This window comes from Lasioglossum baleicum, unplaced genomic scaffold (assembly GCF_051020765.1).
Source record: "Lasioglossum baleicum unplaced genomic scaffold, iyLasBale1 scaffold0625, whole genome shotgun sequence".
NCBI classification, from domain to species: Eukaryota; Metazoa; Arthropoda; class Insecta; order Hymenoptera; family Halictidae; genus Lasioglossum; species Lasioglossum baleicum.
Window position 1 is genome coordinate 16,984 of NW_027469685.1, and position 61,295 is coordinate 78,278.

At 35.8% G+C, this 61,295-nt stretch overlaps 2 protein-coding genes across 2 annotated transcripts; both read left to right on the top strand.

Moving 5' to 3' along the window:
- Positions 1–35,668: 35,668 nt before the first annotated feature.
- On the top strand, positions 35,669–54,635 carry LOC143220284 (uncharacterized). The gene is given in 44 exon segments (XM_076445951.1): positions 35,669–35,956; positions 36,642–36,966; positions 37,165–37,523; positions 37,611–37,695; positions 37,698–37,867; positions 38,040–38,242; positions 38,363–38,379; positions 38,382–38,426; positions 38,429–38,494; positions 38,570–38,817; positions 38,906–39,028; positions 39,616–39,826; positions 40,924–41,159; positions 42,210–42,267; positions 42,270–42,355; positions 42,575–42,632; positions 42,635–42,690; positions 42,739–42,787; positions 42,790–42,962; positions 43,416–43,575; positions 43,644–43,807; positions 43,879–44,047; positions 44,050–44,080; positions 44,156–44,337; positions 44,438–44,562; positions 47,962–48,253; positions 48,256–48,336; positions 48,339–48,383; positions 48,386–49,072; positions 49,075–49,452; positions 49,455–49,646; positions 49,649–49,990; positions 49,993–50,247; positions 50,250–51,035; positions 51,038–51,492; positions 51,601–51,630; positions 52,314–52,365; positions 52,368–52,457; positions 52,550–52,697; positions 52,771–52,880; positions 52,948–53,121; positions 53,249–53,363; positions 54,540–54,601; positions 54,604–54,635. Coding segments are annotated over 44 exon segments (8,013 nt in total).
- Positions 54,636–57,601: 2,966 nt separating this feature from the next.
- LOC143220285 (rho GTPase-activating protein 1-like) lies at positions 57,602–60,622 on the top strand. Its single transcript, XM_076445952.1, is given in 14 exon segments — positions 57,602–57,650; positions 58,280–58,387; positions 58,580–58,723; positions 59,017–59,158; positions 59,160–59,195; positions 59,280–59,350; positions 59,353–59,497; positions 59,567–59,665; positions 59,735–59,922; positions 59,991–60,191; positions 60,268–60,339; positions 60,342–60,373; positions 60,450–60,564; positions 60,567–60,622. Coding segments are annotated over 14 exon segments (1,458 nt in total).
- The last annotated feature ends 673 nt before the right edge of the window (positions 60,623–61,295 follow it).

Consider the following 61,295-nt stretch of genomic DNA (forward strand, 5'->3'; position numbering starts at 1 on the left):
TTCTCTGCGATTCAAGTTCAATAATATGCTTAATGTTATCGATGTGTATTTCATAGAATCGAATTAACAACAATGTCGAAACAAAGATACAAGAGTAAAGGAAACGTGGAACACGCGAAACTCTGATATCCCGAAGTACATTTACGTTTCTATCTGCTCGTAGCGAAGTACTATAATAATTTCGATTTCGAAAGTTGAGGTGATCGTTAGGCAGAACTACGCAGAAACGACACGTTGAAAGTTACGGCTGATGTGGCAAGAAATAGACTAGGAAATATTCGAGATCATGGATCAGAGCGAAGAACGCGAATGCTAGGAATTATCGTGTTAGCAGCGTCACTTGGAACATCGAAATAACGTTCTAATCTCTATTCTTGGTATACGCCTCCCACGTGGCTGGGCAAAAGTGTCACTTCTAGAATAACCGATCGAGAACCATTTTTCTCTCAGCTTTCTGCAGCCTGTATTATCTTTCTGCTCGTTATCGGGTTTCGCCAGCGGAATTCTAGATAAACTTCTGCTAACGTTCAGTGTACGCCTATGATACAACAGATAACGATCTGTTTCAATGGACACGCGTACGGTAGAAAACTGTAATCGCCTTTCAATGAATAATATCACACAGAGCGTAGTAACATCGAAGAAAAAGGAATAAATAAAAAATAATTATTAAAAATCAAACAGAAAAATTTAGTTCAACCGCTGAATTTTTCTTTTCAAATCGCTAATTTTTCTTCATTTATGTGGAATGTAAATTCATCAACGGAGCTATAATACCATAATATTTGACGAATTGCAATAAGAATAAATTACAAAATTGGATATTCCACAATTGGAATTGATAGATGCGCGATATTATCTTTAACTTAAACACGAATAAACAATAATAATTATATTAAAAATAACTACGTGATCAAAATAAAATAATTCCGCTCATTCCAAACGCAAACGTGTAATTTTCCTTGCATCACATAAAACACATAAAAGGTATCACCGAGTTTACAAAAACAGAAGGAAAGCAGCATTTTCGGCATATTTACTCTTTTGCCATCGAAAAGGTAAAAATGCTGTTGAAACTAGGCGAAAATTCGCGACACGTATGGAGAAAATGTATCGACCGAACGACAATGACAAAATTGGTTTGCAAAATTTCCTTCCAGCAATTTTGATGCTGAAGATGCACCGCGCTCCGGAAAACCCGTCGAAGCCGACGATGACAAAATAAAAGCATCGATAGATGCAAACCGCGGAATAACAACTCGCGAGATTGTCGAGAGGTTGAATTTGTTGAATTCGACCGTTAATGACCGCGTGAAACATCACTCTAGAAAAATCGTGTTTCATTTTCACCAAAAAAAAAAAAAACAAATGACTTTCCGAAGAACCCGATGTTTCCAAGGATCGAAGGATTCAAATGGGTGAAGTTAGAGGACCGAATAAAGACACCCTGAGTGTAATATTAGTTTTTACGAAACCAGGCTAAAGTGACTTGCGTCATCGTTGTTTCCACAGGTTCATTTACCAGACATAACTGCTCTCGTTCGATTCATTCTTGAACGAGCGTTGGAAGTCGCCCGAGACAGATCCCCGACATGCAACCGAACGTGTAATGACTAATGACTTTCAAGTCTGAGCGCATTATCTTTACTTTGAGTCACGGGATCTTTTTCTCTCGCTGCTAGCCGGTCTCCAAGAAAGGCTAATTGTAAGCGTCCAACGATTATCATGAATGATCGACGAGCCGGCATTGAAAAATCGGTGTAATCGTTTGCGATCGAGAAGCTAGCTTAACGATTGTTCCGTGAATTCCTACGCGTCGGTTTTATTATTGAAACAACAGCACAAGCGATGCATCGTTGAAAATACTCAACGACTACGTCGTTTGCGTCCATGTAAAGTGGAACAAACTCGTATGCAGCAAACAACGCTTTATTTTTCTATCTTATAAATTTCAAATATATATTTCAGTCATCTCTGAGTTTCTCCTTGTTAATTTTATCGATAGATTGGTTTTTAAGTCGAAAATATTAAATTTTTCAGTTTTCTTTGGATCATTTGCTGATTCGTTTTAATTTACTCCAATTTACTTGAATCTTACTTCGAGATTTTCTACATAATGGCATTTCAATAAATGTTAACAAAATATTTCAAATTGGTGGATTTTTTATTTTAGGTTCATTTTATTATCGATAGATTGATCTTTAAGTTGAAAATATTATATTTATTTATTCATACCGTCGTGTCTTCGCGCAAAACTTAAAACAAGAAATTTCATTATTTCTGTGCAAACCGAGTCCTTGGAAGCAGAAAAAGTAATTCATTTCGAATAAAAAATACAAAATGTCGATCAAGCGGATTAAAAAATTGAAATTAATCGCTTAAGCCTGTGAATGGCTCGTATAATTCTCATCGGGTATTAGTCATCGTTACAGAAATTCTACTTCGTGATCTAAATAATAACGAAAGCACAATTCGCGAGCGTGTTTTCGATAAAATCTTCGAATAATTCAAAGGGTGTCGACGTGTATAAACAGTGAAAAATGACCGGCTAAATTCTTGGACAAATTTAAAAAAAGAACAACGATTGTTTAGTACGTGTGTCCTCGGTGTGAAACGTAGTTTCAAAGATAGAGACAGAGTTTTCAGCGATGTGCGCGTTTACGTAACGTGATCCGAGGAAATCTTGTAAGAAGGTAGAAAATAAGCTTGTGCAGTGCAATTTGCGATGCGGTAATTTGCCTATACGTTACGATGCAATAATAGTAATATCGAACAAGGTTACTAATTTCGATCGTAGTTACGAAACAGGCTAATTTTCTCGGCTCGCACCGCCGGCTAATTAAACGCAATTAAGCGTAATTTCCTCTCTTTGTGGTAAGACATCGATAACGGGCTCATTGTTTCTTAAATTTGCCACGATTAAGATGTCCCAATAGCTCGTGAACACCTAACCACTTATTTCTTCTTTCCTTCTTCTTTTCTTTTATTAGGAAAAAGTTGCATTTTTATTTTATTAGTAGGCTTCGGTAATTTCAATAAATACGCGAGTAGACTTTGCGGTTTTGATTTAAGATTAAATTTCTAGTTGCACGTGATTTTCATGCGATCCATTCCTCGTCAATATGTTTATTTGCGAGTTTGAAATGGCTATTATAGGTTTTTATCAATTTCGTGCTTTAGTTTTTATATAGAACGTGGGAAAATAATTGTTACTATATTAATAAGTCAAGTACTTTTTATCGAAAAGAAAAACGATCGTAACTTATGATAAAAAGAAATGAAGCGGAATTTAGATTGATTTCAATTGAAATTCAACCGAACCTGATATAATTTTATAATTTAGTCGTTCTCTTTTCGAAATAACAACTCGAACGTGGTTTATTTCGAATTTTCAATTTATCCGTTCCCAAGAAACCTTTCCTCTCCGCTGCCGCAATTTTGGACAATTTAATGACTCATTTCGTGGCAAAACACTTGGCTATAATCGGGAAATAAAATCTTTGTTAAAAGAGTGACTCAGTCCGGCAAAAAATCGACATTATCTCTCAATTAAACGAATCTTCCGCTTAAAAATAATATCCTCCATAAAAAGCAAAAGCCAAGAAAGGAATAAAAAATGATAAATTCTTTCAAAGGTACTTACCTTTTTAAAATGGAAAATACCGATTCGCCTCTTCACATTGTAGCTCTTTAAAAAATAAAAATTCCAATTCGTGTCCTTTGGATTGTGATCATAGAGAGAGAGAGATAGAAATCGAACGATTTTCCGCTATAAAATCGAAGGAGATTGTTGGAACACGTGTTTCTTGTATTTTTCCTGCGATGATAGAGATATCGCTTGGTATCGAGAGGATCGTTGCATCACGATCTCTCTGGTGGATCGTTCAGTGAATCACGTTCCGCATTTAATTGCCTCGAGTGCGAGCGGCTGCGCTACGTTTAGATGTAACTTCAACGCGCCGAGTGTCCGGAAAAGACGGAAAGAAGACTAACGTGTTTCGGTTCTATTTTTGCCTACCGAAAGGTCTCGTATTTCTGACATGGCACAGCGTGAAGAGCTAGTTCTCCATTCGATCCACCAACCGTTTCGTCCGCAACATCGAACGCCAGAATTCCCCATCATCCCAGCATGGTGTTAGACTAGCAATAAAAAATGGGTACACTCCGATTTTCTCTTTCCTTTTTAACTATCATTTCCACGGAAGTTGGAAAGCTTCCCATTCCCGTTTTCTCTACTAGGACAAATGATCTCGTTAGAAGGAAGCAGATAAAACGGTGGAATTTTCTCTTCAAATTCCGAATAAATTATTCTTTAAACCGAAGATGAATATTTTTCTGCGGTTATCAAACGATAACGGTTGAGCCGTTTTTGCAATGATGACAAAATTGAAACATCGAAAGATTGCGAATAAAATGGAACTCTTAGAGCACTCGAAAGACGAGATAAAACGAAGCTCTTTAATAGAGAAAGAGTTTATTTGCGTTTGACAGTGATTGCTTTTTATTTTCACGTAGAACCTCGTGAACCTCAACCTCGCGAGAGACATGGGATATTTTGTTAATTTACACACGGAAAAATTTAATCAACCCGTGAAGTCTTATTGCGCTTCGATGAAATAGTCCAACACGTATGCAAATTACCGGCATGAGTCACTCGATAAAATAGGCGAGCGCAAAACGGATCAGAGATAGGATTTGTTAACAACGATCTTCGTTCGAAAAAAGGAATACAATTAGAAATATTAATTAGATATATTTCTCAAGGCGAATCGACGTTAAATTTCCGATTCGTCTCACAAGTAACGGCTTTCAAAATAAGGTCTTCCCGAATTGTTTCGAAATTATTTTCGAAGATAAGAAAACGAGCGTTCTGGAAAATCTCGATCGCGATATATCGCGTAATTATTCCTTCGAACCGTGCCTCGTCATCGATTAAACGCCAAATCATTGTCATTATCGTATTTTCATTCGCAAAAAATGATTTCATTCGGAACGTGTGATTTAAAAACACGCGGAAAAAAATTCATTTGAAACGTGTAAGAAATATATCGGCTTACGCGGCGAGGAAAATATATTTATGCAAAATAGATGGTTTTGCGGACGATGAGCGCGTGGAGATAAAATATTTTCCGCGTTGTTTACCGATATCTCTTGTGAAATGGAATTTTACGCTTTTTCGCGATGCGATGATCGATGAGATCGAGATCGGTGTAACGACCTTAGATACAGACTTATTTTTTCTTTTCTCTTTTCGCCTGCCTGTTCGTTTCGTACGGAATGCAGCGGATAATCTTTTGCATTTCTACGTTTAATCGTCCTAAACAATGTTGTTCTAAAACGGAGACAAGCATAAAGATGCATAAAAATACCAGCGTGACGCAGAATTTCGTTCTTTCTGCACAATTAAGTTCCCAGAGAAATCGGGGATCGCTAAAATACTAAACAAACGTGTTCTTTGTGAATAAATTTCCCCGATTCCGTGGCAGTTGTCCAAGCATTTATCTTTGCACATTCAACGATCTTCGCAGTCTCCTACTTCTCGTGTCGCATCTTCTCCAGGCGATATTTCATCGATTAACGACAGCCTATTAATCCAGTCGTCATCCATCGGCGAATAAATTAATCGCCGTGTTTAAATCTCCATCGATCCGACCGTTATCCTCATTCCTGCTCCTATCCTCGCTTCTACTTCAAACTAGTTTCGTTCTAATCCTCGGTTGCTATTTTTAATCGCGCTATCGGCTCGATCGCTAGCAGCTAATCGTTCTATAATTAATCAGAGATCGATATAAAATTCCGAGTCTCGGATTCGTCGACTCGGCGAGCGCAGATTCCCATGCATGCCAGCGATCAACGACTTCCCTTCTGTGTCGCTTCTATTATTAAAAATTCCCATCCTCTATCTTCCACCTTCGTTATGTCACTTTGCTATTACGGCACAGCGACCCGTCAATTACCGATGTATCAATGGGACTTACACTCGCGTCTCTTCTTCGGTTATGTACACAACGTTCTTCCAGTCTCCGTTCATCCAACCATCAGCGTTCACAGTTCTTCTCCAGAGTTTCTATGCGTTCTTAGAGAACGAATTAAGTCTTCGAATTAATCGCAAATCGATCAAAATAACCACTGAAAACCCTAGATCTCGTCGAGTTCCATCTAGATCTAGCTACCAAAAAGTTCCACGCAATTTTTATACCTCATCTTTCTTCAGAGTTTCTATACGTGGTTAAAGAAGGAATTAAGTACTGGAATTAATCGCGAATCGATCGGAATAACCGAGAGTTGTATCTAAATCTAGCTACGAAAAGGTTGCACGCAATTTTCACACCTGACCGGGCAATCCTAGAACTGGTCCAACGTTTTCCACTCGGCTGACCCGATCAGCAGCCTATAATGTGTCTCCGTTGTAGCAGGTCCAACGTTCTTCGATTAATTGCTGAGGGAGATGACGCGATTTGGAGCTTCAGGTTCATCGACTCGGCGAATGAAATCTGTATGGTAGGACGGGAGCGATCGTTAAGGCTGGTTCAACGTCTCCCCACCGCGACGTGTCTCGTTGCGGACGATCTAATTAACGGAGCAACAAACCCTGAAAACCCGGTGCAACGGACGCCGGAGAGGCCTTGCTCTCTAGCTTCGCTTCTCTACCAGACGCCTCGGTCTAACGAGGACGGTGAAACCGACTCTGAGTAGTAGGTGGTCTGAAGAAGCGCATAGGAGAAAGTCCGTGGAAAAGCCTCGGCGCGGCAACTCAACGGAAAATCTCTTTTTTCCTTGGGAAACCGTCAGCCGCGCCGGGTTCTTTACGAGGCCGTTTAACCACCGGCAATAAACCTCACGGGTTTAATACACCATCGTAATCCACCCATCGCAATCGTGACTTCGTGGCTGCTGTTCGATCGCGTTATTATATCGTAATTATATTCAAATTCGCCGGATGCGAAACCAATCTTTCGTTTTCGTTTATAAACGCTTTCTGCCTTTCGGATTGATCCGCGGTTTTGAAATTTGGATTTGAAATGATTTTCGGAATATCAGGTCTAGTAATAGTAATATAATAAGAATATCGTTTTTACACAATTTTTGCGAAAAAAGCCAAAGAGCGCTCGTTCGATTACGTATCGAAAAAAGTTGAAGAGCGCGATGCAAATGCGTTTGAAAAAGGCTGAGCGCGTTTCGACAAATTTTCGATGGCCCGTCAGTTGTCTGTTTCGCCAAACGCCCTGGCTTTTTTCGACACATGATCTGAAGTGTTATATTAATTTTTATCTTCCAATTGTAGTTTAAAATGGCAGTATCGTATTTCTCGAATTCTATTTAACGCGTTTACAAACGCTTAACGTGTCGTTCGTTGCCAAACGGTAAACTATTTCGAGGACAGCAAGGATGAGACGTAACGGGTCTCGAAGGATATTTTCCTCGATTTTCTACGACCTTTTTCTCTATTTCCTCGAGAGCCGTGTTTCCTTGGGGAACGAGCGTTATTCGCTGATCGTTGATTTTCGTCTAGAGCTTGAATTTTTGCGAATACTGGAAAGCCGAAGTGGGTAACGGGGTTACGACTATGTTTATGCCTCATGGTCCCGCTGTAATTACCGCTTCGAACGTATGCAAATAATCGTCAAAGCCTCATCGGCGGTATTCCAGGGTGTTTTTTCCTTTGAGATTGGTTAATCGAAGCTGATTGCACGCTTCAGTGGATACTGTCTCGCATTTCCCAGTGTAGATCGTGTCCTATACTTTGCAAATACGTTTCACGTGTGTCCATCTCGTGGTTAACTCTCGACGATCACGTCCAATGAGTCGGTCTACGTTTATTTTCAATATTAAACGACAGTTAATCTCTGCGTGCGTTGAAAAGCAAGCCGTAAAAGATCGATCGGTGGACACGAAGCCGAAATCGAGAGGAAAATACGTATATTTACGCGGATGAGGCTCGCCGATGGACAACCTCCCACGGCAAATGGCGTTTTCATGCAAATATAGCAAATCCCGGCGAACGACTGGGTTGGTTGTATCAGATAGGGGCTGGCGGACGTTTTATTACAACAGCCTGAAAAGCGTCTCGACGCTCGCCGGTCTGGCTCCCTCGCGTGTTGCTAGGATAAAAACTAACTCCCTCGATTGGAGCCTGTTCGATGAAATGTTCTCAGATACCACGGGTTTTCCCGTCCGCAATATCCTGCTGCTTCATTGAAAAGATATATCGTAGTCGGAGATTCGCGCGGATATTTAATATGTCCGTTTAATACCGGCTACGTTGATTGGCCGATCGCGAAAACAGGATGTCTCAATCGATAGCGTGCAGTCACCGGCGAAATTAAACGCCGAGCTTGCCACGGTCTTCTCCATCGAATTCCATCTTTTTTCCAAACAGTCGATCGGTTAAACAGTTTCGATATCTATTCTATAAACTTTATTTCGCGAGACGCGAAAGCGAGAAATAGCCAATTCCGACTTGAGAATACGACACCAAATTTCGTCCTGTTTTATTTATTCATTCGTTTAATTTATTTGCTAAATTAATCAAAAAACAGCTAAACTTAAAACAAGTTCATTCGACTCGTTCGTGCAATTCTACTAAGATCCCTCTTATACATAAGAGGATCTTATGCATAATACATACATAATAATACAAAAGCAAGTCGAAGACCTTTAAATGTCCTCGACTTCGCCTTCGAAATTGCAATGTCCATAAGAACACGACCAAATTCCAGCACGAAGAAAGTTCACGCGAGAAGCAAGGAGGAAGACGCGTGGAAGGAGAAGCAGTGAAATATTTGGTTTTCGGATGAAGATGAACGCGGAGGAAAGGAGAAGCTCCGCTGGGATTACGAACTGTGGAGGGACAAATGAAGAGGGGCGAAAGGAAGAGAAAAAATAATGGAAGGGGCTGGACGGGGGGAAAATAAAGGGCAAAATAGGATAGGTGGATAGAAGAGGGTTTAAAGGGAAGAGGAAAAAGAATCGAAGGAAGACGTAGGTAGGGGGTTCCGGGCTGAAGTTGTAGCATTATATGGGGGCTGACGAACGTTTTGTTGCCAGAGTTTGAGAAGCGTCTCGACGCCCGGCGCCATCCGACAGCGGCCCCGTCTCTCTCTCTCTCTCTCTCTCTCTCTCTCTCTCTCTCTCTCTCTCTCTCTCTCTCTCTCTCTCTCTCTCTCTCTCTCTCTCTCTCTGTGTTCTCGGATATATAAACGCACCCTCAACGGTAGGAGCTTTGTCCTGGGAAAGGAATGACGTCAGCAGCAGAGATCGCACCACCCCATATAAGCGCACGAACGCGGCTCGCGATCGTCCAGGGATATAGGGGAGTAGCAGCCAAGGACAAACAGTCTTTTCCGTTCAATGAAACCTGAAAATATGATCCATTCGAATTAGAATCAACGTATACTCCCGTAGTTCGCTGCAACCATTTTTCTTTCCGTCCAATTCTCAGTGTGTGAAATCTTGCACAATGGACCAGGAGAAATGGGTTCTCACATTTTCGTAAATTGAAAGTGTCAGCGTATTCTGGATACTTCGGAGTACCTATTTCCCATTTTTATGCGATTTAATTAATTATTATTCTCACAGCGGAGCAACGACCTCGCGAAAGAGAGAAAACGAGTAACATCGTCTTCGTACTTGAAACGTCTCGTAAACAAAGAGTTTCGATGTAATTAAGTTTGCTCTTTTTGTTTCCGATAGTTACAAGTATCTAGTAGGCAAGAAGCGTTGTACTTTAGTCGGAACTGCGATGCTAAACTATGAATTTTAACGTTAAGCGAGGAAATGTCCGAAGTTTTTATGGTACGTCTCGCTTCCGAATACCCGTGACACGCCATAACGCGTCGTACGGACATAAATCAGGTATCCGGGTATTCCGTAGAATGTATACTACAACGCTGACCTGCCCGATTTTGCCGGTTTTGCAATTTAACCGAGTATAGCTTGATCGAACGAAAAGGGAACCGTCGGATTTCGTAACGCGTCTTTGGCTACTCAGCGCGAAAGAAATTAAGATTCTAAAGAACATCTCGTTCCTTCACCCACCACACCCTCCGATATTTTAATGTTCCAAGTGGAAAATAGCGATTCTTTATAATCGTGGTGTAAATCGTCGAAATACCGACGTTACGGCTACTCGAAGTGTGCCAAAACCAAGTGTGTCAAGGGATAATCCGAATGCATAAAACTTTGCAGCTCGGAGAACCATACGTTCTCGTATGTAAACCTATTTTTCCTAACAACAGCAGCGTGTTAATCCTAATTTTATAGCGACATTTTATATCCGTCACATTGGATTTGATGATTCAAATTTTAACATTTTAACTTTAGATTCAGAATCAGCGACTCCAAAAACATAACGTATATAACTTTTTGACTTTTGACCTCTTTTGGTGCAATGGTTACTCATAGTTCGTCGCAACGATTTTTCTTTCCCGTGCAATTTTAAGTATTTGAAATTTTCCACTGTATAACGGTGTAGTAAATTGTTTACAGAGATATAAATAGCTTTTCCGCTTCGTAAAACGTTGTACATAAGTCAGTTCGACCACCTTCTTTGTTGCACGTAATTTTATGTGTAATTCTGTTTGAAAAATGACGAATGGTTTGTTTAGGCTTGGGAATGGTCGTTTTGAAATCACGAGTTGAACTTTGAGCAAATTAGCATTAGCAGATATGGGTGGAAACTGTGCGAAGCATGGAAACATTTCATAATCGGGGATAATAATGTCTCGCGGCTATGAGTTGGTAATTTCTACCGTTCAATGAAACGAACGTATATCAAAAGCAATCGTAATTGCTCGAAGCTGAACAAAGTTGCGTGCATTACGGTTCATAAGTATCCTGAGACTTTGGTTAATTTTTAATAACGATATTATTTGATACTACAATACAAAACTGCTCGGATTAACGATAAATTAACACTTTGGGAACGAATGTCATAATATACATGGAATTTTATAGCGAAAAATAATTTCAGCATTGCCAGCAATGTCGTGCATATCTTTTAATTCGGAGAATTTCACTCGATTTGTTATTTTTAATTATTTAATATACACCGCATGTATCGTTAACTTCGTTTCTCATCCGCAAAGGGTTAATAACTAGATGCAACGATTGCTACATTCCGAAATCATCCTCTTGTAAACTTGAATTATCGAGTACACGGTACATCATTGCTTGAATTAAACACGGTTTGTTAGTTTGCCGAGAAATTTAAAAGACCTAAAGACCTTTCTTTACCTGACATTTACAGTTTAGAAATTAAACAACGCGTTGACAAAGTGTTTCTCGAGTAGCGAAACAGTTTATTCTATGATTGTATTTCAGCTTTTGAAAAGCAATTTTATCGCATCGTGAGAGTGACCGTTAAAAATTCTTTCATACGTGCCATCGTTGGTGGTATTTTAATCGAACGAGGGAAAAAATCGAGCGTAAAGACAACAAAGTGTCCGGATACTTGTAAACGGCACCGTGCATCGTTGGCGAATGTTAATTCTCAGAAGAAGAGTAAACTATTGGCTCGAATTCTGACGTTTCGTTTATAGACGCATTAATGCTTAGTTGGGTGGTAAACGGGGTGTTCTGGAACAGTGGATTACTCATCGGGACAAAATCTGAAAGCACACCACCGTCTGATTCACCGAGCTGGTGCGCCTCCGCTATCTAGATAAACCTTCCCGAGATATTTATTGCGTCTACCGTTTACCAGTTAAACTAATGCGTCTGCTAAGCTCGTGTTAACCTCCGGTTCCTCGAACTTCCTCCTCCTCAAACCAAAAAACCCTAATTCTCACTTGATGTTATCTAAACGCGTTTCGTGCCCCACAAAATATACCCTATTTGCATGGAACTTTTCCTTCGTTGGAAAATCTTTGCTTTCAGCTGTAACTTCGGATTAAACTTCCGAATTAGTTTAGAAGTCGAGAATTTTATTCGCTTGTGAATTTAAATTTTCTTTCAAATTTATCTTTACCAAATTATACCCGGGAAAGCGAAAATACACGAAAATTAAAAGCTTCGGTTTTATTGTTCAAATCTCGTTAAATTAAAATTGTTCCATATCAATGCATAGTTTGTACAACGTGAAAAACTAGAGGATAAAGAAAAGAAAGTCTTGTTTTCAACCTCAGTTTCCTCGAATTCCACATTTTCGAGTAATCGTCGATCCATTTTTTTCTTTGAAATAAATCTTTACCAATTTAAAAAATTTATTTTTATCAATCTGTTTAAATCTCGCTAAAATAAAATTCTTCCATATCGATGTATAGTTTGTATAACGTGCAAAACTCGAGGATAAAGAAAGGAAAGTGTTACTTTCAACCTCAGTTTCCTCAAAATCCTCATTTCGGATTGGTCCGAATCAAATTGGCGCCTAATTTCTTCGAATCGTTTAATTCGCCTGTTAGCTGAGTTAAACGAGCCTTCATCGTGCAGGCGAAACACGGCCGAACGCAGTCCAATCGGAGGGAAAAAAATTCTCATCTAATTACGTACCAGTATGGCTGCAATTTTATCATTGTATGCTAAGCAACTCGGTTTCCCGCGTCCTTGCGCGTCTCACCCGTAATTTAACGCGATACTTTGCATTATTGCGACCCGTCCTAATTACGATAGCATCGTTAGTCCTTCGTCGAGCCCGTATATTCCCTACGGATGATCGCGTGAAATTTCCACCGCGGCAATTACCCGCAATTACCAGAGAATACGTGTACCGTGTATCCGTGTATCCGCGTTTAAGCGCCGGTCTATTCCGGTCTTTCCTGCATCTTTCCTTCGCATCAAACACCGTGAGATCCAGCCTTCTTTTCACCCTATCACGTTCCTTTGTGTGCTAAAATCATACGCTGGATCGTTCCATGAATCGTTTTATCAACGCTATCCGTACATTTGGTCACTTACAACCGCTGCGAGCCAGCGGTAAGTGCTTTATTGTTTTCTGAACAACCATCGTTACAACTTGGACCAGCTTTAATCCCTTTTGCTGTCACTCCGTCCATACCTCGACTATTCATTGCCATTGGTTAATATGTCGACCCTCTTTCAACCTATTAATTAAATCTTCCGCTATTTTAACGCAGAAGAAAGCACGCGTAATTAACCAGTCAGAATGACTGGTCTTTAAAAAAAATGCTTACTGGTGTTTCCAGTCTTTATTTACCTTTCAAAATGACAAAAAGAAGTTGGATAATATTAATTGTAATACAGAAATAGATTTACAGACGTTATCGATTAATCAAACGCTTAATCGTTTGCGGTTCATCGATCACAATTTTTACATATGTAGATTTTGCTCGGTGTACACTTTTTTGCACGTATCGCAAATAGTCGTGGTCTTATTATTATTGCAATATCCTATTTAACGCCGTTTACGTACAGGAACGGTGTCACTTGCACTTTGTATATTAGCTTCTCGTGGTTTTTTCTTTGAAGTATGATATTCAGAAGCAAGTTCTTCAGCTAGACGAAACAAAAAGTTTTTCCTTGATATATTTTCATTTGCCGTGTTTTTATGCGATATCCAGCAATTTATTCCAGCTAAATCTAAAGCATCGAAGAAAACTCGAAGTGAGAAGAGGAAGAAATTTCGCGTTGTTATAAAAAGACACAGTTTCGGGTAATCTCTCGTTAGTTTTATCAATTTTTACGCGTCTGCGTTTCGTACTTGGTACAAGTACCATCTTATTCGGTTTACTCTTGTAAATTGTAAGTGTACATCCGTTTTATTCGCACAGCAACGTTGAGAAACGTGTCATGCCATCTTTCTTCTGTTCGCAAGATTTCGAGAGTTCCCTCTTGTTTGCACGTATTGTTTCAAGCAACGAAGTATTTTTAGATAGTAATTTTAATGCCAGAGGAAAACTGGCGAAGAAATTGTCCGTTGTTATTATTCTACCTTTCATAGTGTGTGGTTCGACAAATTTCGGTACAACAAATTCACTTAGCGGGGTTGACGAATCTCGTGCCTCGTCTTTTCCTAAATAAGGAAAGCCACTTATAACATATTTAGTTTCAACGTCAGACACCAGCCAAAATTTTATGCCAAATTTCCGAGGTTTGTTTGGCAAATATCGCGTGAACCTGCATCTGGCCTTCGTTGAAAGGAATTGCTCATCCACTGTAATACAAGCTCCTGGTTTGAATCAATTTTGGCTATTTTCGATAACTTTGTTCCAGACCGTTGAAACTAAAGCCCGAAAAGCATTGCGGTACTTGTCAATCGTTATAGCTACCGCTATGTCGCTTCATCGCATAGAAACACGCACCAGTATATAAATAATATAGAAAATTATAATTCATGAAATTGATTCTTTAGTTGTGGCTATAAAAGTCGCGATATCAGTTCGGAAAGAAAATTGCACGCGGTAGGAATGTTGAATTGAAATTGCAAAACCAACCATTTCGACTGGTCTGATAAATCTAACGTTAACACTAGGTTTACGGGACCCGTGAATTTGACGATATTAATAGTTTTATCTCCAATTATACAATATTGATAGTTTTAATCGACTTATATTAAATTTGTTCACACTATGCCGTCCGCACGTCTATTCTAGATTTTTTCGTGTCGCGCCGGTAGAACTGACTTACATCATTTCGCTTTTCACCGGCGGTTTTTTTGAGGTTTTTGTTTACTAATATTATCGTCAGTTCCCATGTCTCAATCCTGTCCCTCCACTTTCTCGAAATTGTCAGAGGTAAATAAGTTTAAGATTTTTTTGTAACCACTGGCACTTAACCGATAGTTTTCGCATGGCACCAATGTGGAACACCGGACGTCATAGTATTAATGTTCTAATTGTTTTTAAATTAAACTCGTGTCTTTTTTTTAAGAAAATACGTGCTTTTCTTCACCTGTAAATCTCACGGGTCTTCGTAAACGTAGGTATACAAAAAAGTCCGTAAACCTAGCGTTAACAGCCTGGTACTCGACGAAAGATTTTGCGTTATTGGATTATTTTTCCATATTTTTCGAGCGAAAACTCGTGCTACGCGGATCGACGGTGAAAGGGTTAATTCGTGTCAACTCGTTTCGATCGACCTCGACTCTGTTTCTCTTCCAGCAGGTTGAAAACTCGCGTGATTCCGTTCCGATCAGGTTTGGGTCGGATTGATCCACTTTGTCTATCGCGTATCCAGGTCTGAAACCGGTGATCGATTCGCTTCCGCTGCCTTCAACTTTCGGCTGTTCGTGCCAGCTCGAGGATCGACTCGTTCAAACCTATTAATTTCCACTGCACAATCTGCCGAACTTTCCGATCGTTTTATACGTACCGAGCAAGTGTGCAGTACTGCATCGGCGATTATAATCATGCGGTCGATGTCGAGGATAATGAACAACGTCTCTCGAGACCGACGGTTAATTGAAACTCGTCGCTTATGCAAAGTGGACTGCAAACATAGGGGATGATATCACGCGGAAAGAGAAGATCGTTATTTTTAGAGCCTCGCGATGACGGTCTGCGGCGAATCGTAAATCGTCAAAAAGCCGATTACAACGAGGATTCAGCTTAGAGTAGTTTCGGTTTACGGCAGAATTTTATTTCCCGAAGCTTCGTTTCGTTCAGATGAAATTTTATTCGGTACTTCGTTAACCGAGCTCCTTTCGATTATGTTCGCTCGTTTAAACGTCATCGTGTGTCGTTAGAATCTAGAGATCACGCTCGAAGGAGATGTTACAAGCATCTGTTATAGGATGTGTCTCGATAGTTTCAGGTAAACGGAGTTTCAGTGTATCGCACTGGTGTTGGAGATTCGCATGGGACGTCCTATGAGTTACGAGCATTATTACGAGTGATTGCAACAATTCTCCGGTTATTCGATGTTGCAAGGACTAACGAGTAGCCGGCTTGACTGGAAAGATTCATGAATTGCTCTAATCGCTCGTCCAGGACAGCGGAATTGTACGAAATCGTTTGATCGTCGTAATTTTTTCATTATGTTACCCTGAAAATGCCGAACGACCTACGAAGCAATAAGTTCGTCTGGGTAATTATCGTTTTCGGTTAATTCGTTTCCTGTAAAGTGACCAGGATTAGAAAGAGATTTAATTCGTATACGCGACGCGTTATCTTCGCGAAACTAGAGGAGAGACCTAAGAATAAGCGACAACGTGTATCTTGTTATTTTTGGAGTTAAATCGGTGTCGAAACGCTTAGATTAAAAACGTTGTTCGGAAGACGGCTGGATACTGGAAATAGCTTTTAATACCGAGCGATCTATAGCATTCGACGAAAACTAAGCACGCTTCCATCAAGTGGCCAGAGATAGTGCGTTTTGGTTCGTTTTTGAAACGGAATTTCCGTAATTAGGTATCGAGACGGAAGTTTTCGACCTGGTTTCAAAGTTGTTCATTCGTGTTCCGAGGCCATTACAGTCGAAGAAATATTTGAGTCGAGGCTTAGAAATAATTTTCGGAATTATTTCGCTTAGCAATACCACCGGGTCCAAATAATACCAACTCGACGAAGTTTCTTCGAGCGAAAATATTTCAGAAAATTTCCACTTTTATCACCGGCTGGTTAAATGCTTTTCCATAGCGAATAGAAAAGTTAAAAAATGCTTTTGCGCGTATACGTGTATATTTACAGGGTGTGTTGTCCGAGAGGGACCAGCTTTTGCGACAAATTCGTTTAAAAGCGTTTCACCGGTCACAGGACCGTTTTTCGTTTAACGAATCAACGTATTGTCCGATTAACCCTTTCGGTACGGGTGCCAGGATATACATAGTTTATATATCATCTAAATACGATACTTTTTTATTATTACAGCCTGTAAAAGTATAAAATTCTTAAATATACAAATAGCGATCGTTTTAGATATAATTGAAAAAATACTATAGAAACATTGAGATTTAAAAGCTAATAAACAACGCTCGTCGTTGATGTAATATTTTTCATCAACGTGGCTGTTTTTTAACGGCTAAAAAGTCTTTATAGAAAAAAGGAACGACCGTGTGTTATAGCGCGCATTATCGGTAATATGCCTGGTGCGTCGAAAGAGACAGGAAGGACTAGGAAGCTATGCAAAAAGAAGTTTCAACTTTATTTGTTACACAAGACTCCTGCAACCTTTTGCCGTATTACACAAATCGATAGTGGGAATTTTTGGAAAAGTTGCGGGAATTATGGAACCATGGGATCGATTGGCATGGCCAAAACTATGGCGTAGGATGGAAGAAGAAGGGACACGATATGGCTGTTCGATAAGCGTTATCTTGCCACTTATCCGGGTGTTTCTCGCTGGCAATCAGTCGGTCGCATGATCGTTCAGTTGGGATTGGCCCTTGCTGATTCAGCTTGTGCCAGGAAGAAGGAAGTACCATCAGCGTGGTTTTATCGCGACGCGAGACTACTGCTTGCCCTTCCTCGAAGCTCCGCAGCAAGAAAACATCCTCTGCTCGCTGGCAGCAGGTACACGCCGCATTCCAGCATACTATATACGCGGTAATCTCGCGAGCGTTAATTGCTTATCAAACTAGTTTTTCGACTTTCCGTCTCGCTGATCCAGCTTCGAGTTAGGTCCCCGATCCTCGCGGTCGCGACAACCATCTCAAGGATAACTCCGGCGATCGTTCCTCCATCTAAAGGATAACCCGGCGTGTATAACGTCTCGTTTACTCGCTCTCCTTTTTCTCTACCCCTCGACTTTCTGCGTCGTTAATTCACCGTGAAACCGCCCGATCGCGTCTCGATAGATTTCGCAAAAACCGATCGTAGATTCCGGATCTACGGGAGCAGTATGTGTGTTGCTCTTCTTGGTGGAAAGTTTCACGAATTTTTAGGAATTTCTAAGGATTTTGACGAATTTTTACGAACTTTCACTATTTTCTGCAATTTTCTTTTTGTCCGATATTCAACGATTCACGAATATCTGTAGTCTATAGCCTGGAGTAGCGTACCAGTAATGAGAGGAATGGAACAAAAGTGAGATTCGGCGAACGCGTGTTATTTTCCCTTGCTATCGTCATCCGCATAAATTCAGAGATTTTGCGTCTACTCGGGGAGCTCGCGTGATTAGCTTATCCGATTATCGCACGGTTCGATCGATAGAAACTAGCTCCCTTTGTCCGTCTGATTTGCATTTATACCGTGATAACTCCCTCCTTCTGTCTGTCTTTTCGCGTTAGAATTAGCCTTTGGTGGATTTGGAAACGAGTCGATCGAAGCTCTGCGATTCATACCGTTTATGCGGTATACACGACGTCGTGGCCATTTTGCTCACGAAACGGCCAGGCGAAAACTCGAGGAACACGAACGAATGGATTGTTTGAAAAAATTCTAACGAGACGACAAATCATCCTTACGAGCGTAAGCTAATTAAATCGACAATAGCCGGTTATCTCATTGTATCGGATTAACCGGCAACATTTATCACGTCACCGAATAAGATGGTAGATCGCAATACGTAGAATAATATTCTTGAGAACGTGCTCGCGTTCAGGGGAAGCACAAATCATTGCGAGTTCTGTTCTGTACCACTTACCAGAGCTGACAACTCGGTTGAATCGTGATTTACATGCTAGGTACACGAAATAATCGCGAGAATATCGCAATATTGCCCGCATGAAAACTTTCTGTTCACACGCGCCATTATATTTCTGTTTCTTCTCAGCTTTTCTTCTTTTCCGATTCTCTCATCCCCGAGTCAGTACTGTATACTGTTATGAGAAGAAAAAATTAAGAAAAGAACGCCGATAATGTTATTATCGAGCACGCGATATTTCCTACAGCTTTTATTTACCTTTAAAAAATGACAAAAAGAAGTTGAATAATATTAATTGTAATACAAAAATAGTTTGTAGTTCGTCGGTCACGATTTTTACATATGTAGATTTTGCTCGATGTACATTTTCCGTGTACACTTTTTTGCACGTATCGCGAATAGTCGTGGTTTTATTATTGCAGTATCCTATTTGACACTGTTTACGTACAGGAACGGTGTCACTTGAACTTGGTGTATTATCTTCTCGTGGTTTTTTCCCTTGAAGTCTGATATTCAGAGGCAAGTTCTTCAGCTAGACGAAACAAAAAGTCTTTCCTTGATATATTTTCATCTGCCGTGTTTTTTTATACGATATCCAGCAATTTATTCCAGCTAAATCTAAAGCGTTGAAGAAAATTCGAAGTGGCCACCTTCTGGAACCTAATTTGACAGTACACTTTCGTGCCATTTGGTCAGTGACATCGACGCCAAATTTCGTGTTGTCATAAAAAAACGCAGTTTCGGTTAATCTCTCGTTAGTTTTATCAATTTTTACCCGTTTGCGTTTCGTACTCGATACAAGTATCATCTTATTCGGTTTACTCTCGTAAACTGTAAGTGTGCATGGATTTGATTGGTGCATCATCGAACACAGATAATGTTATTAACGAGCACACGATATTTCGTACAAAGCGAAACAATTAATTACAAAATTGTTTGCTTCAGATCGATTTCACGTGACCTTTGAATCTCCGTTTTTTCCTGCAACTCGAGTTAATTAGTTTAGCTCGATTTGCAGAACTTCTTGACGTGAAAATTTCCTTCTCCAATGAAATAATTAACGCAGAGATCGTTACAGCTGACGCTTCTTTATTCTAACGATCCTGCTAATGGAAGATACTAAAGGTATCTTTAATATCTCGCTTTAAGTCTAATTATCGTTGCTATAGTTTCTAGGTGTCTTCTTATTACGGTTCTCTTCTTTTCCAGTTATCGCGAAACCGTATTGGCCTTCTTAGTTAACTTCGTAGAACATTCCAATGAATACTTTTAGCAAAAGAAAAAAAAAAAGAAAAAAAATAGAAATATGGAAATATACAACTTTCTATTTCATTGTATACCGTGGAGAGCTGGTATCCTTTGATCGTCAGATAACTCGAGATTGTTTCTAAAGAATATTTTTACCGTGCGCGATTTTTGTGAAAGAAGTTTAAATAAATATTTAGCTACATCTCCCGTTTTTAAACTCGCTATTGGGTTGTTCGGAAAGTCATTTCGTTCCTTTTGGTGAAAATGAAACGCGATTTTTTTAGCGAATCACGTTTGTATGGTGTCGCGTTGTCCAGAAAATCCTAAAAATTAAATCGTACCGTGAACTTTGCGATACATTTATTATCGGAGAATTTTTGTTAGATAACAAAACACCAAACGTTAATAATTTCAAAAGCGAATGAAATGTTAGAAGTAATGGAGGATTTGACGGTGACGAGACGAGGTATAGAATTGTTCGAATCACCAGAAGATTAATCCCTAAGAATATTACCTATCGCATCGAATTTCTCTCCCTCGAATTGAGTTTTAACCCTATTTCGTTTCTTGGCAGCGACGCCGTCGAAGAAACGTTTTATTCTCGTCCGACTGCTTATTATATCATCGCGGTTAACGATTTCGATTTAACAGTGATAATTGCACGTCTGGCGAGGTATAATTTTCCAGATGGCAGTGAACAGAAATTTCTGCAAAATACATAAGCGGAAAAATCCGAATTTTTACACTCTTCTTACGAGATACTCCGTTTAGCGAAATGATAAACCAAGTATCGAATTTTTCTACTTTACAAGTTTAACGCTATGTTTTAATGGTACTAATGACAAGGGGTCAACCCTTTGCTCTCTGTCAGTCCCCATAAAATTTTGAAGACCCATATTGATTGATATATCAAATTTAAAATAACATCCCTCTGCGCCGCATAAAAGAAATTTCCTCTAGTACGTCGAACAAAGTTGTTTACTACATGTAAATATTTATGAAATTTCCAAATATTTTTTAATGCGATTTCTTTTACTCAGACCCTATCTACCTCATAGAACAAGTTTTACCGTATGTGGCTTAACCCATTGACTGCCAGCTACGACATATCTCCTAGTGGATGCTGCAAGTTTAGATTGGCTACAAATGGCTATTTGAGTTAGCTACTATTAGAAAGGATGAATGAAAAATGTATATAGCGTAGAGAACATATTGATTATCAAGTTTTATTATTAAAATTATTATTATTAACCCTTTGCACTCCGAGCCATTTTTAATATCAGCAACTTCGAGTCATTTTACTCTTCCTGTTAGCTTTTATAATACCAGTCGAGTAACATTTCATTTTCATTAATTCTTCTACTAAAGATATATTTATATATTGGTGTAGTATCTATGAGTAAACGTATGGTAACCTTATGCTTCGGGAATTTTATCCAACAACTTTTTATATAAATGGAGTAGAATTCTGGAGCCACAACGGCGGCAACGGAGTGCAAAGGGTTAACTAAATTATTAAATAAAACTAAATTATTGTTATTAAAATTATTATCAATTCATTTTTGTTATTAAAATTATTATTAAAAGTATTAAAATTATAGCTTATACGATTGGATCGTAACTTCGTGTTTTCTTTGTTTTCTGTCGAATAAAACCGTGACACGTAGGGCAAGTCGCGTTAAATTTGCGTGACAGTCAATAGTTTAATCCATAGAACAGACAACGAACACCACGTCTAGCCTTGGTTTATCGCGGACGCAAGCAACATCGACAAATCTCCGCGTGTTATCGGATTTCGAGTAACCGTTTTATCAGCGGAAACGCGATCGACGTATCGTCGTAGCGAATTTGCATTCGCAATGGCCCTCGGAATTTCGACGGCGTCCTTAAAGCGTGATCGAGGCCCGTGCTCTTCTCTCCTTGTGCTTTCGGTATTGAACGGGCCCGAGGGGATGGCATGAGGTCAGACAGGTTTGCCCCAGTTTATCCAAACGCTTTATTCAGCTTCTTTTTTTAACGCCTCTCAATCGTCGGGGGCCACGCGTTTTCTCTCGTTGTGCAACGCCGACGATCCACGAATTCGCACGAGGATTCCTACGACAACAAATAGAGCGTAGGCCTGCTCTGTACCTGAACGTGGTCAATCCCTGGCTAGAAAACCGGGCATGCGTAGATCGCAGCCGGGTCGGTTGTAAATTTCGTACTAGCTTCATTGTGAAACACGGCGAAACAGTAGTAAACCGTTCGTTTGCACCTTGTTGTCGTCTAGAAATAGTAATACGTCTGAATGGTTCTGCGCTATTGTTCCAACGGATCTTCGGTCTATGCTGTTTTCCTCAATGAAACGTCGAAGCTAGAACGAATACGCGTTTCCACGTGAATTTTACCTTGCGAAACACACAATCGAGGTACCGTCTCGTTCGTCTCGTTATTTTCGTATTGTCTAAAGGCAGCTTGTTCGACGTGGCTTAGAAATTCTCGACGATTCGTACGGATTCGTATTTATAACGCGAGGTATCTCCGCTCGTTTTTCTCATGGGTTAAGACGCGCGTGGGATTCTTTTTATTTTTCACGCTCGAAAGCGTTTGAAGGTCGCAAAAGTATTCCCGAATGAAATTTGTTGCGATATTTTTTTACACGCTTCTGTTAAAAATGTGAACGTTGGTGTAAAAAGGACACAGGCGGCCTTGAAAGTTGAAGAAAATCACATGGAAGGTCCTTCACGGTCAAACAACCTCGATTAAAGCGAGCTCGTTTTACTCTTGCGGAGAACCGAAATATTTTCACCGACAAAGAGGCTGTGCAACGAGTTAAAATCGAACCACTCGAGCTGCGAAAAATATCGAAATTGTCCAACATATCCGAGAATTGTAGCGTAGAAATTAGTTCAATTAAAAATCAACCTAGTTTAGCAACGAAAATCTTCGGACCAAAATTCCCCTGTTATCTCGTCCTCTTTACAGGCCAATTAGCGTTTCCACGCCACCCTGGCAATCTCTGCCTTTTTGAAACTTATATCCTTGTTAACTCTGCCTTTCTAATTGAGGCAAAAAGTTAATCGGAATTTTTTCACCAAATGCGCGCGTTATTATCGTAAGTGAATCATCAAGAATAATACCGAGTAATTGTACATTAATTACCGAAACAAAAGAGGCCTACGATAAATAATGCAATACCGATTTTCTACCAGGCAAGTGTTTCGCAAAAGTGTAACACATCGATGTATGTACTTTCTTCCGTCTTGGAGTGTGTAGCAGATTTTAAGCCTATTATTTATGCAACCAAATTTTCTCGCTATTATATTAGTCGAAAATATCATATAAGTGAGTATGTACATATAGGTGTGTGCATTTGTACATATCCGTTCGATGCGTGTACGTGCACGTAGGACTTTTACACCTGGAACAAGTGGCCTAGGTACACGTTAATAAACTCGCAACAGCACTCCTCTGTTTACTCCGTCTGAGGGTTGTCTGTCGTCGTTGACGAACGCACTAATTGTCCAGGGAATTTAAGAAAGCTCGCTAATTACGCTGAGAAATTCTTTCGCGTTCACTGTCTGCGTCACGACGGTGCTTTGTGAATCGCTTCCCGGATATCGGGTGTCAAATATGCGAATTCGAATGATTCAGTGATACAATTTTAGAGACAGTGACAGACCAACGCAGCGTATCCGAGGAGTATTCTCGAGTATTCTTATTCGTCGTGCTCACTGGCGGGATGATTACAGGCGTTTAGGAATGTTTCAGATGATTCACTAAACTTTCCTCACGCCTACTGGTGTTTAGGATTTAGATGATTGACGACACGGAAGTTCCTCAAAAATTGAGTTCAGAGAACACGATGTACTTGATCGTAAGCGTGGGTAGACGTTCATATGACGCTTCGTTTATAAAATTAGGAGTATAGACGTGATCATTCGGTTTATTCGATATTTTCGCAATTTCTCTACCATTGAATCTTACGTATCGTTTCCTTTCGCATCTTTAAAGAGAGTCTTCGAGATTCTAATCGAAATTGAGCATAACGAACAAACTCTAATTTATATTTAACCCCAAAATTGTACATATTTAGAAATAAGATTAGATATTTTTAATAAAGTACTTTAATGAAGTACTTTTAATAAAAAATATAAGATATTTTTGACGTAGCTGTATGGTAAAGTTAGAATAGATAAGCAGCAGTTATCTTGTACGGATTATTTCGCTTAATGATGCAAATGGGTTAAACCTACTTTCTTTGTCGGAAAAATACCTCTAATACATTTTCTTCGAATCTCCCATGAAATATTCAGCTTCTATCATCGATGTATCATTGGATACGATATAATATACGTATATAGAATTTCTCTTACATGGTCAACGACTGTTATCAACCAGCTAATCGATGCTCTTCACGGCGTATTGTTTCAAACATCTCAACGACCTAAACAGAAAAAACAAAAACTCGTCGATAAACAATTCGTTCATTCTCGCAATTACTTCCTCCATTTTTTTCCAACGGTATTAATTGAATGGAAGCACTTGAAACGCGAGTGTAATATAACTACAGACGGATGACCGCCTGTACAGTGATATCGGCATGTGCATGGAACACACGTTCGACCAATAAAATCGATGGGACAAGAATAATAGTTGTCCGTGATTGATCAAACGAGAGAGAGAGAGAGAGAGGGAGAGGGAGAGAAAGAGAGAGAGATCGTGACCATGTGTTTCAGCAACGATGTGCATATTATTGTGCACATGGTGAGTAGCTCGTAGTGTCGTTGCACGCCTGCTAATAACTCGAGGTCCACAACCTGCGAGACACTCGTCTGGTGCTCGTCTAGAACGACGTTGATCCTGTTAATTGCCGTAAATTTATAACCCTTCTCGACGAAAGAAGAAAAAGAAGAAACGACGCCAAGGATGTGTTCCTATTGTCGCGTCGGTGAAGATCAAAGGCAGATAAAGAGACTATTTAAGCGTAGGATGTCCATGGTTTAATATTGTCACGCTCCACAGTGGACCAGGAGATCCTAAAAATGGTTTTTTTCAGAGATTGAAAGTGTCATCGTATTCTAGATACTTCGAAATACCTATTTCCCAATTTTTATGCGATTTAATTAATTATTATTCTCTCAGCGGAGCAACGAACCTCGCGAAAGAGAGAATAGGAGTAACATCGTCTTCGTACTTGAAACGTCTCGTAATCAAAGAGATTCGAAGTAATTAAGTTTGCTCTTTTTGCTTCTGATAGTTACAAGTATCTAGTAGGCAAGAAGCGTTGTACTTTAGTCGGAACTGCGATGCTAAACTATGAATTTTAACGTTAAGCGAGGAAATGTCCGAAGTTTTTATGGTACGTCTCGCTTCCGAATACCCGTGACACGCCATAACGCGTCGTACGGACATAAATCAGGTATCCGAGTATTCCGTAGAATGTATACTACAACGCTGACCTGCCCGATTTTGCCGGTTTTGCAATTTAACCGAGTATAGCTTGATCGAACGAAAAGGGAACCGTCGGATTTCGTAACGCGTCTCTGGCTACTCAGCGCGAAAGAAATTAAAATTCTAAAGAACATCTCGTTCGTTCATCCACCACTCCCCCCGATATTTTAGCGTTCCAAGTGGAAAATAGCGATTCTTTATAACACGGGTTAAATTCGCGATGCAAATGTATCGTAAGTCTGACACGACTTTGCTTTTATCCGTTGACAACATTCTTCTTGTTTCCTAATAATTCCGTTACATACAAAACACACTGCACAAAACACGAACACTATCCCTGTTCCTTTTGTAGTTTTTTTTCTAATAGATATGTTTCTCCTTACTTTCGCAGCTGTCTTTCGCGTGCATATCGAATGGTCACTCGTGCTTCTTTTTCTGTAAGTATTCCAAACGTCAAAGGTGCATGCAAAGCGTACGAGGAACGAGAACTAAAAGCAGAATTTAAATAAGAAATCACGTCCTCTTCTCGTCCTAAGAAACTCTCGTTATACTTCCGTCACGATTTCGCGGTGATAGAAAAGAGATTCTTATCCGCGAGGTTCATCTGGCTATTCGTCGTCGACAATTTCTTCCCTTCCGGACTCTCCTCGTCCAGTAATCATCGTATCGTACATCTTACGAACCCGAACCAATTACGAGCCAATAAGATTCCTCCCGGCGGATTGATCGCAGAGTTTGCGGAAATTGCCGATTACCATCTCCCTGTTCTATAAAATGAAACACCCGATAGAGTCTGTTTCATACACGAAGGAATCTCCAATCGGGAGTAATGATCGATCGACTGCGGTTCTCCCGATAGAAAATCTGCTCGTTCGGTCTGATCCGTTGCTCCGCGAAGGGAAACAGTTGGGAAACAGGGCGCGGATGAACGAAAATTCAATCTGCTCGTTTGATTTGCCGGTTACTTTAGCACGGTCACACCTACATGGATACGTGTCCAGAAATACGCGTATGTGCAGTGTCACCGGCAGCTTCTTCATCCACGCCCACGAGGTCTGTAAAATTGCTCGGCTTGGTCGTTCTAGTTCCACAGGATTGCATCTCCCGTTCGCCCACCTCCGTGCTCATATTTATAGAGGCACACTCGCATCTTCTCTGCCTGCTCGCACGTGTTGTTTGTTATTTCTCAGCGGATAGATAATCCACTGCGATCTTCGAGCAACAGAGTAAATTAATAAGCGAGCCGAGTCGATAGTAATAACTGGTAATTAGCTGGATCGTGCAAGCTTGGCATTTCGATGGGATTAGTTGGATCTTTCGTGGACCTCGAAACGGAGATTCGATTGGATAAAAATAAGCTGATATATGGCTTTGATATTCTATTCGATAGATGATGATATATGTGATCTCCTAGGTGAGACACAAAGGAATAGTAAACCGTTAAAAAATATTTTCCTTCCATTCGATATTTTAACACGGTACTCTTCCCGCGTGTATTTAAATATTTCGTCAAAACATTTATTTTTCAGCGTGCTCGTAACGCGTTAAGAGAGATCGAGGGTAGTTTCTTTTTTCAGCGGGACGAAATTCGCAGGGTTACTCGGCCATATCTATTTTAATTGCACAGTAACTTAACGCGCTGTAAATATTTGCTACGTTTAACGTTGATAATGACAACAGAATATTTTCTACGTCGCTTTACGTTCCTCTCCTTTTCTCCGAGTGTTCATCTTCAAATTTCTTACTGTCTTTTCTATCTAATCCTACATAATCGCCTTAACTTTTTAACCTTTGCGGACGAGAAGCGAAAATAACGACACATCCAGTGTGTATTAAGCAATTAAAAGTAAGAAATCGAGGGAATTTTTCGGATTTTACATGAAAATTGGCGATTTCGGTGCCGAAACGATCGAAGGAAATTATTACGAAGAAAGGAGGACCAACGAAATATTAATTTTTAATTTCTAGATACTTTTAATCTTCTAATACTTAGAAGATTAATACTAATCTTAATACTTAATACTTCTAATACTTTTAAATTTTAATGTTATTCTTTTTTCTGTAACTTATATTATATCTTTTAGCATTGCATACTACGGTTGATGGCAATGCTAAGATTACTTTTAGCTATACTCCAAACACCTTTCGCCTAAAAAAATAAGAAATTTCTATGGCTATTTCGACATTCGTCCCCGAAGGATTAAACGCCAACAGATCCGTCTAAAAATACGTTACCTCGAATCGGATAAAAATTATCTGCAAATACATCCGTCCGTTGTATTCCAGAACTGCATCGCCTGTTTCGCAGAGAGCTGTTACATTTATCGTCATTTCTGTGCCGACATTTTTCACCGTCCCTCATATGTATTTAGCTATGTTACGTGCAAAGAATTCTGGGTCAAAGGAAAACCGTGTGAGCGTGAACAGAGAGAGAGAGAGAGAAAGAGAGGAAGAGAGCGCGCCAGCTGAAAATGGCTATTGATTTTTAGGCGGCGTCCGTGGTCCTCCTGTATACGTAGATTTCAAACGGAAACTTTTACTTTTAGCAGCCGCAGATGTAGCCTCCATTGAACCGACGAGTTCGACAACACAAACAGCTCTTTGTCACGTTTCTTCGTCACGGATCACGGTGGATTTCATTCAGACCTCCTTTCCAACAGCTTTCTTTCGCTCTTCCTCGCTCCGAGTTGCTTCCAAACTATCCATCAATCGATCCAGGTGCCACCAAAAGATTCGTTAACGTTCCACTCGACGAACGAGACGATTCGAGAACGACAGACAGACACGGAGGAACCTTATCTTGTACAGAAGAGAATGTCGAACGAATGTCGACTGAAACAATCGTCTATAAATTGATTCATAGGGCTCGATGAGTCTTTGAAAGGCGTTTCGAATAGGTGAGAAATCCACAGGATGAAATCTGGTTGGTTGGGATAAAAGTTGGAACCTTGGTTAAAATTGTTGCACGGAAATATGTCGTCCCATTTCGCCAGACGGACTTTTTACCGGACCTGAGACCATCTCGTTCGTTGTATTTATAGACTGCTCTGTCCTCCTTGCCTCTGATCATTTATGTATAAAGGCCGTCGTTACTTTGTTCCAGGGGGAACAGGTATTCCACCAATGATACGCCGCTCCTTTTCGGTGTACGCGAGATACCTAAAGATAAATGTGCAAAAGATCCGGGCAAATCTGCTCCTGAACCTTTCTTCCTCCTTTTCCTTTTTTCCCCTCGCGTTGTACCTGGTCAGTTTGCTCGCTCTTTGTTCGCTCTCTTCCTTTACTCTGCTCGTTCTTTCCTTACTTCCTGCTTCTTTCAACGTAATTTCGATAAACCGGTTCGTTTTAAAAAATAATTCGAGTCCGTACTCCTTATTTCGATACGCGTACCTCGGCTACCGTCATCTTTCGTGTTTGTTTTCCAGCTTTACAATCGCGCAGCGGCCCAACGCACACTTTTGACTCGCAGTTAGCCTACTTTCGCGAAGTTCAACATTGTCGTGGCAATACTGCTCGGAATTAAAGCTTGCTCGAAGAAGACCTCGCGAGATCGACTAGAATCGTAGCGAAGACGTCGAATTCATCCAAGGGACATCTCGTACGATACGATTTAAACATCAGCCTATCGGCGATCCTGTAATCGTCGAGTCGAATGACTTATTGTTCCTGGAATCTGGAGCAAACGATTGTTCCCAACGATCTTCCTTTCTTCGTCTGTTCCTCGCTTTCTGGCCAGAGAATAAACCGAGGCTATGATAGTGGCTTGGTTCCAAGTTCTTCTGAAACATCGCACGACACCTTGCTACACTAGCCATGGTCCGTTGCTCAATACTGTTCCTAAACTTCTAATAGATAACCCAGTGAACCGTTTGCCCGTTTGCGCCCGTTCTTTAAACCGTGTCCAACGTTTAACATTCGGGTCACTTGCCCGATCAAGCGTCGCAGGTGCACAAACCTTACGGTAAATGTCTCTACGCTCTTTTCAATAGTCCATGCGCGCGATTGTCCTTCGTTTCGTTTCGAAAATCCAGTTCCCCTCGCGAATAATCGCGATGGTTTATCGCCAAGAGGTGTTCCGAGGATTGATAAGGTGTTTGTGTCGATTAGTTCTCGCAATTCGCCTTCTTCAATATAGATAACGGTGCGTGAATTGTGAATAAATTGGTTCAGATGACGAAGATGGTGAAATTCTGAATCCAGTAAGCGATGTTCGCGAAATAGCAGCTCGCAGGTAGATCAATTTAGAAGTAATTTGTAAATTGTCCGTATTTATCGTAGTTTTATCATTTATTACGGTTCGATGACACTTGTATAGCTTATTGAATTTTAACACCATCTTTTCCTTGTTTTTCTGTTAGTCAGTTTCGGTGGCGAGAATAATAAGAAAATATCTGGCGTTGCTGATAAAAATTATCGAGTCTGTGGGAAAAAAATCTGGTTGAGAACAGATTTATCGGATGACAGGCCTTTTCTACATCGTGAATCGAGTTTACTATGCTAATAAATTACTCTAATTCGTTATTTTTATAAAAAATTTCCGAATTTATTTTCACATACGCATTCGACATTATCGATATCTATAATACGATATTTTCGCTTGAGAGACATCTCGATTTAAAAAATTTCCGAATTTATTTTATATTTTATAGACGTTTCGACTTGTTCGAAAGCTTGAATTTATTTTAGGATATTCAAGGACTACAAGTTGTTTAAGGATTAGAAAATTTAAAAACTCTATTACAGTAGGTTTCTACTGAAGAATTCTACTTGAGAATCCGCCGAAAGACTGGAGTTTCGTTGTTTCTTAGAACGGCAAGTGGCTCTCGAAAGAACAAAGGTAGAAGAAGCGAGAAGTATGAGAGCGTAGGTATAATGTGGACGTCGGATGACGCTCGTTTGCCCGGACAATTTGTGATAATGACCGGAACAGCTGATCGTGTGCACACTACGAGAAACCATTCCTCCTGTGCTGGCGTGAAACACCGTGTATATCTCAATTTCTACCACCTTTATGCGTGTTCGAATTCCAACCATCGTGATTATCGCGTTATGCCCGCTTTCATCGCGTTAGGTTCAACTACCAATCCTGTGCGCGTTCATTTTCCGCGGTTTTACCTCTTCATCCTGGATGTATTATTCGTCGTTTTCTTCCAAGCTAATAAGACGCTTAAACTTCTTCTTGGAAACTAATATCTCGTACAAGTCTTCGCGATATATCTCTTATTTATATTTTTCATTTGTAGAAAAATGATGCACATAAGCACCTTAATTATAAGGTGTATATTAATATATCGGGTCTAGTAATAATGACAATTTATATCTATCAGTGAAAAAATGCCAATTTAACCCTTTGCGATCGAGAAACGAAACTAACGACATATTCGGTTTATACTGAACGATTAAAAATAGCAAATCGAGGGAAATACTCCGAATTATTTATATCTTTTGCTGTATTCCAAGCAGCTTTCATTCTAAAATATTTAAAAAACTTCCATGTATAATATGACATTCGTTCCCAAAGGGTTAATAGATTCTAAAGTTCTAATAGTTTAAATCAATCTAAAATGTGAAACTATAATCTTCTCCATCTTTTTGAATATTAATTCAAACTCTAAAAACTTGCATTAAACTACTAAAAAATTCTCTCCTCCTCTGGGAATATTAATTTATATTATCTTCGATATTATGTTCAAATTGCAATTTCTGCTTTGAGAATATTTAAACAACATATTGCTATACCCCCTCGAAAAGGAAATTGATTTTAATCGTATTACTTTTTATTAATTAATAGATGTCCTGGTGAAAAGTTTGAAACGGTATGCCTCCTCTCTATCTAATAGTTCAGTTACAAATTTCTTGTCAAAATTGACAAAGATCGGGTACAGGTTGATTCTAAATGTAAAATTCTGGTGAAATTATTACATAACGTTAGAATGAGTAGGTATTTTTGCTGATTCGGATCAATATCCTTGTTAGGATGCACGAGATGGATTATAAGCGTAAGTTTTAGCCTAATGATTAACAGCATTGGGAAAAGAAACGTCCAAGTAATTTCCGTTTTGAAATTACCGTGCCAGGCGCGTTAACGAAGATACGAATCGAAAAAATCACGCTGTTAAAGAAGCTTCTTAACGAGTGTAAAATCGTATCTAGAAAACGCCGACCAATTTCGAAGTTTACGCGGTAGGATCGTTAATAAACTTGATACGATACGAGTCAATTTTAATGACGTGAAAGAGACATCGTCGGTGAACGAACTGTGCACACGTTAATTACTTTTGCATCATCCAGTTAGAAGAGCCGCTTGGTGTAATGCAACACGACACGAATAGACGACGAAAAATTTCTCCTGTAACTAAATACCTTACAAATTAGTTCCATTTAACGCATTGCCGTGGATAAAATTTACACGCATCACACGCGTTATTAACGCGTTCCAAATTGCGTGGTCCACATGCGTGATACCAACGAATCTTTTCCAGGTATATGCGTTTTTTCGCATAACCGACTGCTTCTTCTTTCTACTAAAGAAAAAAGAACATTTTACGTAATAATCGTGTTTATAATAGACCAGTAAACTTACGTAATCTAGAAAGTTATTATTAAATGTCTTTATTATACGTCGTTGTTATCGTCGGTGAAGAAAAAAAATCATAAATTGGATTACGCTGATCGTAGTATCAATAATTATTGTTTCGTCGAGCGCTAGTTTCTTAAACGAGATAAAATTAACTTACATCAGACTGATTTCTTAAACCTATTAGCCGGCGCAAGTTTTATAATAAACGTTCATCGACCTCCGTTATTAATTATACTCTTTCCGGAAGCGATGCTCGAGGGAAAATAAATAACCGTGACAACTATTTCCATCATCGAGAGAGATTAAAAAAAAAAGCGTGTGTGTGTTTATTATAAAGAAAAGCCAATATCATGGCAGATCAATCATCGGCGCTTTAATCTTTCGAGCATACGTATTTTCATTCGTCTATGAAGTCATCTTTGCAACACATATTGCAATCTACTATAGAAAGTGATCAACATTCGCATGATTATAAACAAACTGTGCATTCGAATCATTAATTTATCCGTCATTTCATATTAATTTCATTATTTAAATTATATAGATTAAAATATAAAAATATTTTATTACGATAGAACGATATAATTCACATTTATTATAATAAATTACAATAATTATAACTCCGATACTAATCATCTCTCTCTCCGGAAAAGCTATTCGAACAAGATAGAACAACCTTAACCCAGATACGTGTTTCCAGCATCTTAATCGTGGAACTTATCTTAACGGAGCATCATCTACTTCTCAATAAGCTGCCTAAACAAAATTCACGAGCATTCCAAGCAATCGCTATCTCGAGCAAATATAATTTCTCATCGAACGTGTGCTTCACGTTCGTTCACCTTCCGATATTAATTATAACCACTTCCGGAAGCGAAGTTCAAGCACGAGTAAACAGGCTTAATCATTATTTCTGTCATCGAAGAGTATACATGTATATTCGCTATGAAAAAAAGAGAAAGAGAGAAAAGGAAGGAGAGGTGGTTGCTGAGACGGTCGATATCCCGGCGAGAGCTTACTTTGATCTCCAGAGGACGTCCATAGGGGAAAGTTTCCGCGCTTCCGTTTTCACGGTGCGTATTACACGAAGGCAGACGAGGCATTTGTGCAGGAGCTCGGAGTTATCAGGTCGTAAGTTCAAAGAACCGTGTGTAAGAGCCATCGGGTGTATCGACTGCGATGCGGCACACGATATTACGATCGTTCGCGAGGACGTGACCGTGCATAACGAGTCATTGTACGCCACCGGGAGAAATTAACGCTCGTCCCCGTCTTGCGAGATAAAATTCCACGCCTCGAATTCGTAACCATCGACCAGCCAGCGAAAAGATACACGCGGGAGCGAAGCTTTCGTTCTTCACCGCGATACTCGAAGGTATTTTCGTTGGTTCATCGATCAACAAGATTCTTCTTTGAGGATTTAAATCGAAGGACGCGTGAATTCTTCCTAATGCAATAAATACTCTTCCTTTCTCGAAATTTTCCGTTTAACAACGACTTATTTGAAGGTTCCTCGTCTCATTGATCGATAACCTACGAAATCTTGACTAAATGCGTTTCAAGCCATTCGATCTTTCTTACGATTCATTCATTCATCGTTCAACTCCATTCTCTTAAAAGGAACGCACAGTTAAATAGTACAAGAACAGTGCACGTATAACCATACGTCTAATTACTTCGTTGCTCCATTTTCGGTAATAATTTAAATTTAAAGGAACGCAAGTGTTAGTGGAGTTGTATCGGTAATCTCTGTAGCGCATTAGAAACTGCACGGTGCGCTACAACGTGGCAGACTAATCCGCATGAATTATGGGACTCGTATCGCGGAAGTCGTTTCTAAATTGATTCGTAAATCAATCAGAGCGTGACCGAATCTCTCTCTCTCTCTCTCTCTCTCTCCTGCTCTTTCTCTTGCTGCGAGCTTGCGAGTGATACGGGCGCCAGCAGCACATCGCCACGATTCTCGGGTTCTCGCTGTATTTAGCTGGCACTTATCGGAAGACGAGCATCGATGATCTGTATGGCCGAGTCGAATCGCGAAAGGCACGCAGAAGGCATGTCGGCCGGCACCTCGTGACATTTCGAGTGGCTCGAGGATGGTCTCGGACGACCACCTCGCCTAGATCTGTCTATTCACTGGGTTCGTTCCATCTCTCGGTTACCAACTCGATCATCTTGTTAATTACATTGAAACTTTCTTCTCCGATCCTGGAAAATGTTTTCATACTATAGCAAGATCATTGTTCTTCGAGGTTCCTTCTCTTTTCTTATCAGCTTTCCTACCAGGTTACCAGCTCGATGATGTTATTAATTAAATTGAAGATGATGTTGTTAATTAAATTGAAATTTTCTTCTCCGATCCTGAAAAATGTTACAGTAAGATCATTGTTTCTCGAGGTTCCTTCTGTTTTTCTAGTATCACGATAAATCGTTTAACTTGTCCAGGGAAAATGGCAACGAAAAGACACGCGATAAATTAAAGTAGCAGTCTAGTAAGCAATTAAGGTAACATTATGTCATTACTTCATACGTTGAGAGGCATTGTTCTTCTCCTTAAATTACATCGATTACTAGACGTTACGTAACAATAATTAGAAGGTGAAGACGATAAATTTTAATCAATCGTATCGTATATTATCGAAGATTACACGGTTAACGCTATGGTATTTCGAACCGGCTGAGAATAGAGACAATTACCCGACACGATTTCCTTATACGTTGTTCCTCTGTTATTCCGTAGATCTCGTTACATTTACCACATTATCGAGAAGAGAATGGTTATTTCTAGGCTGGTTTCTAGTCACTCGCCGATAGGCTTACCCTACGCGAGATAATAGAAAATCGATAGGAGTAGGCTTGCAGTTTCAGGAGGCAGACGGAAACAACGTCACGTGCCTGGCACAGAGGAACATTATGAAATTACGCTTGATTTTGATGTATCGATTATCGAATAATCCAATTTGACGCGAAACTTACAGTAGCAGGGAAAAGATGGTTTGAAAAGCGGATTATAAGCATCTTGTACGCGTTTTGTTCTTCTTCTATTCGATTTCTCCCTTTAACGTTACATGGTTGACCTTCGTTTTTGATCTCGGATCGTCACTTGTAAACAGTGGAAAACATTAATTTAAGACTTTATTCGTGGTAAGAATTTATTTACCTTAGTTGCGTTCGAGCACTTAATTCCAAGTCTCGAAAATGAATTTGCAAAAGCATTGTTCCTCTCGAACGACTCGATGTCTCGCCGTGAAATATTCTACGAAATTAAGACAGTAAAAAGAGTAAATCATATTATGCCTCGTGTTTGGAAAGAAAAGAATTGCGCAACGGGAAAAAAGAAACTGCAAAAAGGTTGAAGAGAATAAATACTATCGATTGGTGCACTGGTATTTAGGTGAATTGCAGTGAACACACGTGTTCCAGATTAACTTCCCACGTGAAATTTGACGTGTCGTTATTCTACGCGCATCGATACGTTCTTATTAACCTTTTTATTAATCGACTTTCATTTCGTACTTACTGTTCGTGGAAAGTCGAGAATTACCTTTCCTTTTCACGAATTTCATCGCGAACCGTCGTATCGATTAATTTATATTTCCTCGTCAAAGGAAATTCATGCTACCTGCGAAGAATCGATAAATCTCGATCGGAGACGAGCAGCTCTCGACGAGCGCGATTAATCGATTGAAGTTGTCGCAGAGGAACTTCACGCGCAACTTCGCGCGGTTATCGAAAATCGAGAATTTTTATAGTAGAATTAAGTTCTGTTTGCTTGCGATATCGCCGCGGCGATAATAACGATAATAACGGGAGAAAAAAAATAGGATAATCGTAGCGGGAAGAGAAGTTATGGCAAATATGAATTTATTGCAGGTTATGAGAAACTGACAGAATCTTCGCGGCAAACCGAGAGAGACAGATTGAGGGAAAATGGATCATCAGCAGACGGGTCGGAAGCAAACGATGAACTCGCCGGAAGTGGCGAAAGCCAACGAAGAGTTCGATCTGTTTTGCAATGCAACCACTCTGAAGTCCATCCTTGGACACTTCAGACACCTCTGTGAGCTACTCAAGATCAAACCAAACACGATCGGTCAATTTTATCCAAAATTGAAAGCAAAGTTGCGATCATGGAAGGCCCAGGCCCTCTGGAAGAAGTTCGATCAGAGAGCCAATCATAAATGCTATAACCGTGGCAAAGCATGCCCGAACTCCAGAGTAAGCACATCGCAATATTTTACATATTATTCGAATCCTTTCACCTACCCTCCGTGTTAATTTATTTTCTTTTTTCCTTTTCCGATGTTATAATACACCAACTTCTTTCAACGTAAGTTCATCGATCTACCACGATCCGCCAAGGTCATTTACAACGATAATAACAATCGTACCACGAGATCTAAATACACTTGTAGTTTGTTATGTCATCGTATTCCACGATAGATCTCTAGTCTATCAACCTTGTCGATGTTTTTGATGCTACTACGGTGTGTTCTTATAGCTCAGTAATAATAAGCTGACCTTAAAATATTATATATACGTATATAATAAGATTATAATAACTATATCTGTACTTTTATATAATCTATGAAAGGGTTAGACATTTTTTCATCTCACAATCTCGAAGCAAGAGAAATAATTGTAAATTTCGAGCTGTTGATAAAATTATAATATTCCTCGTTAGAGAAACAAAAGAAAGAAATTGGTCTTAATTCTTCTTTAATAGATTTTACCGTGAGAAAATTAAAATTCAAAAATTATACGCTACAAACGGTAATAAACAATTTATCGTATGAGAAAAGATTATAACATTGCTCGTTAGAAAAGCAAAGGGAAAAAATTGGTCTTAATGCTTCTTAATAGGTTTTAATCGTAATAAACAATTACGATGTTAATTTTCCAGGTACTAATCATCGGCGGCGGTCCCTGTGGACTTCGCTCGGCGATAGAGGCGCAGTTGCTGGGTGCCAAGGTTGTCGTTGTTGAAAAAAGAGATCGAATGTCTAGAAACAACGTGCTTCACCTTTGGCCCTTTGTCATCCAAGATCTTCGTGGTCTAGGAGCGAAGAAATTCTTTGGCAAATTCTGCGCTGGTTCTATCGATCATATCAGCATTCGCCAGCTTCAGTGCATCTTGCTAAAAGTTGCTTTAATCCTCGGTGTTGAGTTCCACGAAAGCGTTAGCTTCGATTCATTGATACCGCCACCGGAGAACCAGGAAGAGAGCAGTGAGTAATTCAACCTTCCTAGCGCTCGATCAATCCTTCTCATTCAACAATTTGCCCTCTGATTCTTTTCATTTATTCATTTATAAAAGTAAAATAAATTCTTTAAACAAAAATTATTCTATACGCAGCTATTTATCGTAAAGTCCGATAGCATTGATTAATGCAAATGAATAATCGCTTCTTTCATCGTTGTTTTAGAAATTGGTTGGAGAGTAAAAACCACCCCTGCCGATCATCCAGTTTCTCAATACGAGTTCGATGTTCTAATCGGTGCGGATGGCAAAAGGAATACGTTGGAGGGCTTCAAACGTAAAGAATTTCGGGGTAAATTAGCTATTGCGATAACAGCGAACTTCATAAACAAACGTACCGAGGCGGAAGCACGGGTAGAAGAAATCAGTGGGGTAGCGTTTATCTTCAACCAGAAATTTTTTAAGGAACTATATCAGGAGACGGGGATAGATCTGGAGAATATTGTATATTACAAAGATGACACTCATTACTTTGTCATGACTGCTAAAAAGCATAGTCTTATAGACAAGGGAGTAATCCTACAAGTACGTCATTGTATACAGATAAATTATCCATTCACCGAATTGTGTAATGGTTATAGGATAGAAATAATTAGTTTTAATGTATCCCAGGACCACGCGGATACGGCGAAATTGCTTGCAAAAGAGAACGTGGACCGTGAAGCATTGATGCTTTACGCCCGGGAGGCTGCTGAATTCTCACCGAATACCAAATGATAGGTATGGAATTCGCAGTGAACCATTATGGTCAGCCAGACGTAGCGATGTTCGATTTTACGTCTATGTATGCGGCGGAGAATGCTAGCCGAGTTTTGGAGCGCCGTGGTCATAGGTTACTTATGATCCTCGTCGGTGATAGTCTGCTCGAGGTATATCACCTAATGTCTTTATTATCGTGCATATATTTGTTTCAACGTCTATGTTTCATTAAAGTGTATATTTCCTTTTCTTTTTTCTTTTTCTTCTTCGTCCTTTTTTTTCAACCTCAAGCATCGTATAGGTTTTCAATTTATTGAGAAATTAAATATAAAATTATTCTAGCCATTCTGGCCAACGGGGTCCGGTTGTGCGAGAGGATTTTTAAGCTCGTTAGACGCTTGTTGGGCAATTAAAGGATGGGGCGCAAATGTATCGCCACTGGAAGTAATTGCTGAACGCGAGTCCATATACAGGTTACTTGGACAAACTACGCCTGAAAATTTAAACAGAGATTACGCTGCTTATACACTGGACCCTCATACTAGGTGTGATATAATGTAACATCTAATTAAATTTAAGTTTAAAAAGTATCTGGTATCATTCGGATAGTTAATTAATACAGTTTTATTGTTTATTTATTTATTTCTAATTTGTCTTTCCTTAAGATATCCAAATTTGAATGTCTCTCTGTAACACCGATACAAGTGCGAAGTCTACTCGATACAGATGATCAGATAGCATTAAACAGCCTATTATGCAGTCTGACATTGATATTCCCAAGAAACGACGTCGTCGAGGTATAAATGAATGTAACTTATATTTGTATTAAAACATTATAAAGATTATTAAAACGATTTGATACGATGATATAGATCTGCGCGGAGATTCACAAGTGCACCCAGACATGTTGCTTCGCTGGCTGCAAAAACAAGTTGCTCTGTACGACTCGGTTCAAATAAAAGATATGGGTGTCTCGTTCAAAAATGGTCTGGCTATTTGTGCAATAATTCACAGATATCGTCCAAACCTGATAGACTTTCACAGTTTGAACCCAGACGATGCGGTTACAAATAATCAGTTAGCTTTCGATATCTTAGAAAAAGAACTGAGCATACCTCCAGTAAGTTACACTTGAATACATATTACAATTAATCGGTGTAAAAAGTAAGAAAAAAATAACTTAACATTTTAATTGTGAATTTTTATAGATAATGACAGGGGAGGAAATGGCTCAATGCGACGTCCCCGATAAACTTGCCATGTTTTCTTATCTCACACAGATATACGATGTTTTCCGCGGTGAAATCCCGTACATTAAACATCCAAAATTAGTAAGTAGATTCGTAAGATGTAGAAAGAAGTCAGAAGATTTTTAACCGATTTCCGTATTTTATAGTATTCGGTATCATATCCAATATCACGGGCCGAACAATTACAGTCGCCAGAACACCTTTTAACAAGCAAGATCCATCCTTGTTCACCAACGCCCGATCCTCCGTTCCATTGGAATAATTATCCGTCATATATCGCTTGTAGTCAAAGCACAGAATCATTGTTATATTCTACTCCTAGAACATTTTCACGACACACCGTTATCGAATCATTAGACAACAATAATAACAAAATATCGTTAAATGCAAACATTACAGAAGTGGATGACAGATTTACGATAAGTTGGATAAGAAATAAACTTCAGAACAATATAGTTGCATCGTCATTGAAGAAAATATTCATACCACCAAATCTCTTCAGTAGGAATCACGAGTGTTCTCGTTTGGATAATAGCAAAGTTAACAAGAAGTTACTAACTATAACTCATTTTTTATAATTAGCTATTTCCATCACTATAGTGATTCTCTAAATTTTTTTCCTTTTTGTATAATTGTATAACGATTGCATTTGATCGTCTTTTATGAAGGAACCTGAAAACGAAGAAAGGCCCGCACATAGTAAGCAATTGAGTCAATTAACACCTGACCGTATCGTCAGACAAGATAGTGCGACAAGAACGAGACACTCACGATCGCGACATAACGAAAATTTAAACCCCGCGGATAAGAAGGGGGACACGATTAGCCGACGTTCTCGAAAGAGACGAAGCACCGAGAAGATGGGTGCAACAGTGGTAAGTTTTCCATTTTATTTTCTCAAATTACAAAATATCATTTAATGCCCATAATGTCAATTACATTCTACATGTATCATCACGAAAAAGTACAGGTTCGCATACGTACGGTTCTTCATCAATTTTTACTCTTATGTTTTCTGAAAGCTTCTTTAGCTACCGATCCATTGCTTACCATATCATCCAAGGTTAAAATATTCCATTTTTAACACAATGTTAAAACCAATTCTTTGCGTATTCGACTTGAAAATCTCTGAAATATTAACCTTGCAAACGCAAAGAATTAAATCATATATTTAACGCTTTATGGAATGGTTCTCCTAACTTCCTAGCTTAGGTTTCATTCGTTATATAGAAATGTTCCATAAGGGGTTATAGATAGAACACTAACATTTCACAATTTCACACACGAAACTCACAATGCTTATATCCTATAGTCTCGGTGGCAGAAGATTGAAGCACTTATGTATCGTGGGATAATCGTAACGTTGTTAATCTTAATTATTGGAGTTACCATTACCATGGTGCAGAAGGAAGTCGTTACATTCTAGTTGCCTCGTATAGTCAACCAAAGTATCAGTGGAATATTACAAAAACTCTTGGTTATATCGTAAACATTTTCTATGATATTTATGTTTATGTTATATATATAATATATTTGCTATGCCAGCTTTTGTATCCGTCTTATTTTACTAAAAAAATTTTCTTTGAACGAATAGATCATGTAGAACTATCTCCTAATTATTACAACTAGTGTCAGAAATAAATTAATCATCTATTTTTTATCTTTTAATTTTTTTTTTTTCCTTTTTTCTGTCATTTTAATGTTTAACATCTTTAAAAAAAAAAAGTTTAGCTTAGTCAAACTTGAATTGAAGAACCCTCGAACTTTTTTGTCCTTTTTTGCATTTTATTTATCCATTGTATTCGTTACGAATTTAATAAATAAGAACCACGTAACATAAGTTGTACAAATTGTGTAAATAATTGACAAGTCAAAATTAAGTGATATATATAAAAAAAAAAAAAGAAGCCGTTATAGTTATGTAGATAAGTTGTGAATTAATGTCACTGTACGATTTTACGGTGGACGTAAAGGAGAAAGACAGAAGAGACTTGCAGAAATAGAGAAAAATCGCGCAGAGCGTATGAGAAGGCGACAATATTTACGAAATATGGCGACGCAGCAATTCTACAAAAGTATGCAGATGCTGCAAGCAAACGCAAAACGTGAGAAAGACGAGCCGTTCGAAGATTATTCGATATACTTGTATCGTCAAACTGCGCCGGATTTCAAGGATAGAGTGAAATACCTAGAGCAGAAAATATTATATCCAGTAAGCTGGAAAGTGAATGATCTTGGAGTGTAGAATGGTTTTTTCATTTTTTTTTTTTTTTTTTGAGTAAATTTAACAAACGATTAAACAAATCCTAATAAATATATTATTTTTTATATTTATTCGGCAATAGAATTGATATTATAATAATATTAAATATTTAACATAAACGTATGCAAATAACGCAAAGAGAAACTGTATAATTACATACTAATTTATTACTGTGTGCAACAAATTATTTGATAATTTTTCGTGGAAAAAATCAGATATTATAATTGCAAAGGTGTATAAACTAACTATGTAAGAAAAATATGAAATTTTAAATGACGTGCATGGCATTTATGCATCAATAATATTGAAAGGTGCAAAAGCTTCGAATTATACCACTAACTATTTTCAAAAGGAAAGGATGACTATGTAACATCGGTTGTGAGTGCTTACATATTTTAAAACAGTTATAACTCTAACATTACACTCTGCAAACGAAAGAAAATATATCATGCTAATTTATTATTCATGTGTATATTAATAAATTGCATTTCTTTTTAATTTTTTTTTATACATTTACAGTTGTTCCTCGAAGTACGCAAGTAATTTCAAATCATGCGATTTCGTTTATACGCGGGATTTTCCAATTTTTCAAAATTTAATTCGTTTATAACTTAATGAACGAGACTCGATCCATATTTTTGTACACCAACTTTTGTTTCTATTTTAACTTAAAAAATTGGTTCTTTGACGATGTTTCATTAACATGTTAATACTATTACTTTTAACACTTTCTTCTTTCTAAGCTATTAAGCATTTGATTACACACACGCACACAAACACACACTCGCGAGCACGTATGTAACGTGTAATTAACTTTTTCAACCAATAGCTATGCATATGATACGAAAGAACAAGTGTACTTTCAGAGATAACTGTACTATGATTATAAATTATACTGCATTTTCGCTTTTTCTGCGAATCTGATATATTTGTAATTTGTCCATAATATGTTTTATCCTTATACATACAAGTTTATTTTATACTGTTTATCTTCTTTAGGATAGGGAACCCAAAATTCACGCTGGTCATCACAGAAATAGCATAGATGAGGAATTCTCCGCAGAATAAAAAGCATCGAGGACAAGCTAAAAGGATCTGCACCGGCAGAGAAAAAGCCTAGAGATCTCCTACGTGCCATAGTTTCTGTTATTTCATTTTTCTCTTATTATATATACATACTGAATTTATTTTTGAACATTGAATTTATTTCAATGTCTTTAATTTTGTCATTAAATGGAATTGTTTATGTAAATGTAACTTTTAAAATGACAAAATTGAAAATATTGTATGAAATCTTTAAATTATCTTATGTATACGCTTTGTTTGAAAAATATAATTATACTGTATCGCTTTGTACAGGTAAGATCGAGAAGACCGATTGGAACGTGAAGGAAATTGAGAAGAAAATCGAAGAGAATAAAATGGTCGTTCGGTTCGACATGACAAAGTAGAACGAGTGCCGAAATGGAGTCGAGAACAGGTTGGCATACGAATGAATGAACAGTACTCGAAAATCAAAATTTTTCAGATGTGTATATGCTTCATTCAGTTTTTAGCTCGACAAATCAAGATGGAGAAGAAGGACGAGATCAGAAGGAGACAGATAGTAAGTACGCTGATATTGACAATACCCTGAAGAATATTGACAGGAAGATCAAAGAGGGTAATGTGCTTGGGTACAATAAAGTCTCGGCTATGGCCGAACAATTTTCGAATAAAAGTCAGGACGCGGAGCCCAAGGTCCAAAAATCGGTAAATACGATATTCCAAAATTTCAGTACTGGAGGATATAGTCAGCAGGACATTCGGAATCGTTGTCATGATTACTCTACATTATATTTTTTGTATAATTTCTTTCAAGGAAATCAAATCATTTTATGTATTCGTGTACTTATAAATTGTATTTGTGGTTTCTTGCAGGACATAAAACGTGTGATATGTGTAATACGTAACATTAAATCATATTTTTACATTTGCAATTTTCCTTATTAAACCAGTTAATTAACCTGACCGAACCAAAATATTTGTGATCCTAATAGATTTATGTTAGTAAATGTATTTCCTAATTGTAATATCTAATATTCAATTTTGTTATTAAAAATTTTATAATTCATTTTAAAATATATAAGCGCTGACTAAGATTCTTTTGTACTAAAAATGAAAAATTAAATAATACTACTTTGCTTTTCTATACTTTTCTTACAGAATATTAAACCTACAATAACATTACCAACGCAAGGAGGTTCGGAGATGTGTCATTTTTGTAACAAGAGAGTTTACTTGATGGAGAGACTGAGCGCCGAAGGAAAATTTTTCCATCGAGGCTGTTTCCGTTGCGAATATTGTTCTACCTCGTTAAGAATAGGTTTAATTTTTTCTTATCTTGGAAATAAATATAAGTGTAATTTTTATTAATTATTTTTTATATTATAGGAAATCACACGTTCGATCGAGATAAAAATGGAGGACGATTCTACTGTACACAACATTTTGGTTTCTCAGGAACATTAAAAGCTCGTGCAGAAAAGAAGAGAATTACATCATTGAACAAAGAAAATATACCCTCGTCACCTGTACATTTAAAAACACCTGAAAAGGTTTGATTCAAATTTCAATTTTATTAGACGACTTTTTTATGATTGAAAATATAAACTTCTATTATCTTCAGATGAAGATACCTTTAGAGGGTGTTGTTGGTCTTGACTTACTTGATCGTGGACAAACACCAGAAAGAATCGAATTCGAGAACTTAGCAGAGATATCAGACGCTGAAGAACCCCAAAGTCAAATGGATGAAGATGAATGGACAGATAGAAATTTTGGTGCTTCTACTGCAGAAATGGCTCCAGTGATGATATTTCAGACATGAGGTATTTTTAATGTTTCTGATACAATATAAGGAAAAAATATAACAAATTTTTAACGATTTATTGATATATCGATAGCGATTCAGATGATGATAATGAAATATACGAAGAAGCGATAGATCAACCTCTAACAACGGAAGGAACTCTTGAACTTGCTAAAAATTGGACACTACGGTACTCTCATCCACATGCTGCTATGGGACAATCTGATACTGGGAGCAATGAATATGAAGATTCCAGCGATGAATATACAAATGAAGGTACAGCTATTGTTATAATTTCTTATTATATTACTTATTTGTCATTGATTACTGTTACTGTCGAAAAAAAAATTATTTTGCTATTTGCATTTCTATTTAGACGATGAAAGTACAACAGCTACGGAAGATGAAGACGACATACGTGCTCGAGAGCTTAGAAAACAGGAAGTTTGGCTGAAGAATTCTGCCCGTAGTTCCGATACGGATACTGGTTCAGAAACGGAGGTGAAAATTTCTCAAGATTCTGTAGATAATGTAATTCAAGAATCTCTTGTAGTTCCTGTACAAACTACTAATTTAATATCGCTCCAAGAAACAACAGGCATGAATAACGATGAAGTTGATCAAAACATTACTGATGCAAAAAATATTCAGAAATTATCAGATATAGAAATACTATCGGTCGATTCGTTAATAGCAAACATGGATCAACGAGTAATAATTGATAAGTTTAGTAGCGAAAAAAATGCATCTCAAAATGAAGCATATGGAGGCTTAATTCCTTTAATTGATTCATCGTGTAATTTAATATTAGATAATACAAAAAATAATAACGTAAATTCAGATTCAGTTTTAATTGCTCCTAATTCGATTGAACAGAATAATTTTAATCAACATAATGATAAGAATAAGTACATTTCGGAATATGAAAATGTAGTAGACGAAAACAATCTTCTAAATTTGAACAAAAACCAAAATGAACAGCTAAATGAAAATAACCAAACCAACTCAAAGTTTAATGATATTAAAGTAATTCCTGGTTTGGATATTACACCTTTAGAAACAAATAATATACTAAATACAGAATTTCAAACAGGTTTTGCAGGAATTATGCTTCCAGATGCTATTCCATTTAATCAGACTAATTACAATAATACAAGCCAGCTTAACATCAAAGAAATTCTAAATCTTAAGGAAAAACTACCAGATCTGATAACATCTTCTCCAAACCATAGTAGAGAATCATCACCATCCTCTACATCTGAAATTTACAAATCAACCGAAACATTATATAATGACTTATTAATGTCGATATTGAACATAATCAGAAGCAAAAGAATCAGAAACTTATGACTCAGATAATACAGAACACTATAAGAAATTAACAAATGATACTTTAAAAGATAATAAATTAAAATTATCCATAAAGGAGTCTAATCGAATTCCAATAGTAACTATTACTTCGCCATCGCCAACAAATGAAAAATCATTAGAGAAAACCTCTATTGAAGCTTCTAAATTAACAGTACCCAAAGAAATCAATCAACTGATACAGTCCGACGGAAATAGTTCATTCGACAAATTAAAACGAGACTTAAATCAGAGAAAAGCAAAGAATAAAATCCCAATGGGTGAACTTCGACCATTGTCCACAGAAAATGCTCGAAGAAAAATTCACAAATATTTCACAGATGAGAAAAAAGAAAAAACACAAACTCAAAATAAAAATTCCCCTAGTATTAAAGTTATCGAATTAAACATTAAACCGAAATTATCTGCTAAAGTTGAAACGAAAGACATAATGAAATATTTTCAAAAAACAAAGAAGGAATTTCCTGAAAAAATAAATGGTAAAGAACCTGAAAATTCAAAAAATAAATGCAATATAAATATCGATCAATTAAATAAAATTGAAATTATTGATAAAGAATTTGAAGAAATAGAACGGCAAAATGAGGAAATGTTTTCAATTAATACTGAAGGTATTGAATCTAAATTGCATTTGAATACTCTATCTATGAGATTAAATTCAGAAAACACAAATAAACAACTAAATACAAAAGATGTAACTAAATCTCATGAAGATGTAATAGTTAATACATCTGACAATGAAATCAATGTAGAACAAAGACCACTAGCTGGTTTGATAATCAATGATATTCCAGAAAATATATCTTATGAATCCATAAGAATTCAGTCTGACGAAAATAAAATGAATATAGAACAAACAATTTTACAACCTAATAATAACACATTAGAGACTAAATCAAATGACAAAAAAATAGAATTAACTGATCTTCATATGAAACAAATACCTTCAGAACATAACAATGATACGTTCAAAACCGAATTGTGCACCAATGAAACAAACAAACGACGTTCTTTCCAAAATTCGCAACCAGCGATATCGACACTACATTTGGATTCTAATGTCTTAGAAATCAAATTACCTAAACAGGAGATAGATCACCCAAGTTATTCTACTAACAGTACTAAACCTAATATGAAGCAGATAGTACCAATGCCGCAATTTAATAGTATTAATAGAGATAATACCTTACATAGAAGTGATAATTCTTTAAATATGAAAAAAGAAGTTATTATAAAACTGATGTGTTATATACAAATTTTAAATCTTCTTCTGAATTAACAACTTTAGTTGATGAGCCTGAACAAAGTACCAAAGTCAAAATTGTTGAACAAAATATTGAATTACCAAAACATGTAAAGAATATAAATTCAAATAGTGATTTAATTCTACCAAATATAGTTCCTAATCGACTAGAAAGAAAACATAAACCTGATGAACTCAATTCTTCAATGAAATCTAATAAATCCAATGTACAGTTTACTCCTCCTCGTTCCAATACGGAAAAAGTCTTCAAAACAAAAGATTAATGTTCCATCTCTTTTAGAAGAGTCTACTTGTAATATTCAATTAACTTCTACTCCAATTAGTGAAAAAATCGAAACCGAGCATAATAATATAATAAATACGGGGATTAATAATTTAAAACATCCAATTGAAACAGCAAACAGTAATAGTGAAATAAATAAAACATTGACTACATTAGGAAATACTATTAGTGAACATAAACATTCTCATTTCGCAGAGTCTCTCCCATTAATAAACTCCGACCAACGTGAATCTACAAAACCCTTGTCTTCTAAAAATGATCGAGCAAAGAAAGATAAATGTATAGTGTCTTAATCAAAACAATATTTATGAGTGCATATGATGAACAAATCTTTAAACATGATTTCTGTATGTTTCCAATGTGTTTTTCAATTTTGATTTACATTTAGGGAAATTGTGTGAGATATGTTAATAAAGTAAAAAAAACAGATATTACTTATACTTGGCTGATGGTATATTTTTTAAAATACCCAAAGCCATTGAAAAAAAAGGTAAAGCATTTTTATGTACGAATGGAATGTTTTATTAAACTAATTCTAATTAACAATAACTTAAATTGATTAATTGTTTGTGTTTGATTTAGTGTTTATGCTAAAACTAGCAATGTATCTCACCAATTTGTATTAATTTTGAGATTACCACCAGCCAATACTTTATTAAAAATCTCACTGTTTCATTTTAGGTAAATTTGTACTATTATTATCATGATTAGTTCCACGGTAAATATAGGACGAGTATCAGTAATTGATAACTTAGGAACATCATACATTTTTTGATATATTTATAAAACTACATAATAGTTTTTACTGAACTCTAGTATTGAAAATAATTAACAAACTTAATATAAAACATTTTCTGATTAAATGCATCATGTTCCTTGCCACTAATTGTTTCACTAATACACTAAACAAGATTTCTTGTTTTTTAATAACATTTAATATTTATAATATCTCTATTCATTTATTAATCGATAAGTGGTTCTACAGGTTGCATCTAATGAAGCTACATCAGAAGAAAGTGAAAAAAGTTCAGCTACAGAAATATCGACGGATTCTGAATTTGAACACGATGGTGCTACTCCTACGCAACATGAAATTCCAGAAATCACGATCAACGATTCGTATGTCCGCAAAACTAGGGGAAATTATGTTGAGCCTAAGAAAGTTCAAGTAAAAAGCAAAATTATTTCATCAATTAATGGAAATTTAAAGCAAGACAAAAATTTAGATATTAAGTCGCAAGTAAAAACGGATCATGGTATTAATCCAGCTCATATTGAGCAGAGAGTAAGCTGAATTTATTAGGATTCAATAATACGAACATAGTTCCATTAATTAATCCACGCAAAGGAGATTATTTGTTGATCGCACTCATTCTACTGAAGGTATTGCATCTAAGTTATCTTTAGAACTAAAAAGAAATATTTACTCGGTGGCACAGCTTTTGGTGGTTCCGTTATGAAGTCAGGATCAGCCTCGAATGTAGATACACAATTAAGAAACTTCACAGACGCCATTTCTCAACACCAAAAACTTTTAAATCCTGCTTCAGAACCAAGTCCTACAATGCAAGCATTCTTGCAAGGGACAAGCAAATTGCGCTCAAACAATACTCAACTTTCTCCTATATCACCCACTGCTATATTTTCTTCACCTTCAGTAAAACCATATATTACTAATCGTCCTGCTCAGAATTTATTAAATAATGATAATCCTATTTATAAAGCAACAATACTACCTGAAATATCGAAAACTCAATTACCAGATTTGGTAAAGGAATCTAGCATATTAAAATCAAAAACTACACCTAACATTGGTTACGGTGAATCCAAGGACGCAGGAAACAAAGAACTTATAAAAGAACAAGTAATGTCTAGTCACACAGTTAAAAATTCACAATCATTAGAAAACACAAGGAACTCTCAAAATGCAGAAAACAATTTTAGTATAAATACAGACGAAAATAATGGTTTTCGACCACGAAGTCCCTTGCACGAAACCTCCATCATTGTACCCCAAGTTGATTGGAGTAAGAAAGATGAAAAAAGAAAAGAAACTGCTAGTACGGGAGATTCAGAGATAGATAGCGATTCTCTGTCTTCGGTGACGGTGAAGCAGAAGAAGTACAAGCTCAGTCACCGGTTGTTATAAACTTATCTCCACCACGTTTACAAATTCATAGTACAGATGGAGATCTACTGTTAGATGAAGAAGCTGATAAATGTAAAAATTTCGACGATACTCAATCATTCGAACCAGATTCTATAGAATGTTCATTTTTACGAGACAAAGATTTAAATAGTAGAATAAACTCTACAGTTTCTACTTCAAGTCCCTGTATGAATAAAACATCAATGGAATTAGAGTTAGTAAAAAATGAAATTGAACAATTGGAATTACAGGATGACAAAAAAAGCATTAGCAATTGCAGTACTCCTACATCAATAACTTCTGCCATTTCCAATAAGCATGATGATTCTGAGAGAATGACATCACCACAGCAGCTCTTACTGAAACAGAATTTTCAGAGTGGGCTCGTGATGGAGAAGTTCTGGTTTCAGATGACTTACGAGATGTTGAATTCAATATAAATCCAGAATTTATAACAACAAAAAGAAAAACACATATTCAAATTCTTCAAAGAATGGGGTATGCTCCAGTTATGATAGCCAAGAGGAAGATTTAACAGACATGGACTTAGATTCTTCGAAATTAGACAAACAGTTGGACGTTCCTGTTAATAATACCTCAAAGCTTTTAGCTAATGGTGAAAATATAGATTTTATGGATACAGATAACGAGTCGTTGCTGGATGACAGTTTGCAAGATGCTTCTAACATGGTTATGCTCAAAAATAGAGGGTACATTGAATTTGTGAATGTTAAAAATGCTCCAACACTTACAAACTCGCGAGATAAATTAATTGCCGATGCTCCTATTGCGAAATTAGAAATAGAAAATGATTCATGTTCAGAGGAAGAAGCCTACAATGACAGGAATGTAATAGAAATAAATCCATTACCATGGATGACGTTATGAATAAGCTAAATGGTACTATAAATAAATCTGAAAATGATATTAAATCAGACATGGAAACAAAATCAAATTCTAATCAACAAGATCACTCTATTACAGAAGCAGTAAATAAAGAATTATTTCAGTCAATGGAGGAAGATAGTTTGCTTATTGTTGAACCAGCTGAAGATACTACTACTAGTGAAGTGGTTACTATACTTGCTAGTCCTGTCAATCCACAAGTTTCAATAGTTCCAGCTCAACTCAAAAACAATCTGAGCAAGAAGAGGAAACAAAAACAATAGCTGATTCAAACAATCCTGACTATTTAGAATATGTGAAACGACTACAATCTAGAATCGCAGAATTTAGCAATGCCAAAGACTCTATAGACATCAGAAAATCTAAAAGAAAGAACTCAAAGAGCTCTCTACAATCTCGTACCGCTGAGATGATAGCAGAAGAAATTAAAAATCAAGAAACTACAATAAATAACAGCTTTAACTCTCCAGCTACCTCTAGAAAATTGGAAGAAATTACCAGAGAAAGATCCAAACAAAAGAATGTAATACAAGATTTACTAATGGATAAAGTAGAAGCTCATAAGCAGAAGTCAGCAGAAAAGAAAGCAAGAAGAGCTGCTAGAGCCTCATCATTTAGTTCAACTCCTACTTTATCACCAATGAGGCCACCTATTCCTAGTGTTTCACTGCTTAATAAATTTGTACCTACATCCATATTGACACCTGAAAATAGTCCTTTGCATACTATTTCTCCTGAAACCAAAAAATCTGTAGAAACTGAAACAACTTATGAGATACAACAATTACCTTGGAAATTGGAAACTGAGAAAGCAATAAATGAAGAAAGTAAAAACATTGATATTCAATCTTCTGAAAGTACATTTATTAAAGTAATTAATGAAAAAGAAAATAATTTTAAAACGCCAGTTGCACCTCCGAGATTAAAGCACGAGGAGGCAAAGAGAACAGCAGAAAAGGCAAGACAAGATGCGCGGGAAAGAGCCAGATTAAAGAGCGATGAAGATTAGGTCTTAGTCCAGAGGACAAAATCAAAGAACTAAGAATGAAAGTAGCACGAAGACAACTTTCCATGGAAGAGAGAAAAACTAAAGAAGAAACACAACATGAACCTCGTATGAGACTTTATAGTTCTGGGGCAAATAAAATTGGATTAAAATTGCAAACAAGCAAGAGTACGGATAATATGAAAACTGTGGCAGAAATAGTCAATTTTAGTGGTCTATCTGCTGTCAATGCAAAATCAATGGATGAACTGTTACATGCTGATTCTCCAAAATCAAATAACTCTATTGCCATTGTAAAAAGAGATAAAAAACAAAAGGCGAAAGATCCAGAAAGAAGGAAGAGTATCATTCAAGCGGTCTCAGATTTCTTCTTTAAGAAGGAATCTTCTCCTTCACCGTCCAATCAAAAAGACAAATTGTCAATGTTCCGTCTGACGTCAAAGACAAAAGGCAAAGTACGTATATCCTATTTCTTTTATTTTAGTTAATTTCTAAATTTCTACTGTTGTACAGCGTGAGTATCCTTAATATTTTTTAACTAATTGGATTCTGAAATGTTTCAGTTATGTAAATCGTATTCGGAAGGGTCAGATGTAAGCAACTCATAAGTCATTGATACTAATTTTTCCAGTATTAGCTTTCTATGCCACTATTTGTATTCGCTATTGTATATCGTGCAGGTACTATAATTTTATTTTCGTTTGCCGCATTTTCTCGTCTGCTTTGAGGGGGTAACATATTGATTGGCATAAGCTACATTAAACTGAATTTTTTACACTGTACCTTTTTGCAATATTGTTAGATCCTTGTAGTAACAGTCTGCCCTACAAATAAGCATGTTAACTTTTATTATATATATATATATATAATTGCCACTTCAGTATGTTCGGTTTTTTTCTTTTAGTGTGCTTTAGTTAAGTTCTTTCTAACATAAAGACATTAAGAAAATATTATTGGAAGGTAAATATGTATGGGTAGTTCATTTTATAGTTACAATTCTAATTTTTTATTACGTTCTACAATATAAAAATTTCACCATCATATGTACATACCTTTTATTATAATTATATAAACGAAATTTTCTATGTGTATTTTGTAATCGCATTAATTTTATATATGCTTATTCGTGTACTTCAATAGTGGATTTTATTACAATCTTTATTTTCAATGTTAAAACACTTTATATTAATTTCAGAAATGAATTACTTTTTCTCTATTTATTTATCAAGAATTTATCATTGTACGGAATCAACACTATAGTAAAATTTGTTTTCAGCTTGATAAAGTCTTGTCGCCGAAGATTAACACTAGACCAAAAAGTGTTTGCGAAGAATGCTTACAAGAAACTTCCTAAATGAAAATCCGCCGCCAATTCCACCACCACCTCTTACTTATACTATTCCTACTACACAAGTCTCAGGTATGAATAAAACATTAACTGCAATAATAAATATTTGAAAATTATAAATACTGTTTACTTTTTATATCTTATACTCGTTTTATTTTTAACAGATGATAGTTTATCAGATGATGATACAAAAACAACAGCGGTGTCAGCATCATGCATGTACAAGGCCACAGTAACCGAAGGTTCTTGTAATAGTATTTCGCGTAAAACAAAAACTACAAAACGAATAGCTAGACAAGCACAATTAAAGAGGTGCGAAATTATTGTATTCTTATAATGATTCAATAGTTTCTAACGCAATAATTTATTTATAAATATTCCAAAGGTTGCGCATGGCTCAAGAAATACAAAGAAAATTGGAAGAAACAGAAGTTAAACAAAGAGAGTTGGAAAGCAGAGGTGTTAGCGTTGAAAAAGCTCTTCGTGGAGAAGGCGGTAAGATCATATCATTATTTAAAAATCTATTATAGACGCTTAAATAAAACGTACTTATTATATTTAGAATGTTCTGATCGGGAAGAAGCGGATTTGCTGAGAGAGTGGTTTGATCTCATGAAGGAACGCACCGAATTACGTAGATATGAAAAAGAGCTTCTGGTACGAGCTCAAGAGGTTCAGCTTGAAGATCGTCATGAAAGATTGCAACAAGAATTACGCGAACGTTTAGCTGATGATGGTTAATATTTTATAATATTTCAACATTTATTAGTACCGTATAGTATTAATAAAAATTATATTTTAAAACATTTTTAAAAAATATTCTAAAAGAATATTAAAAAAATAAATATATTTACATTTTGCAGATGATAAAAAAACTAGTGCCGATGTAAAAAAGGAAGGAGAAATTTTAACAGAAATGTTAGAGATAGTTGAAAAGCGGGACTCACTCATTGCACTTTTAGAAGAAGAGCGACAAAGGTGGTGTAAATCTACATGCCAAATATTAACTCCTTTTTCTCCACATACAGTTGCCTGTTTTTCGCACATATCTAATTTCTCTTCTCCTAATTTAAACAACACATCTTCTGTCCTCACTTTAATAGTCATTTTAATTATATATGTGTTTTTGACTAACTTAATAGAATTGTTCTTTAAATTTTACAATGAACCACTAATACTTTTCAAATCTTGATAGTTTTTCACAATTTTCGTAATTAAGTAGGTGGTGTTTAAATAAAATTCTCTTCTTATTTAAATTTTATAAATATTGAAAAAACACTTAAGTATTTGATTAATTTTAAATATAATCATGCATTCACACATTAAAATTGTAAATTGTTCACATTATACTTTAGTGCATTTTATTATATAATGTTTTGTAAGTAGCGAATATTATTTTACTAAAATTACTAAATTAAATAGTGAGTATACAGTATACAGTTTCTTCTATTCACTTATAATTTTAATATTATAGTGCATGCAGGAAAGCATGATCTAAAACGTTAATCTTTACATTTCTTTTTACAATTTTTAAACTGTTATTGTATTTCAGTTATGCATGCCATTTATATACACAATTTTTTATTTTTGTTATTTTCTGGTATAATGTTTTTCATTACATAATATCTTCTTTTTGCATTGTGATAAAGTGATGTATTCATATACATGACTGTAATGTAGTGCTACTGTGAGAATGGAAGTATTCTAATTGTACTTAAAATTATGTTGAGTCAAGTACAAAAATGTACAGAAATGTAACTGTTGTTAAATTTTAAAGTATTCCATAATGGATACTTTGAAAAAAATAAAATGTATTACTGTATGTGTTTATGATAATTATTTCCTAAACACATATCACTATTACCAAAAGTGGAAAGAATTATGAATCCTATAGAAAAATTAACAATAATTTTTATTGAAATAGGTTTTTTAAAAGAATGGAAGTATATGTGTACCTTATAGAAAAATTCAACTAATTTCATTGTATAAATTTTAGAAGAAATATGTATAACGAATAATAAATTTTTGGCATATTTTATTGCTTTATATTAATTATGACAATATTCTCTGTACAGGAGATAAAGACATTATCATTGCATATTTAAATTCTAGATATTGTGTTTAGTAGTTAATGGAAGCATACTTTTCTTTTAGGTATCAAGATGAAGATCGTGACCTTGAAGCTCAAATGTTGGCTAAAGGCCTCAGATTAACACCAATAAAAAATGTGGTCCTAAGTATTCGGTTTAATAGGAATCACATTATTGTACATATACTCCATTCTATATTCTCATTCATAATTTTAATAAATAAGTAAATTAATTACGCTGTAAATAAAAAACAGATCTTAAAAGGATCATGTGTCTTATAAAGATCAAAATTAAGTTGCAGTCTTTCATCACATATGTGCAAATCTCATATATTTATCATTCTTGAAAAAGAAAATCAGGACCAATTATTTTATTTTACATCTCGATATTTTACAAATTGTTTAATATGACATCTATTTTGGGCTATACACATCATAGATATTTTTAATAAATTCCATTTATTTGTAGTATACGATTCTTACGTACTGTACATCATGTTTTTAAATTATGTGAACACATGGAATTGTATTATAAATGAATTTATCTCCTAATTGGTTAATGTTCAAAGTAAGATAACATAAAGATAAACTAAAGATATAATAAATAATATAGCACAATTATTGTGCAAAATGTACAGAAAACATAATGTGACATATGTGGATTTGAAAAAAATGTTATGAATACATACATATATTTTGTCATTACAAAATATTGATCATAATTATAAGTTCCCACAAGAAACATTTTGCCTTTACATATAAATCAATCAAAATATAATCATTATACACAAATTTGATTATTACAGACACAAAATATTGTATTTTGTGATTTGATATAGTAACTAAACGAAACGTGATATAATGAATACTTTTTGCATTACAATAATGTGCATTGCAATATATGTACACATAATATGTACATTCTACAATTAAATAATATGTATAAATATATTTTTATGTTTACAAACAGACTGGTAAACAAAATGTATAAACAATTATAGAATTTTAATAAGCACAAACATGTAAAGTTTTATATGAAATATAATTGGAAGAAAGAACATATATTTATAATTAAAGTATAATATTGAAATGAGACTCAAATTTGGTTACTGTGTATATAACGCACAGTATATTACTGTATCAATTACATCGAAATAAGCTGCCAATTTTTCAGCCTCTGATGTTGGATATTTAAGTAACCATTTAAATTATAAAAATATAATAATAATTAAAAAATAAAAATATAAAGTAATTCTCTGCAAAACATTGGATAAAAAGTTATGAGATATAAATAAGAAATATAGTATCATTCTAACCATCATTGCCATTTATATTAATAAACAAACGAGTTATGTTAATAAATTCATTTAATCGTTTATTTAAATTACTACACTATTATAAAGAAATATTTTTGTGTATTACAAGAAACCTATGTGTCCTTGTAAATGTAACAATAAAGTATATATAATACAACATTTAAAATTTTAATAAAATTAAGAAGAATAATACAAAGATGTAGAAAGTAAGCATTTTTTAATGGTTGCATTATTACAAATGATAGTTTGTCATGAATGCTAAGTTATAATAGATCCTATATTAGTCAGTATTGCTTAATCTTTATGTAATTAACATAATAGTACAATAGACTACTTTACAAATTATTAAATTCAAATCCAATAAACAATGCTTTCTGCACTTATATGTTTATATTTAGTATTTTGATATTCAATACTAGTCTTTTTTTTAGTTTTCTTATCCAAAATTTTCAATATGAGAAAATTAAATAAAAAAATTTGTTGTTTCAAGTATTTCATAATTATAAATTCAATTCATCTTTGTATGAGAAAATTATACAATAATCTTAGCAATCATGTGTGCTTAGAAAATGGAATTGTACAACATATGTAATTGAAAGAAAATTACATAAATGACAAACTGAAAAAAATGTATTTAGCTTAGCATTTTGTGGAAGTCATTATAAATTAGTGTAACATTATTACTCACAAAACTAGTCTTTTATAAAGGAGAACAAACAATGGGATTTATGTAAGATATACCGAAGTATAATTTATACCAACACAGAAACGTTTAATTATAGTTTACATAACATATTACACATAGTTATATATAATTATTTAATTTAATTATGTTGTAGTTTTGTATAAAAAATTCCATTTCTTCTATACAGCAAGTAACAAAACAATGTAAACACAATGTGTAATTACATATAACTTCTATTAAAAAAACCAAAGTTTCTTATTTCATTAACAAACTCTTATAAACAGTAAACAATTTTATTTTCAATTTCATTTTAAAAAACACTTATGTCGTATAATATTATTATAATTTTAATAAATACCAAATATTATTTACAATAATAACAAAATAATTTCCCAGTTATAAATACTTACTTTATATAATGGTAGAAATAAATATAAATATATATATATATATATATTTTTTTTCCCCCTTTTTATTTATTCTTTTTAAGTAAATATTTATCTTGTCACTTCACTTAATAGTAATACTTAATTAAAATGATAAACATTATTAATGCTATTATTATTCGCACAGAAATTAAACATTATTTAAATCTTTGGAAATTAAATTACAGATAATGATAATTTTTTCTTTAAATTCTAAAAGTATGTAACTTGGAAAAAATATTATTTTAGTTATTCAAATTATAGAACAATTAATATATATTATTTTTGAAATCGTATCAAGGTTCAGAAAGCTATCACTCGCATTGTTTTATCATATAGACTTTATATATAAAACAGATATTTATTTATTAACGTTCACTATCTTAATTTAACGTTTAAACATGTCACGTGATTTTCATATTTTTAGCGCGCATTGTACATATCGTAAAAGTATGCAATCAACCAATAGGAATAAGTATGAAAATATTCGTTAATCGAGCAGTGGGGAAAGGGAGTGACGAGTGACTACGAATTACAATTAGCGACACAACAAATGAAAGCGTGACGTGAATACGCTGGTTTGCCATACCGCGTCAGAATAATGTCGTTCGAGAAGAAAAACGTTGTTCGTTTATAAAGCAGGCTACATAAAAGCCCCGTAATTTAATCCCGGCACTGTACTATCGCACAGTTGCCAGAAAATGGAAGCAGACTATCAACCGACGCTAAGCCCAACACGAACTTTGACAGGTGAGCTTGTCTGTTGCGATTGTTGACGTTGCTTTAGGTGTCAAATAAACGTCATATCAAATACATATCGCCGAAAATCGTGATTGTAAAAGTTCACCTGGCATCGACGTTTTTCTGTTCGTTCTAGCGAGAAAACATTTCACGATGGATCTCAGTCTCATATGTGGAAAAGCACATCGATAAGTGACGAATAATTCGCGTATTGACACGATAGTGCGTATTATAAAATTCAAGATTTGATCATAATTGACATAGCTTCAGACTTCGCTTTCAAATCTACATACATATCACTAGAAAATTTCTTCTTTAAGTTCCACAATCGTATAGTGATTTGTAAACATTGATGAAAAGCATCAAAATATTTATTAGAGATCGTATATACCGTGTAATGTGATCGGGAAAATGATATATAACGAGAAACCGCGAAATATATAATAATCATCAATTTATCATGATACTTGTTTTGCAAACATATTTTTTTTTAATTGTTACTCAATATTTTTTAAGTACCTATTTATAAAGCTAAACCATTGATCAAATAAAGACTTATAATGGCTGATGTAGTTTTGTGATTCATTGAAACATATTTGGTACAGACAATAATGCGCATACTTCTGTTTGTATGATAGCAATAGCTAATGACGTCGAAGACCCATACCCAAGTTTGTCAGATTATCATGATTATGAGCCCAACTTGGAATTTGATGATACTGAGTTACAAACCACTTCAAATAATGGTAAATATAAATGTTAAATATAAATGAAAACTAAATTCTTTGGTCTGTAAAATTAAAAGTAGTTTCGTATAATTATACAGAACATTACTTATTACTATGAAACATAATTTATTGAGATGTAAAACATTTATATTAAATATCGATATTTTCATAGAATTATTTCAGCGCATAATTTAAATATTTATTTTATAGCTGTACAGCTTTTAGAAGAAAAGTTGGACTTAATTAGCAGTGGTGCGGGTACTGGGATAGATTATTTGGAGAGTCCAGTAAGCGATGGGACAATAGAAGAAAACTTTGAAGAAGCTTTGGTAGATGCTCCAGTTATCGAATCTGGTGTGTGACCTTTTATCTTCTGTTAGTAGCCACTAAATGTCATGGCATTTGGGGCTTAGCAGGTGAATTGTGTAGATCATTGTACAGTTTATTATTGCATGGTATAACAATGCACAAAACCAAAGGATAAATGACTCTTTTTTACTTCATTTGCAATTTTATTATTTTGGGTATTTATTTTGTAAAAAGAGTCAGAGGGAAGACAGAAAGAACAAAAAGAAATAAAATAATATAAATAAAAAATAAATAAAATAAAATAAAAAATTATGAATATAATGTTTCATGCCGAGTAGCAGAGGATCTTGCTACACTGGATGGTGAACTTGCAGATGAAGAAGATTATCTTGATATATCAAGATATGGCATTGTAGAAGTGGTTGGTGATGATAGTGCTTGTCGTAAAATAATAGTTGTATCTGCATGTAAATTACCTCCTTGGGAAAGAAACATTTAATCATGCTAAACTTCTCAGGTTTGTAAAATAAATACTTATATTAAGATAATAAATATATAACTTTTCTGATTTAATTATTTTTATAACAATATTGTTTGATAGGTATCTTACACACACTTTAGACACATTTGTAGAACAAGACTATAGTCTAGTTTACTTCCATTATGGTCTTACTTCAAAAATAAACCACCGTTATCTTGGTTATGGCAAGCATATAAAGCTTTTGACAGAAAGTATAAAAAGAATTTAAAAGCTTTATATTTAGTACACCCAACTAATTTTATTCGAATTGTATGGCAAATATTTAAACCAGCCATTAGGTAAGTTTTGCTTTTACTTCCAATGAATAAATATCTGTCTCAATTATTACATTATTTTTATTTCTTTAGTGCAAAGTTTGGTCGGAAAATGATGTATGTTAATTATTTGGAGGAACTCGCACAATATATTAACCTTGATCAACTTATTATACCTCCTCAAGTAATAGAGTGAGTGCTTCTTTTGTAATTATAGCACTTTAGATTGTATTAATATTGATTGGTTATATTATTTCTTAGACACAATGAACAGCTAATGTTAAAAAACAAAAAGAATTTACCAACAAGTCCACCTCAGAGTACGGTAACAACACCTGTTGGTACCACTCAGTTTGGAACAAGTCTCACTTTTATTAAGGAAAATAACAATGGTGATCCTATACCACCAATAGTGCGACAGTGCATTGAATTTCTTGATACTCCTGATGGTATGTTTATAACTGTATAATTTAATTCAGTAGTCTACTTCAGAAATCACATTCCTATGTACTTACAGCGTTGGAAACAGAAGGAATATTTAGAAGATCTGCTAATCTAGCAGTAATTAGAGAACTACAAAATCGTTGTAATCAAGGATTACCTGTTGATTTTCAAGGAGACCCGCATATAGCAGCTGTTTTTCTTAAAACATTCCTTAGAGAATTAGATGAACCTCTTCTAACATATGAATTATATGATGAAATAACACAGTTTCAAGGTAAATATTTTGTTCTACTTTTCTTATTAATTAATAATAAATATAACATATAAACATGTTTGTTTTTCTATTTTAGCATTATCGAAGGATGAACGTCCAAGAAGAGTTAAAATATTAGTACTTGAAAAACTTCCAGAAGATAATTATCAGTTTTAAAATATATCGTACAATTTTTATCAAGGGTAAACTATTATCATTTTAATAATTACATTATTTATTCTTATGAGTCTTATAATAAAATATGTATATTTATGGCAGGTAATGGACAGGTGTGATTTAAACAAAATGACATCAAGTAATCTCGCCGTCGTATTTGGTCCAAATCTTGTCAGAGCACCACCATCACGTGGAATGACACTTTCCGAGATAGGTCCCATAATCAATTTATAGACTTTTTATTTACTCATCAGGATAAAATATTTATTATATAAAAAAATATAGAATCGAACAGTAAAGGCCTAATTTGAAACGAGAAATTGATACTTTATGTATGTTATAGAACAGAAATCCTATAAATTTGGCTGCCAAGTTTGATATTGTATAATCTTACATAATACAGCTTCGAAGAAAATTTTATAGGATTTTTATTGAAAAATACGACGAGTTCCTGAGATTTTCATTTTAAAATGTAAAAGCGAAAATCTCATTTAGATCTTCGAAGTCATATCAAACTTGTTGAAATTTCAAGCGAACGTAACAATTCGTATATAATATTCATATTTGATTATAACATTCGTACTTTGTTTATTAAATATTTTATATTCAAATATACAGATAGAGAAAAATTTGCATACCTAATATCACAAATAGCGTTTAATTATATAGTTTGCACAAAATTTTGTTTCTTTTTCTAATAATTGGTATAATAATTTCAAAATGAATATACAAGATACTCAATATAAATCAGTCTGGATGCTAAATAATTTAAAAATGTGTAAAGATATATAAAAATTAATGGTATACCAAAGATATATGAAAATATCATGCAATTATAAAATGTAGGATTACTTTAAAATAATATAGTATAATAAAACTAGACGAGCAATTATAATGTACAGAGTACTTTGCTCGCATAATTTATTAACATAAGCATCAACATGACAA